Raw genomic sequence first — 72,089 nt, 5'->3', positions numbered from 1 at the left:
TATCTACCCACCTCCTTCTACAACCTCTGCATGTCTCAGCTTCTTTGCCGCCTCACCCCTGCCATTGTACCTGCCCCTGCTCCCTCAGCCACCTCTCCATCCCTAGCTTATGCGTGGCAGCATAGACTGGGAATCTTTCACTTGGTACATGAAATATTTCCCCTGCCTGTCCTACATGAGCTTAGCTTACAGCAAGTAGCCACAGAGCTGTTTTCCGAGGCTACTGAAGTCCATCATTCCCTCATGGCCTGACCAGCAGAACTGGACAAACAAGAATGTGCCATCTCTCCTATGCTGGGGGACTGGCTGCATTCCATATACTTTGACATGCATTTTTAAAAATATTGATATTCCAAATTGTCTCCCTCCCCCCAACCCCTCCCTAACCCACTGAGAAGGCAAGCAATATGATATTAATTATACATGTGAAGTGTTGCAATACATATGTCCAGATTAGCCAGACTGACTACACTATAGGCACTCTTTGCTTTTGACCTTTTGTGAAGACCTAGATGAGGAGCTCACTCCAGGTCTCTTTGGTAGAAAGTTAGGGAGACACAAATTTCTCTGTCTTTGTTCTTGTCTTCTTGGAAAACTGTTACCGAACTTGGAGGCCTCTCTGATCCCCATTTGGCCTCTAGTTCTGAGGGTATTGAAGAGAATCAAACTTACCCTTTTCGTCTCACTATAGTCCCTTTCCATAGAATACTGCTAATGGACAAACTAAGAGCTACAAAGTGTTTTGGATTTTAATCAGGTAAAGTTTCTGGTCGTGGGTGAGGTTTTTTCTTTTTTTACAGTAAAAGGAGAACATTGACAGGCAGCAATCAGAGGTGGGTCTGGTTAAAGAACTCTCATGATCACATAAATGAGATGCTAAAATGTGAAGGCGAGAATCAGGGCTTAGAAGAAGAAAAAACTTTGTTAGTGTAATATTGGGAGAACATTTTCTGTGTCTATGGAGTCTTGGCAAGGACTTAGCAAAAGGTAGATAAAAAAGAAAGCTGAGGCTGTTGGAACAGGAACAGAAGTGGAAGCAAGGAATAGCCTTTTAGAGACATGATGATGACCAATGGAAAGGGTCCAACATATCTTGGGCTATTGGAAGATAAAATGTAAGCTGTAAGATGGAACCCTATTACCCTTCACTTAACCCCCCTCTTTCCTCTTCCCTCTCCCCATAGAAGATGCCTCAGGGAAGCCTCTGGATGACAAAGTGAGTCATACTCCCTGGCTTCCCAGTTTCATTCCCTTTCCCTCCCTTCTCTAGGGCTTTACGTTTGTATTTTGTTTCCCAGGACAACTCAGTCATCTACTCTGTAGTGAAGAAGGAAGAAGCTCAAGGAGACTCAACTGGGAATTCCCAGACTACGAATGAGAGCAATGGAGATACTAGATGGCTTTAAAAATGTCCTGCTCTTGTGACCCTCCATGAGCCATGGGTTCACACCACACATTCTTTAAAGATCTTCGAGGTCTTTTACTTTACCTGCCCTTTCAGGATTCCTTTCCTTGATTCCATGGGGAAGCTGGCACAGCTATGGGAAAATGTAGGCAGGAAGTCCAGGACTCCAGAGAGAACCCATGACTTTTGAAATTTCATGCCTTTTATGACCCGTGTCTGCCTGCTTGTGTTCCTGAAGGGCTGAGAACAGTGAGGCAGAAGTGCCTCATTGGGGAAACTGTTATAAAGGTACACAATATATACACACATACACACATACACACATACACATGCTTGTGTATGTGTGTATGTGTGTATACTGGAGAGGAAAATAGCAAAACCACCCCAGTATCTTTGCCAAGAAAACTCCAAGTGGTGTCACGAAGAGTCAGAGATGACTAAAATGAATGAACAAGAAAAAATGTGCGTACACATATAATAATAAGCATACACATAATAATATTCACATGTAATATTTAGATACATAATAATAAGTGGCACATAATAAATACCATAGGGTAGTATAGAGCCTAGATCTGAGATTTCATTGCCATAGGGAACTCCCAGATGAGGAAATTCCTTCTACCAATTCAAATCAGCTCTTTCTCTGCATATATATGCAGATCTATACATATATCTATAGATATATAAATCACTTTCAGATTTTCCCTACAGTGCACTGGTACTGTTCTGGGTAACTTTATTTTTCCATTAGGCTTTTGACTTTGGTGACCCACCTTACAGTACTACTGATGTATGAATTGTGACTTGTAAAAGGAGTGATCAAGCCTACGTCGTTGTCATTGTCATCATTATCATCGCCATTTTATCATCATGCTTGCTTATTGCATACTGACACTGAAAGTGTAACCTACATCCCTCCCCTTTTGGGAGTCTTTTTAAGCAGAAGAAATATTTGTGTTAAGTATGGTGTATCGTAATCCTTTTTTAAAGTTTTTTTATTGTTTATCATAATCTTTTTTTGCTTGCATGTTGAGCTAATAGCTTTCTTTGAAGTACAGGTGTTTGTATCCCCATAAATTTATTTTCCAAATGTGTAACTGGTGTTTTGTTCTTTGCTCATGATTTATGTAAAAGTTCCTGCCCTACCCCCACTCTTAAGTTAGCAGTAGTTCTTGTCAAAGTTGTTCTCAGGCAATTTATTGGTATTGGAGCAGAGCAGACTGACAATCTGGAGATGATCATTACCTCCCAAAAGTCACTGCCTATCATCCATAGGTGAGTAATGGGAAGCAGGTCTCTAGGTTTTCTGACGAGAAAGCAAGTGACTGCATCTGAGGCCACTGAGAATCCTGAATGCATGTTAACACCGAATTGCCCCAAAGACCAATTAGGAGTGTGGGAAAAAAGACTATCTTTGAGTCTGTAAGTACCCTGGGCAATTAATGCTTCAAAAAGAACGTCTGTAAACTCCCACTTGTGCACCATGGCCAATTAGCATTTGCAAATTTTTCAGAACACTCAATCAAATTCCTTTCAAATGAAAAGCAAACAACTTCAGAAATGGAACATTTTCTCATAAACAAGAGCAATCCAGTCTCAAGTGGCATTGTTGCCAAAGACTGGTCCTTTGACCCTTCCATAGATGCTGGTGCATATATTTAGTCTAGAGAAATCTGGTGGAGGAATGGAAACTTTACAGGCTCAAAAGGACTATGTCCCTCATTTGGAAGCATTAACTGAGGGGATCCAAGATCAAGCTTTTGTTGTTGTTTAGTAGTGTTTCAGTTGTGTCTGACTCTTCCTGACCTCTTTTGGAGTTTTCTTGGCAAAGATACTGGAATGGTTTGCCATTTCCTTCTCCAGTTTATTTTACTTATGAGGAAACTGAGGCAAATACGGTTAAGTGGCTTGCCCAGGGTCACACAGCTAGTAAGTGTTTGGGGCAGGATTTGAATTCAGGTCTTCCTGACTCCAGAAGAAGCACTCTACCCACCGTGCCATCTAGCTGTGGGAGATCAAGTCAGTCACTTCCTGTGATATTTTCTATCATTCGATCAACTCTATTGGAATATGTGTGAGTTGTATGCTGTGTTTTGCTTTCACCTTTTTGTGCTGTGGAAGTAATGGTTATCAGATAATTATCCAATTAGAGAGGGAGGGAGAGACTGATGCCATTTGTGGAATTAGCCTTCTAAATTTAGGACAGGTGTTTGAAAGAAACACAAGGTGGCAATGAAGACCAGGTTAGTCCTTGATAACTCCTCTAATCAGAGACAGCATGATTCAATGGAAACATCACTGTTCAGGTTCTAGCTGTATCCCAGCTCCATTATTATGTGATCTTGGGATAGTCACTTCTCTTTGGGCTTCAGTTTCTCATCTATGAAATGAGAAGGTTGGGCAAGATGGCCTGGAAGTTTCCTTCCATATATAAATATCCTATTATCCTATGACCACCAAGACATTCCAGTGTCCAGATAACAATAAATAGCATTTCCATAGTCCTTAAAGTTTACAAAGTATTTTTCTCACAATATCCCTTTGAGGTAAGAGTGTAAATATTTTTATGTACAATTTACAGAGGAGTAAAGTGAAGTTGTGTATGTGTGTGTTTGTGTGTGTGTTTGTGAAATGATTTGTTGAAGACGCATTCCAGAAGCTAAAAAGGAAGTTCACTGTTACCATCCCCTCTTCTTTCTCCCCTAACCACTACTTCCTACTACTGCAATATCCTCTTGTGGTTGGAAGCAATGCCTCAGAAATAGTAATAATGGCCATGCTTTATAGAAGCAGCTTAGACAAGCTTGTTGTGACTTACTGCCTGCTATACAGGAAAACATTAGGGTGAGAGAGCAATTATCCCACTTGGGGACAAGAATTGCTAACAGTTAAAGCATCCTTTGTTCAAGCATTTTAAAAATCTAGTTAATTTTTTTAGTGGACAAAAATCTACCTTTTTTCCCTTCCACCTTCCCACCCCTCTCCCCTTGAAAAAGAAAGGAAAGCAAAACTCCTGTCACAAATATGCGTAGAAAAGGAAAACAAATTCCCTCATTGGCACTGACCCTCCCAAAAATCTCTATTACCTCTCTGTGAGGAGGGATGGCAAGTTTCATCATGACTCCTCAGGAATGGTAACCAGTCATTGCATTGATCAGAGTTCCCAAGGCAGCCTTTTAAGGATAATAATATCATGCTTGAAAACAATATTTTTTGTCTTTTATTTCACCCCAAAATCATTTCCCCTTAAACTTACGAATCCTTTCTTGTGACAAAGAAAACTATTTTTGTCAACCCAGCCAAACACAGGCTGTGACTGACAGTGGGTGACATTCCATAGACATGGTCCCTCACCTTTCTACTGAAAACATCTGTTGTTTCATGATTGGTTCTCAAGACCTAAAATTGTTCATTCCAATTCACTAGTGTTTAGCTTCTTTTTAGAGATGTTATTACTTACATGATTGTGGTTATTTTGAATATCTTGGTTTGTTTCCTTCAATATGTATTACTTCATACAGATCTTTCCATATTTTTTCTAGATTCTTTACAAAGAGTATTTATTATGGTACAGTAATATTCCATTGCATTCATATTCCAAAATTTGTATGGCAATACTGCACTGAAGATTAGCAATAGACAATCGCTGTCCATACTGTCCACCTAAGCCAGTGCCAAATCCAATGGGTCCTATCTTTTATTAATTAAAAATTTCTACATTTTATCAATTGATATTGATATCATTAATATCAATTAAAAATTTTAATCCTAGACTTCCTGGCTTCATACATGCAAAAATCGGTAGGATAGAATACAGCTAAATTCTTTTAGAAATGTAAAAGAAAGACCATTTCATAAATATTTTAGGATACCTCAACACTGTAGTTTAGAGAGCATTTGGCTTTAGAATTAAATTTCTCCTACAAGGCCACTGAGAAAGAGACTAACCTAACTACAAAGCTGGAGGATGAGGTATTTGAGTATATCAAAGATCCAGAATAGTTTCACAATATCTTCATTCATTCATTTGCGGCCCATAGCCAGCCTAGATTATGAGCTCCTGTTAGGTTCAATTTCATAAACTAGTGAAGAGAAATGAAAATCCAGGCCTTCTGACTGAATCTCCTATACCACAAGTGCCACAGCTAGAACCTGAACCAGATTTTCTAACCTCCAGAATTCATGTGACATATTATTATCAAATAAAAGTGTAACACTAAAGCGTTCCAAAAACTTTAAATCTCTCTCTAAAGGTAAACACCTATTATTAGCTGCTGACAATTAAAAATATATAAATGTGTATATATACATATACATATACATGTGGTTATGTGGTTTGTGTGTATGGTTTGTTTTTTGTTCTCAAAGAGGACCGTGATATCAGGATGATGATGACATGACTTGCAACTGATACATATATACGTACATACACAAATACATACATACACACATACACACACAAATACATACATATACACATACATACATATCCACATACATACACACAGACACATATAGGCATACACAAATGGAGAGTGGCTCAAGTTAAAAGTTCATTCATGGCCACCAGGGGAGAATTTCAAAGCAGTAGGTGTTGCCCAAGTTTCTGTGAAGAATCAGGTGGGTAACTGTAACAGGAAACAGGAAGCATTATTGATATCTATTTTATCTCTCTCATAGGGTTGTTGTAAGGGTCAAATAAGATGATGTATGGGAAAACATTTTGAAAAAAATAGTAAAACATTGTAATAGCAAATGTTGTTCATCCTTTTGAGTCATGTCCTATTCTTTGTCCCCCCATTTAAGGTTTTCCTGGCAAAAATACTGGGGTGGTTTGCCATTTCCTTCTCCAGCTCATTTTACATATGGGGAAACTGAGGCACACAAGGTGAAGTGACTTGCCCAGGGTCACACAGCTAGTAAGTGTCTGAGGCCAGATTTGAACCCAGGAAGATGAGTCTTTCTGAATCCAGGACCAGTGCTTTATCCAATGCATCGTCTAGCTGCCCACATAGCAAATGTAAGATATTATTTCTTTTTTTAAATTTATTTAACATATTTAGTTTTCAGCATTGATTTTCACAAGAGTTTGAATTACAAATTTTCTCCCCATTTCTACCCTCCTCCCCACTCCAAGATGACGTGTAGTCTGGTTGCCCTGTTCCCCATTCAGCCCTCCCTTCTGTCACCCCACTCCCCTCCAATCCCCTTTTCCCTTTCTTTCTTGTAGGGCAAGATAAATTTCTACGCCCCATTGCCTGTGTATCTTATTTTCTAGTTGCATGTAAAAACTTTTTTTTTGTTTTTGAACATCTGTTTTTAAAACTTTGAGTTCCAAATTCTCTCCCCTCTTCCCTTCCCACACACCCTCCCTAAGAAGTCAAGCAATTCAACATAGGTCACATGTGTATCATTATGTATAACCCTTCCACAATACTCATGTTGTGAAAGACTAACTATATTTTGCTCCTTCCCAACCCATCCCCTTGTATTGAATTTTCTCCCTTGACCCTGTCCCCTTTCCAAAGTGTTTGTTTTTGATTACCTCTAACCCCATGTGCCCTCCCCTCCATCATGCCCCCCCTTTTTATCTTCTTCCCTCTTCTTTCCTGTGGGGTAAGATATCCAATTGAGTGTGTATGATATTCTCTTCTTAGGCCAAATTTGATGAGAGCAAGATTCACTCACTCCTCCCTCACCTGCCCTCTCCCCTCCTCCCACAGAACTGCTTCCTCTTGCCACCTTTATGCAAGATAATCCACCCCATTCTATCTCTCCCTATCTCCCTCTGTCAATATATTCCTCTCTCATCCCTTAATTTGATTTTTTTTTAGATATCTTCCCTTCATCTTCAGCTCACCCTGTGTCCACTCTCTCTCTCTCTCTCTCTTCATATATATATATATTTTTATGTACATACATATATACATACATACACATTCTCTTATACATATATATAAACATATATATGTATATATATGTATATTATATATGTAAACATATATATGTATATATATGTATATTATATATATATATGCATATTCCCTTCAGCTACCCTAATACTGAGGTCTCATGAGTCATACACATCATCTTTCTATGTAGGAATGTAAACAAAACAGTTCAACTTTAGTAAGTCCCTTATGATTTCTCTTTCTTGTTTACCTTTTCATGCTTCTCTTGATTCTTGTGTTTGAAAGTCAAATTTTCTATTCAACTCTGGTCTTTTCACTGAGAAAGCTTGAAAGTCCTCTATTTTATTGAAAATCCATATTTTGCCTTGGAGCATGATACTCAGTTTTGCTGGGTAGGTGATTCTAGGTTTTAATCCTAGCTCCATTGACCTCCGGAATATTGTATTCCAAGCCCTTCGATCTCTTAATGTAGAAGCTGCCAGATCTTGGATTATTCTGATTGGGTTTCCACAATACTCAAATTGTTTCTTTCTGGCTGCTTGCAGTATTTTCTCCTTGATCTGGGAGCTCTGGAATTCGGCGACAATATTCCTAGGAGATTTCTTTTGGGGATCTATTTGAGGAGGCGATCGGTGGATTCTTTCAATTTCTATTTTGCCCTGTGATTCTAGAATATTAGGGCAATTCTCCTTGATAATTTCTTGAAAGATGATATCTAGGCTCTTTTTTTGATCATGGCTTTCAGGTAGTCCAATAATTTTTAAATTATCTCTCCTGGATCTATTTTCCAGGTCAGTGGTTTTTCCGATGAGATATTTCACATTGTCTTCCATTTTTTCATTCCTTTGGTTCTGTTTTATAATATCTTGATTTCTCACTAGCTTCCACTTGCTCCAATTTAATTTTTAAGGTGGTATTTTCTTCAGTGGTCCGTTGGACCTCCTTTTCCATTTGGCTAATTCTGCCTTTCAAGGCATTTTTCTCCTCGTTGGCTTTTTGGAGCTCTTTTGCCATTTGAGTTAGTCTATTTTTTAAGGTGTTGTTTTCTTCAGTGTATTTTTCAGTATTTTTCTGGGTCTCCTTTAGCAAGTCATTGACTTGTTTTTCATAGTTTTCTCACATCCTTCTCATTTCTCTTCCCAATTTTTCCTCTACTTCTCTAACTTGCTTTTCCAACTCCTTTTTGAGCTCTTCCATGGCCTGGGACCAGTTCATGTTTTTCTTGGAGGCTTTTGGTGTAGGCTCTTGCACTTTGTTGACTTCTTTAGGCTGTATGTTTTGGTCTTCTTTGTCACCAAAGAAAGAATCCAAAGTCTGAGACTGAATCTGGGTGTGTTTTCGCTGCCTGGCCATATTCCCAACCAACTAACTTGACCCTTGAGTTTTTCAGCGGGGTATGACTGCTTGTAGACTGAAGAGTTCTATGTTCCACGTTTGGGGGGGGGGGATGCGCCAGCTCTGCCACACCAGCACTCCTCCTTCCCCAAGAACCCCCAACCTGGACTGGGCTTAGATCTTCAGCAGGCTGTGCACTCCTGCTCTGATCTGCCACTTAATTCCTCCCACCAGGTGGGCCTGGGGCCGGAAGCAACAGCAGCTGTAGAGCTGCCCCACCTCCACTGCCCCGGGGGTGGTGGCCGAACCTCGAACTCCTTCCACTCCCCGCAGCTTTTCCCACTAACCTTCTCTGCTGTCTTTGGTGTTTGTGGGTTGAGAAGTCTGGTAGCTGCCACAGGTCACTGATTCAGGGCACTAGGGCCCGCTCCTCCCGGCTCCTGGTCTGGTTGGTCCATGCCGCTCACGCTGGGCTCTGCTCTGCTGGGCTCCCAGCTCCAGCTCCGTGTGGGATTGACCTCACCCAGAGATCATCCAGGCTGTCCTGGGCTGGAGCCCTGCTTCCCTCTGCTGTTTTGTGGGTTCTGCAGTTCTAGAATTGGTTCAGAGCCATTTTTTATAGGTTTTTGGAGGGACTCGGCAGGGAGCTCATGGTAGTCCCTGCTTTCCAATCGCCATTTTGTAAGATATTATTTCAAGGCAAAGAGACTGCATAGCTAAAATGTAAATTCTAAACCCGAATTATAGCCAAAAATTAAAAGCACATATAAATCAATGTAATGTTTAAAAAGTTCAAGAGACACAGTTTCTGGGTAATTAATCATTTTATTAATAAACGTAGCATTTTTATTAATAAAAGAGGTCAGCAGCACTCTTGAATACCAGAGACCCTTCATGGGGGTGGCCTCACAGTTTTTATGCCATTGGAAGAGTAGGTGTTCCTGAGGGTGGCAGTCAACTTTGGTTGGTTAACAGTTAATGAAAGAATTAATATTATAAGGAGGGACTGGGCTATATTCCAATGAAGGTCTTGGGGTATAACTTGGATCACCCAAAGAGACTTACCAATTTCCATTTCATCTTTCTGACAAAAGGGAGAATCCACATTTTTTCCAGACCTGCCTGAGGGAACACAATGAGCAGCAACTCATCCATTTACCTAAACTTAGAATTTCTTTTACTGTCTTTGATTAGATCTTAGCAAGGGAAAATCTTTGAGAGAGAGTTCTCATACTAGTTCTTTTCTGGATGAGGAAGTAGAAATGGGGAAAAAGTTTGGTCCTAATTTGACAAGTAGTTTACAAAATACAAGAAAGAAATAATCATTTCTCTCAGTTAAAGTCAAGTGAGGTGACAAGTGCTGTTATATTTGACATAAGGCCTTACCTTTATGAGACACAATGGAATGTACTTTAATGTACTTATCTCATAATATTGCATTATAGCTTCCTGTCCCAGTGTTTTGTCTCCCTACTAAGCTATGTGGGGGAGCAACCCTAGTTGACTCAAACCAATTTTTTACTCCAGAAGCAGTATGAGCTTTAAAAATATTTATTGTTGGGGCAGTTAGGTGGCACAGTGAGTAGAGCACTGGCCCTGGAATCAGGAGGACCTGAGTTAAAATGCAGCCTCAGACACTTGACACACTTACTAGCTGTTGACCTTGGGCAAGTCACTTAACCTCAATTGCCCTGCCTTCCCCCCTCCAAAAAAAAAGAAAGAAAAATGTTTATTGTTAATGACTTACTGAAATAACAAATACTTGAAGTGCACTGTGTCTTGTACTGGTAAGATAGGACTTGGGAGAGCTGTCATTTCTCTTCTACTGAATCTGGGAAGTTTTCTGGGGGAAGTGGAATGATGAAGATGCAGAGGTTGGTGGGACCAAGTGCTTCTAAAGCATAGAGTAATTTGGGAAGAATGTTTGGAAGGGAGAACAGGGAGTAAATAAGTGAGCCAAGTGAATGAATGAATGAATTAGGAGAACCTCTAATGTACTGAGACATGAGAGGCACATGAAACTAGATGGTGATTTTAAGAATTTTGGTTGAGTAGTCACGGCTTATATAATTCCTGACCTTAAAAGCAGAATTTGGAGACCTCCTAAATTGAGATTATTCTACTGATGATGTAATGGTGGCTTTTTGAAAACCCCCAATAGCTGTCTGTTGATACAAATCATCGAAATAACACATCCTAATAGGTAAAGTTCTGAACAAAACCTTGGACTAAATGTTAATTTTGTATTTATATAGAATGCTTTAACATTTACATATTAGCTCAAGAGTGGTAAGAATGAAGTTATATATTTAGACCATGACTAGTCTCAATGGCACCTTAGTTTGTGTGTGTGTGTGTGTGTGTGTGTGTGTGTGTGCCAGCACATGTGCATGTGCATGCATACATATATGTGCATATTTACAAGTGTGCACATGTGCATTACAGACCCAGTCACAGTAACATCAGGGCTTGGAAGATCTCAGCAAGACTTTGAGGACCATGCAGTGACTTTGAACATGCCAATTCCCTGCCTTTATCATCAGAGCTCCTTCTGATGGAATCCTAATAAAGATAGGCCCCACTGAACAGTAGGCTCACTACCACTATTTAGCCACTCGCTGCCCTGTCCCCCCACCCAATATCCTAACTTTTTCCTTCACTGCTCACTATAACAACTGATGTGTTCATGAACTCATATTTCTCACAGAACAGCAGGCGTGTCCATGTGATGGCCACTGACCCTAGCTGGCCACTGCCCCCAGACAGATTCCTCGTATTTCCCACAGATACAGCAGATGTGTCCATGAACTCAACCGCAACCACATCCATCTAGTCTCAGACAGGACCACAATACTCAGCCAATGAGAAAGCAGCACCACCAGGATGCCCAAGCAGGATGTGGACCCCAAAACAACAGCAGGGACCTTTCCTAAGTAGGCGCCTGTGCAGTAATAGCAAAAGCTGTCCTTTAGGTGAACTTGTGACATAGAGACACTTATAATATCATTATTGTACATACATATCCCCCAATGGGTTTTTCTGCATGCATTGTGGATAATTGCATGCATAGTTCCACTGTGGCTAGGACCCTTCCCCTATTACCTAATCCCTTAGCAAACCCCTCCTGCCTTTTAATATTCATAATTTGTGTTATGTAATTTAATCTTTACCAAGACAGATAAAAATCCATCTTGCTTTCTCTGAAGTTGCTGGTTCCTCTTCGAACATAGCCTACTTCATGAGAGGCATCAATCTTAATCAATGCCTATACTTGAATTAGAGATGGTCTGACTCTGAATTCTTTGAGACAGTTCCACCACAACACATCATCAAACCGCAACACTTCCATTCACAGATGCTCTGCTTGGACTCATTGTTCAATGGCTGGCACATTCTTGTCTTTTCTTTCTCTCTCTCCATCCCAGTGATACTAAATGTCCAAATGCCAACATATAACCCCTCCCTCCCAGCCTTGTTGTTTTCTCTCTCATCAGCATTCATATCGACTTTGCCCTCAGTCCCAATGTCCCATTCCAGATTGATGCCTGTTTCCATGGGACTCTTGTTCTATACTGACAAGCTTCTTTCCATTTTAGATTTCTTCCTCCTATCTTTCCTTTTATTTTCTGGAGCTTACTGAGGTGTAGTTTCCTCCAATCACAATCCCTAGCCATCCTTTCCAGTACTGGTTACAGTTACACTTCCCATAGACTCTGAATCACTGGTCCTGCTAGGAAAATTGGAATATAGTTATCCCTTCCATGCCTTGACTTTCCCCGTCATGGTTTCCACATATTGAGGGTTGGCATAAGAAATTAAATGGGAATTTGGGGGGAGTTTTTCTGAAGCCCCATGTGACACTCAAAGACCAGAAGACAACAAAGAAAAAGTTTAGAAACCCAGAAATTCATAAAATTTATGTATAGTATTGTATAATAGCAATATATTGTGGCCAAAAAACTTAATCATTTAGTATATAACCTTCTGGTATTGGGCTTCTCTGTATTTAGGCTGGTTTTTAAGTGGTGACGGATATATTGTTCGTCACTAGACATAATTAGCAATTTTCATATTGGGTCAAATAGTAAGGAACATGTCTTCAAATCATCTTCACAATTCATGAGGTAAAAATAATATAAGTAATTAAGACAAATTCAGTTGAGGGGGAAAGGTAATTAGCTACTATAGTGATCCCAGATGGGTACATAGGGTAGCTTTCTTTTTTAACTAATGATTCTTGTTAACTAGGTGCTGTGCTTAATTGTTTCTACACTCAATTTTGGTATCCTGAGAAATGGCTCCAGTCACCCTGACAAAATCCTTTGAATTATTATTTCCTCTAATGTGTCTTTCATATGACAGCCTCAGGACGTTATTGGGCTTTCTTGTTCATCCAGCCATTCACTAACTTGGTCTGCTTCTTTACTTCCTATTTTCTCCTCCTGATCTGTAAGATGTGTCAGAATTCTATTGGCATGGTCTTCAAAATCCCGTGGTCACTTCCACAGCACACTGTGGAGCAAGATTTTGGTGGAGAACATATGGTATAGGCACAAAATATGGCAACAGCAGAAGGAGGATGCCACTGGAAATTTACTAAAGAGCTGCGTTTGTAATGTCTGAACCAGAAATCCTCAAATGAGATTCTCCCTCACAAGGATAGAGAGATGAAAGGACTGAGTAAAAATAGTCCCATAAAGCCTTGACACGGGACTCAAAGCAAGCTATACTTCATGGATGTCCTTGTGAATGCCAATTTAATTACATTGAGTCCCTGTAAATACATGGCCTGATGACTGCACTTGATGAAAGCTGGAGAAAAAGAAGTTTCAGTTTCTAGTTTCTACATATACATCTATTTTATATGTTGTTTTTATGGCATTCGTAGTAGGTAGAACGTAGTGAAAGTTGGATTGGATGACTTAGAGAATCTCTTCTAGCCCTAAGTTTCTATGATTTACTTGCCCCTTGATTCTTAGTATGGTACCCTCATTCATTACAGCTGGCTGCCTTCCTAGGCAGTTAAATGGTACAAGGGATGACTTTTTGGAAAGACTGAGTTAGTCAAGAGTTTGAACAAAGTCCAAGTTTCTGTCTGATTCTATAGGGAGGAGAAAAGCCCTTTTGGAAGCCCATTTATGTAATCAGAAACAGAGACTGTGTCCTGGGACAAGCCACACAAAGAATGCCTTTAACAGATTTCTGCAGAGATCAGTCCTTTAAGATTTCAAGGTTCCATGATTTTATCACTGGGGATACTCCTTCCACTCGATCAAATCTCAGCCGCCTTTGCCTGGTAGACCAATTTTATGAACGTCCATGTTTGAAAAAAAAAGATCCATCACTTGGGTATTTTTATGACAAAAATAGGTAAATTTATAATGATGAAGATCTCCTAAACTAGCTAGGTTGGTTTTCAAACATAACAAAAATTACCTCCCATTAATTTGGCACTTTGATCTTTGCAAAGCACTTTCCTCACAGTGACTGCGAGGTAGGTAATACAGCACCTTTTTCCCTCCTTCACACCTCCCTCCCCACTCTGGTCTCAAGGTAAAGAAATTGATGTCTCCAGAGGGGAAGTGACTTGCTAAAGGTCATGTAGCTAACTAGTAGCAGAGGTAGGTGAGTTCCAAGGTCATCTAACTCCAGACCTAGCATTCTTGATCTCCAGATCACCAAAGTGTTAACTGTAAAACTAGGACCTTCGTTTGGCAGGATGATAAAGTAATGAGTCTGGCTAGCTCACAGCCTTTCAACTATACTGTTTTGGCTTGAGGGTAGAATTCATGGAGGGGAATAACAAAGAAGATGGGGAAGGTAAGAGAAGTAGCCAGTTGGTGGGGGATACTAAGTGCCAGGTTGAGTAGGTCATATTTTGTCCTAAAAATAATAGCGAACTTCTGAGTAGGTTTTTGAGTAGGAAAGTCACATGGTCACAGTCGTGCCTTAGAGAGATTCTATCAGCTGTTGTGTGAAGAATGGATTGGAGAAGGAATATAATGGGATCATACTGTGCTGTAAGAACCAATCATGGTGACAGTTTCAGAAAAACCTGGGAAGCCTGGTTTGAACTAATACAGAGGGAGCAGAACCAGGGGAACAATTTGTACTGTGAAACCATTGTCAAACTGGACAACTCTGAAAGACCTAAGACCTCTGATCAATGTAATGCCTGACTATGATTCTAGAGGACAGATGAATTGTGTTGCTCGCCTCCTGACAGAGAAATGTAAACTCAAGATACAGAGTGATATAAATTCCTTCATCATTTCCAAAAATGTGTTTCTTATTCTGTATATCAAGACTATTCATTGTCAGGAGGCAGGTATCATGCTTCATCGTGAATTCTTTGGAATCATGATGGGTTATTGTCCCTATTGTGTGTGATACGAACTTACGAATCAAAGAATTAAAACAGAGGCATCTCAAGGTGAAAGTAGAAAGGAAAATTTATTATGATCCCGTGGGAAAGGGGAACTCCAGGCACCTCTCAGTGTCAGAGTGCACTGGACACAGAGAATTGGGGTGTTTATATAGGTCCCTAACTGCAATTCCCCCTCCCAACCTCCTTCCTCTCAGCTTGAAAACGTAAGTTTTGAGGGTACAATCTGGACGCGATAAATCTACCCGGTGACAATGGCAAAGAACAAATAGTATGTTTACTTTTGACAAGCAGGTGATGGACGTAACCTTCCCACCATTCTTATCCCATTCTCTCATCAATCTGAAGTGATAAATATATCTTAATGACAACGACAATGAATAAATGGTTTGGTTATCTGTGACAGGCAGAAGCCAGTTGGTTACCTCATCTTCACATCTGTGGCAGATTAGCCTTTCCCACCACCCTTGCTTCTGCAACAGATGCCTCCGATCACCCTTACATCTGTGACGGATATCCCCCAGCACCCTTACATTTTGTCTCCCATCATTCTTATACCTGACTGGTCTTGCATGTATACATTGCACCTGGCTTTCTGACTTTTCATTCATTCTCCTGAGCGGAGGGTCCCTTATCCTGGGGTCAATACATAGGGGCTGAGCATCCTGTGTCCTATCATCATTCTCAGAGGATTTTATGGTTGCTGACTTATTCACCTCAACCATTCTTTCAGGCCTCTCGCCCTTAGGTAAATACACAGGATGTGAGCATCCTGTGTCCTATTCTTATCCTCGGGGGCCTTACGGTCACTAGCCTAGCTTATAGAAAGGAAAACATCTAAGTAGAGAAATGGCTTATTTCTATTCATTTAATTTGTCCCCTTTTATGAGAGGTCTTCACTCATTCCACACACTATCGATGGGTTATTGTCCCTACCAGAGTTTTTTAAAGAATCTTTCAGAGTAGTTCATTTTTAAAATGTTGTTACAGTATAGATATAAGATTTTCTTTTTCTTTTCTTTTTTTTTTAGTGTGATGGGAGGTAGGTAGGAGGGAGAGAAAATTGCTCATTAATTGAAAAATTAATTAAAAGCAAGATAAATTAAAGTGATTTAACTAAAAAAAAAGAAAGAATGGATTGGAGAATGGGCAAACTGAAAGCAGGGAGACAAATTAGAAGTGAGTCAATTAACAAGCATTTATTAAGAGTTTACTATGTGTCAGGCATTGTGCCAAGTGCTGGTGATACAAGAAAAATTAAACAAAGAAACAAAATGAGTGCCAGCTGTAATTTGTATCTAGAGTATAGATGGAAAGTAATTTCTGAGGGAAGGCACTAGCAGCTAAGGAGGACCAAGAACGATCTCCCACAGTTTGAGTCTTTAAGGGAAAGACTAAGGGAAAGGCAGGGAAGCTAAGAGGCCAGGTGAGGAAGAAGAATATTAGCACTATGAGGGACAGCCAGTGAGTTAAGGATGAATTGGAGCAAGGAGAGATTGGAGACAAGGACACCAACTAGAAGTCCACTACAATAGCCCAGACATGAGACGAATGGGGAAGGAAGAGGTGTGTGTGTGGTCAGCCCTAGGGGCCTCCACTTCCTCTCCTCTACTCAATTCTAAACCCTGTGAAATATAGCTTTTGATTTTTATCATTCAGCTGAAACCTCAGTTACTAATGATCTCTCTCTCATTGGAATTGTTAAGCACAACCATTATGAGCAGGGGTGAGCTGAAACCAGCTTGAAATGGCTTCAGAGAGCTAATTATTAAATTTTCAAAGTGATTATTTACATCTTGGAAATGGCAAAGGCTACATATTAGGGCTTGACTTATTTTATTTTATTTTATTGTTTGGATTGTTGATTTAAGAAAGTGTTAATAATTTTGATTAAACTTAAAAGTATGCCCTGTACATTTTTTTTATTGAGATGGTTGCTAAATATTTACCAATACACTTCTGACTATGTGTCTTGGTGTTGCAGCAAAAATCGTTTTTCTTCCCCCCTGGAAACAATCTTGGATTATTTTGATTGGTGTCTTTTTTCTGTGTTTAGATATACTGTACACTTTTCTTCTAATATTTCCTGCATTATGGTGCTCAGGTTTTTTAGCTTGTCATATTCTTCTGAAAAACCTATAATCCCTAAGTTCTCCCTATATATCCTGTCTTCAAGGTCAACATGTTTTGCTCGACGGAAATCATGTTTTCTTTTAACATTGTTCCTTCTAGAGACTATCCTTCACTTCTACATATTTGTGTTTCCAATCAGTTATTTTCTCTTTTGTTTCTTTGGTGAGGCTTGCCACCATATATTCAATCCATGGATTTTTTTTTATTTTGTCAATTATTTCTGCTGTACAGGCCATAAATTCAATTTTCACAATTCTTATTTTCTTTTAAACTGTTAAGAAACATCCTGCTGCAGTTTCATGCTCTCTTGATAATCCGCAATTTCTTTTGCCTCATTAGGTGTTGATTCATTTTCCTTTGTCTTGCAATATTTATTCATAAGTGCTTGGGGTCCCTTAGCTGAGGATGATCTGAAGGTCATATTCCATTCTGCTTTAATATCTTCCTTGTTGCTCATGCCCAAGGTCTTTACACGAATTTTCTTCTTCTTGAAATTGTTGGCAATTTCAGTCTTTTCTCCTTATTTTCCTCTATTGTTTACTTTCTAATTCCCTCCCCTCTGATGGTGGTTTTCCTGGGGGCTGGACCTCTAAACTGTCTCAGCCTTCTTGCATGCTGGCAATTCATATTTCACCAGCCTCACTCTCTATTCCAGGTGACTTCTAGGGGGACAGAACTGACCCCAACTGGATGCTGGGCTCTTTCCTTCAGGCTTAAATGGAGGGTCAAACAGCTCCATATGTGCTCTTTCCCAGTGCCCTTGATTCCTCAGTTCTCTAACGGCCCTGTTAACAGAACCAAGTGCTGACATGCTGTTGTCCCAACCAGAGCAAGGTTCTGTCTTTTGGTTTTTCCTGTCCCTGGGAGGAGAGAGTGGCACTGTTCTGTTCCGTTGTGTGATGTTTAAAAAGTCTGAGAGGCATAATTTCTGGACAGCTAGTCATTTTATTAACAATTCTAATGTATTATTAATAAAAGGAGTCAGTGGCGGTCTTGAATGCCAAAGATCATCATGGCAGCAGGCATATGCCTTTGGAAAAGTTGGTGTTCCTGAAGGTGGAAATCAATTCTGATTGGTTAAGGATTAATGAGAGAAGGAATATTATAATGAGAGGCTGGACCTGTTCTAACTTTGATTGTTATTTACTTCTAAATTGCCCAGCCTTGGGCAATCTATTAAAAGAATTTATACCCACGAAAACCTGTATAGAGCACAGTGAACTTCCCTACCTTAGATTAAATTCCTTGTAGGGTTGTGTGGGGTCTGACCAGACTGAGGAGAAAATTAATTCAATTTTCAGAGACTGAGCTTTTGAAAGGAGGACTTTAGAAAAAAAAAGGGGGGGGGCGGGACTCTGGATCTTCCCAAATCATTGATTATTAATAATCATTTCTCTCAGCCGCAAGTCTGTGGGTTGGCTTGTGCAACCTGGTGCCACAGTGTGGTGAGTGGTGGGGAGAGTGAGCCAGTTAAGAGTTGGGGATTATCCTTTTCTGCTGTGAGTTCATTCAATTATTACCTGTTTAGAGTTATTGGTATCCTTTTCTAAGGACATAGCTGAAATTGCTTTATCTTTTATGCGTAAATCCTGTTTTTAGAGGTCTGAGAAGTTGTGAAGATTGGAGAAAGTGTCTCATCATTTTTCACCTGCTATATCACACTATCTTCTCCCATTTAATAGTAACCCCCTTGAGGTCAGGGATTGTCTTTCTTTTTCATATTTGCATTTGTGTCCTCACTGTAGTGCCTGGCATTAATGAATGTTTGTTGATTGACTATCAATTATCTCTTCATTATCAACTTAATGGCCTTCTCTCAAACCTCATCCTTCTTGACCAATCTGCAGCATTTAAAACTGAACCACCATCTCCTCCTGGATATACTCTCCTCTCTAGGCTTCTGTGACACTATTTTCTCCTGATTCTTTTTCTACCTATCTGGTCATTTTGTTTCAATCCACTTTTCTGGATCTTCAGCCAGGTCACACCCTATAACCATGAGGATCTATGAAGGCTCTCTCCTGGACTCCTTTCTCTTCTCCCTCTAAAGATCTGATTTGGTGATCTCATTAGGTCACATGGAATCAGTTTTCATCTCTATGCAAATGATTCCCAAAACTATATATCTAGCCTTAATCTCTGTTCTGAGCTTCAGTCCCAAAACACTAGTTGTCTCTTAGGTATCTCAAACTGAATGTCCCATAGGCATCTCCAACTCAACACACCCAAAACAAAACTTATATCTTTTCTCTTCCCAACCCCTGTATTACTGTCTAGGATTTTACCATCCTCCCATTTTTCTAAACTCACAATCTCAGTGTCATCCTTAAATCAATCTTCACTTGTAGTTATCTCTTGTTTTCTTTAAAAAAAGGTTTTATTGAAATCTTTACAGAAGAGCTTTGGGCACACCATTCCAGATGTCACAGAGTCCTGTTACACAGTGGGCACTGGCTGGGGTGTAGCTGGTTGCTCTGCTCTGAGATGGGGGTGGTAGGAAGAATCTTATCCTTGGGCTCTATGATGCTCACATGGTTGGGCAGAGGTTTCTTAGGGGCAATATTGCCACTTAGGTCCCAGGGCAACATGATTTTGACTTTAATTCCCAATATACCCTGTCTGAGGAGGATGTGATGCACAGCTGTGTCGACAGAGTAGTTGACAAGTCTCCACTGTGGGTCAACAGGCCATCCACAAATTTCATGGACTTGGCCCTCTGGCACTGAGCTTACCAGACACCACCAACTCACATCCCTTTGCTCCACCCTCTATAATGAAGCAGAGGACACCATAGCTGGCCCTACACACAGCAAGACCTCCCACGAGTTTGTAACGCAGGGTCTCGGCCTGGGCAACAGCTCAGAGATCTCTGATGGCCACCTTCTCAGCATATAGCTCTACGCTGCCTTCGGGGAAGCCAAGCTTCTTCTGAGCTACAGCTGTCAGTTCACGAATCTGATGACCCTTCTCTCCAAGGACATTCTGAGTCCTGGGGGCCAAGATGATGATTTCTGTCCTGGTTGGGGTGAATCAAACCTCCGCCCCAGAACAGCCATCCTCAGTCAGCTCACTGGTGAGAAACTTGTTCAGCTCAGCTTTGAGGATGCCATCAGCAACAAACTTCCTCTTCTTGGAGATCTGCACTGCCATCTTGCACTGACAGGAAAGCCACTTTTAGTCATTTAAGAATCCACTATGTCACTAAATCTTCACAACATTTCTCACAAACATCCCTTTCTCTCCTCTGACATAGCTACCACCCTTGTGCAGGCCTGCATCACTGTCATGCCTTTGTTTTTCTGTTGTTGTTCAGTCATGTCTGACTCTTTGTGACCCCATCTGGGGTTTTCTTGGCAGCTTCCTTCTCCAGCTCATTTTACAGATGAGAAAACTGAGGCAAACAGGGTCACATTTTAATATCTTCTCCAGGAAAACCCCAAATGGGGTCATGAAGAGTAGGACACTGAAATGACTCAACAACAAAAACAACAACAGAATTCCCTGTTCTACCTAGGTGTTTCTCTTGGCAACTCATTGCTTTGGGGGAGGGGGAGGGAATAGGTCACCATAAAGTCAGAAGTTTGAACCTTGGTGACTAAGGAAATGGTATTACTTTGATAAGAAAATACATGAGGTGTTGGTTTGCCAAAAGAATATGCATATGAAACCCAAGGAGGAAACATACACAAAAGGGGAGGGGATAAACCAAAAATGAAATTAATGCAAGCTGAGCTGTATTAGCAGAAATTTAATGTTCCCCATGAGGAAGGAAATGTTGTAATGACAGAATTTTGTAAATAAAAAGAGCTAAAGATAAAGAATTTGTTTGTATTTAATTCCAGGACCATAGATTTAGAGCTGGAAGAGACCTGTGAGGTTTTTGAGGTCAACCCCTTCCTTTTATAGATGAGAAAACTGAGGCCCAGAGAGGTTAAGTTACTTACAAAAAACAGACTGTTGGTAAGTGTCTGAGGAGAGGTGCAAAGGTGGGTCTTCCTGATTCCAAGTCCAGTGTTCCGTCCACTAAATTATGAGGCCTCCCTTTACGAGGAGAGGCTGCTCTGATTTGAGGTGACAGATAACACTTCCTTACCTAGAAACATCCACAGAGTGAAACTGTGGCATTTAGTAAGTTTGAGAGACATAGTTTCTGGGTAATTCAAACATTTTATTAATAAGGCCAAATAAGGTCAGCATGTTTATTAGGAAAAGGATGGTCATTTGGCTGTCTCTCTTGGACCAAAGACCCCTCATGATGGTGGGTTCACAGTTTATATGCCCTTGGAAGATTAAGTATTCCTGAGGGTAGCAATCAACTTTGACTGGTTAATAATTAATGAGAAAAATTGGGTTATATTACAGTGAGGGTCTTGAGGTATGTGACTTGGATCACCCAAATTTTGGTCAAAGAGACATCAATTTCTGTATAACCTATTTGACAAAAGGGAGAATCAACACTTTCCTAGACCTGTCTCAATAAACACAATGAGCAGGAATTTACCCATTAGCCTAAACTTAAATTTCTTTTACTATCTGATTAAATCTTTGAGAGAGATTTCTTGCACTGGTTGTAGGTGAGGAAGTAGAAAAGGGGAAAACCTTGGTTCTGATCAAATAATGAGTTATAAATACAAGAGAGAGCAAGAGATAGAGAAATTCCATTTAAAGTAACTGTAGACAATATAAAATATTCAGGATTCTACCTGCGAAGACAAAGCTAGGAACCATATGAACACAATTATGAAACACTTCACACAAATAAAGTTAGATCTGAATAACTGGGAAAATATCAGCTTCCCATGGCTAGGCCATGCTAATATAATAAAAATGACAATTCTGCCTAAATTAATTTGCTTATTGTGTTGGTAAGCAAAATAGGCTCTTAGCACTCAGTTCAACCAAGTACCCTTGAAGAGTTTGGCTTTTGTTTCCTTTGATTAATTCAGTGTATTTCATTGAGTCTTACTAGGTGCTAAGCCCCAAGCCCAAATCCCTATTAGGTGCTAAGCCTATGTGGGTGTGAAGCTCCCAGAGTACTAAGGGGAGGTGCTAACTCAAGAGCCAATCATAAGAGCCTAAGTTCTGGTCATTCAGATGACGTTTGATGACGTCTGAAATCCTATAAGAAGAGAAGACAGAGCTATTGTGCAGTGCTCTCACTCTTGGTGTGGAGACTCCAGGCAGCTGTAGCTAAGAGCCCTCCAGTTCGTAAACCCGGATGTTGGGACTTTGTTAAACTCTGGCAACTATGTATTGGGATTTGAATCAGATGAGGTCTGTCTGTTGATGTTTGTAATTTGTTTGTATTTGCTCTGAAGTTCAGGGTGCTGGCTTTTTCCCCTGAAATATGTGAATGATATTTGTATACTGGATTAAAGTAATATTGTCAACTCCTTAATGTTGCTTTCCTTAGTAAAGCAGATCAAAAGAACCTGGGCTTTTGCAGCGCTTTGGCAGCGTGCTTGTTGTTGGACTTGTGTTGGTCTTTCACCCGCACAACAGCTGCTAGCTGGATTGTTGAAACACTTATTCATGCCATACCTATCAAACTACCAAAAAATTATTTTATGGAGCTAGAAAAAAACAATAACAAAATTTATCTGGAAGAACAAAAGGTCCAGAAAATCAAGGGAATTAATGAAAAGAAATGTAAGGAAAGGAGGCCTAGCCATAGCAGATCTAAAACTGTATTATAAAGCAGCAATCATCAAAACTACTTGGTACTGGCTAAGAAATAGAGTGGTAGATCAGTGGAATAGGTTAGGTACATAAGACACAGTAGTCAATGACTATAGTAATCTACTATCTGATAAACCCAAACACCTCAGCTTCAGAGATAAGAACTCACTATTTGACAAAAACTGCTGGGAAGACTGGAAAATAGTATGGCAAAAACTAGGCATAGACCAACATCTTACACTGACCAATACAAGGTCAAAATGGGTATACGACTTAGACGTAAAGGGTGAAACTCTAAGCACATTAGGAGAGCAAGGAATAGTTAACTTGTCAGATCTATGGAGAAGGAAGAATTTATGACCAAACAAGAGATAGAGAACATTATGAAATGCAAAATGAATAATTATGATTATATTAAATTAAAAAGTTTTTGCATAAACAAAGCCAACGCAACCAAAATCAGAAAGGAAGCAGAAAGCTGAGAAAGTTTTTACAATCATTGTCTCTGATAAAGGCCTCATTTCTAAAATATGTAGAGAACTGAGTCAAATTTATAAAAATACAAGTCATTGCCCAATTAATGGTCAATTGCCAATAAATGGTCAAAGGATATGAACCAGCAGTTTTTGGGTGAAGAAATTAAAGCTATCTATAGTCATTTCAAAAATGCTCTAAATCACTATTGATTAAAGAAATGCAAATTAAAACAACTCTGAGGTACCACATCACACCTATTAAATTGGCTAACATGACAAAACAGGAAAATGATAAATGTTGGAGAAGATGTGGGAAAATCAGACACTAATGCACTGTTGGTGGAGTTGTGAATTGATCCAACCATTTTAGAGAGAAATTTGGAACTATACCCAAAGGATTATAAAACTATGCATACTCTTAGATTCGGAAATACTGCTTCTACGTCTGTATCCCAAAGAAATCATCAAAAAAGGGAAAAGGACCCATATGTACAAAAATATTTCTAGTGGCTCTTTTTGTGGTGGCCAAGAAATGGAAGTTGAAGGGATACCCATCATTTGGGGAATGGCTAAACAAGTTGTGATATATGAATGTAATGGAATACTATTGTTTCATAAGAAATGGGGAGCAGGAAGATTTCAGAAAAACCTGGAAAGACTTGCATGAGCTGATGCTGAATGAAGTGAGCAGAACCAAGAGAACATTGTATACACTAATGGCAACACTGTTCAATGACTGACTTTGTTAGACTTAGCTCTTCTGAGCAATGCAATGATCTAAGACAGTTCCAAAAAACTCATAATGGAAAAGTGCTATCCACATCCAGAGAAAGAACTATGGAGTCTGAATGTAGATCTCTCTTTTTTTCTTTCCTGTGTTTTTTTCCTTTTGTTTTAATTCTTCTTTACAATATGACTAGCGTGGAAATACAGTATGTCTAATGTGATCATACATGTATAGCCTATATCAGATTGCATGCTATCTTGAGGAGTGGGGAGGGAAGGAAGGGAAAAATTTAGAATTCAGAATCTTATAAAAGTGAACATTGAGAACTAAAAATAAATAAATGTATTTTTAAAATATGAGAGAAATAATCATTTCTCCCAGATTTAATGAGATGATAATTGTTAAGCACTTAGCACAGTGCCTGACACATAGTAAGTGGCTAAAAAATGCTTGTTGCCCTCCCCCTCCCCAATCAATTCATCAAGTCTGATGACCGTGTCCCTTTTACACATTTAGCTGCTCCCTTTGCTATGAGTGGATTTCCCCTTCTTGGAGGATTGTAAGCAGAGGATGCTGGATGACCACTTGTCAGGTATGTTATAGTGAAGAATCCTTTTGGGTATGGATTAGACTAGATGGATGCTTAAGTACTTCCCAGGTTCTAGATTTTGTGATTCTGAATTCACCATGGAGCCTCCTGATCTTGCCGTTTTGCCTTCTAGGTAGCCTGAGACCTGAGTACAGACTTCCCCTTGCAGGTGACAGGGAATGGTTCTTATGTTGGCTACACATCCCCCTGTAGGCAAACCCCCCTCCCCCACTAATGTTCTGGCTTACAAATCCGTCTCATGCCCCAGCAGCCAAGTCAGCCCCTCACCTCTTGAGGGAGGTAATATAAAGTGCTCTGTGAATGTTTATCTTTTTTATTGTTGTTGCTCATATATCATAACTGGAAGAAACTCTTGAGGAAAAAACTCCCCCAACTGATAGAACCTGACAATGGCTTCTCATCTTATAGCCTTAGAACAGGCCTGTACAGCATATGGCCCATGGGCTACTTGTGGTCCAACAAAGGATTTCAGGTGGCCCATGAAAAATGTAGAGGATGTAAAAGAAAGTAAATATATAACAAGTGCTTTGTCTGCGCCCCAATTGACCTGCCCTCAACTAGTCAAAGCAGCGGATGCCTGTTCTTCGATGAGTGGCAACGGGGTGAGGGCTTCTCCTCTTCTCTCACTGCGTGGCCGCCCTCCAAATTACATATGTGTCTGGTGCTCTCTCCAAGGTCAGACACTCAGTTCAGTATTTCTTTGTATGTGAGCAGTTGCTGTAGAGATTTTTTGGTTCTAACATGAAAGTTTTGGGGGTGACTTTGTAAAACGGGTGATGAAAAGAAATAGGAGATCAAATCAGAACACAGAGTGTTTAATCTGGAGTGGACAAACAGATACTTGTTTACTTACGGGGGAGAGAAAATATTGTGCCTTGTTTGCTGAGAAGTAATAGCTGTTCCAAAGGAATACAATCTTCATCGTCATTTTGAATCAAAACATCCTGACTTAAGCAAATTGGACGTCAACGAAAAACAAATTAAAACATCCAAATTGTTGAAAAATCTCAGTGGGAAACAACGGCTTTTCAAGAAAGTCAATTCAGAAACTGAGGCAGCTACTAAGGTTAGTTTTCAGATTTCTAAAGAAATTGCTGCTGCTGAAAGTCTTTTGCTGAAGGTGACTTTACAAAGAAGTTTTTGCTGATTGCAGTTTCTGGGGTATGTCCCAGTAAAAAAAAAAGTGTTTTGAGAAATAATTTAATCATTAGTCATACCTTTACTTGGAAAGTGAGCCCCTAAAAACCTATCTGTGGCCCAAAGAAGTTTAGTCTAATTTAATTTTGGCCCCTACCTACTGCCAAGTTGTGCAGGTCTGCCTTAAAAAATTGTCTGGGGCCTTGAGAGGTTAACCGACTTGCCCAGGATTATGTAGTCAGTATATGTCAGAGATAGGACTTAAACTTAGATCTAGATCAAAGTCTTGGTCACTCCACTTAAATTCTTGTTCTGATTGAAGTTAATTTATGTAAAATTTGCTTCCTGCCTTAGTAATTAGTCAGCAAAGTAATCACAAGATCTCAGTTTAGATTTGGAAGCTATTTTGGACTCCTACATTTTACCGAATGAGAAAACTGAAGCCCAGAGAGATAAGTGACTTGTGCAGTAAGTGTTTAAAGCAGGATTCAAATCCAGGTCTTCCTTCCTCCAAGTCCAGTGATCAGTCAACTATACCTCCCTGTCTGGTACAGCTTAATGACAGTGCTAAATAGTCATAATAATAAAACTGGCCACTGGCATCTCAGAGTCACGAAGTTTTGTTCTTGTTCAGTCATGTCTAACTCTCCATGACCCCATTTGGGGTTTTCTTGGCAAAGATACTGGAGTGGTTTGCCATTCCCTTTTCCAGCTCATTTTATAAATGAGGAAACTGAGACAAACAGGGTTAAGTGACTTGACCAGGTTCACATGGCTAGTAAGTGTCTTAGGACAGATTTGAACTCAGGAAGACGAGTCTTCCTGACTTCAGACCTGGTGTGCTATCCACTTCACCACCTAGCTGCCCCCAAAGCTGCTTGGCACATAGTAGGTACTTAATAAATGCCTATTCTCTTTTCCTTTCCACATCCCCTAATGGCCTTGTCATTTATCTGTCATCTCACTATTCTCAAGCCTTCTCTTCCCCAACAGCTCACCTGATTGTGCTATAACATAATATGTCTTTTAAAAGTTCATTTGAGGCCATTTTTATACTATTTGCCTTGGGTAGATTTTGTTAATCTTTTAGGACTTATATTTTGTGAGATTTGCCCCAAGTGTGAAAAATGATATTTGTGGCTCTGATTTCAGTAAAACTGAACAGATCTTTATTAAATAACTTGTGTGTAAAAGACCCTGTGCTAACCTGTAGGGATATAGAGACAGAAAAATAATGGTAAGTGCAGGAGCCTGAGGGCTCTACGGGGGAACTAGAAATCCCAAAGTCAGCCCTATCCCAGGATAGGCATTAGAAATGGCCACACTTCCATCTTTCTCCTATATACCTCCACCAGCATATTCTTGCTTTGCCTCATCTTCAACATGGCTAAAATTGAATTCAATCCTGTCCCCCACCTCTTCCTCCTCACTACCCTATTTCTGTTCATTGCACACCAGCTCTTCCATTAGACCAGGCTTGAAGCTATGGGGTGGGTCCTCACCGACCCCTCTCTTTCCTATCCTCACTATGTGCAATGGTCAAGATAGGCCCAGATGAGATTAACAATCTCCAAAGTGATCAATCCTGAAGGGTAATTGGCAGGCATGTTACTAGGAGAGTGAGGTGCCACCAGAATCCACTGACTCTAAACTGTAATCGATGTAATACAAGCTTCAAAGGCAGTAATTTTAGCATGTTGTGAAAGCGTGTTGAGGAAGAAGTGAAACATTGTAATGACAAGAACAGACAGAAATCTCCAATAGGATCATTGGACCTTAGAGGGTTCAGTCCTTTCGTGTTTATAGATGAGGAAATGAAGGTGGAGAGATGGGAGATGCCTTTTTTGTAGGTGCTTGAGTCAGCTAGAACCAGTTCTGGAGAGCTGATTGTTAAATTTTCAGCGTGAGCATTTATACCTTGGAAGTTGGAAAAAAGGCTTTATTTGTTGTTTTGTTGGTTATCTCAACTTAATAAAATGATGAATAAAATGTTAATAATGCAGATTAAACTTAAAGGTGTGTCATATGTACACTTTTTCCACCCCAGAAAGCCAGTTGTTAAATATTTACAAGCATACTGCTGCATAGAGAGTAGGTAGAATTGCCAGGACTTGAACCCAGGACTTCTGAGAGGAAAAAAATCCAGTGCTCCCTTCTTTGCACTAAGATGTTTCTCAGTATAGAAACACTGTCAATAGCTTCACATAATGTTTAGGACTGGAATGATTTTAATTATTATTTAGTCCATCTATTTCATTTTAGAGATGAGGAAAGTGAGACATGGCCTGTAAGGGATATTGAAAAAGGAGAAAGGGGGCAGCTAGGTGACGCAGTGAGTAGAGCACCGGCCCTGGAATCAGGAGGACCTGAGTTCAAATCCGGTCTCAGACGCTTGACACATGTACTAGCTGTGTGACCTTGGGCAAGTCGCTTAACCCCAATTGCCCTGCCAAAAACAAACAAACAAAAAAACAACAACAAAAAAAAGAAAAAGGAGAAAGGGATAACCAGAACTTATCAATATATTTCCAATGTTTTCCAGGTGCTCTGACCCCAGGTGCAGGATCCTGGTTTGGTTTGGTTTTTAAACAGCAACATTCTTTGAATGGAGAAGGATGTTTCACCAAATTATCAAACCTTGATAAATATGTTATGAAACGTATTCAGATCCTCTGCCTTATTTTTGCATTTGCTGAACAACCTTTTGTTTTGTAATTTGGTTTCCTGGGTGGGTGTGCTAGGCCAGAAAGGAAAAGCCCGGTGAAGGGTGAAGATGACTCAACTTCCTTTCATAATGAAAACCAAAATGGGCCAGTTAGGTGGCTTCAGTGTTGTGTGTGTTCAGGGTGCAGTTTTGAACTAATGGAAAGAACTGTTTTATGGACCTATGTGGAAGAACAAGTTGGGTGTGGGTCCAGTTGTCCCTGAGGGGTCAGAAGAGCTTGACATTTTTATCACTTTTGGCACCATCTTGACTTATATCTGCAGCCTTGGCCTTCTCCTCTGAATCTCTAGGTCGATCTTTCTTCTTCACCTCAGCATAGAGAGCTGAGGAGTCCTGGAAGGGAAAATACTGGGGTGAGGATGTGGCAGAGGGAGAGAAGGGGCAAGGGAGAGAATAGCCAGGGAATGCAACTCACCTTGCCCTCCGGAGGGTTCTTTGTGTTGTTTGCTGCAGAAGGAAGGGAAACTTTGAGTTGTGGGTAATGACTTTCACACTTAGGGCCCATGATTTGCTCTCTAACTGTGCTCTTCCCTTTGGTCATTTCTTATCTCTTTCTCTACAGCTTTATTCCTTTCTCCCATGCTGGTCCTTATTCCATTGGACTCACCAGCATGCTTTGTCCATCCTTTAATTCTGCCTTTTGCTAAGTTTCTCAAGAGTCTCATTGATCGATAGTTTCCCCAATATCAGAATGACAAAGATTCTTATAGGCTGCAGTTTCTAGTTTCTGTGATCATAGCAGTTTCCTGACAAAGGCCCCCTCTGATCAGTCCTTGAAGGCAAGGGCTGTCTTTGGTTGTGGATTTGAATACTGACTACTTAGCCCAGTGCTTGGCAAATAGTAAATGTTTAATAAATGCTTTTTCATTGGTTTTTATTCTTCCATGCATTTCTCTGAGCCAACTCTTGGTCCTTTGATGCCTGTCCTTCCTTTCCCAGTGTCCTGGAGGGGGATCTTCGGTGAGAGGGAAGAGCCAAGTGATTCCTTTCACTATGCACATGAAAATTTGGATTATCAGAAGAAAGAAGACCACTGAGTGATCTTACCTTCCTTTCCATGTTCTTTGGAAGAGATCTCAGAATAAACCACATCTCCAACTTCAGGATTTACTGAAAGAAAAGACAAAGTTTTCCAGAAGATATTGGCCAAGGGCTAACACCATAGACTCTTAAGAGATTTCAGAGATCGTCTAATCCAAGCCCCTTCCCAATACATGAATCCTTTCTACAACCATCCTACACCAGTGATCATCAAGCCTTTGTTGGAATACCTCCAGTGTTGGGGAGCTTACTATTTACAATGAAGTATATTCCATTTTTAGACAATGATATTCACTATTATAGAGTAATAGTCTAAGATCCAGTAATATATACATCAGAATCACAATCACTTCCCATTGACTCACCTTTATGTGCTTCTCCCTGTTGGGTACTCCAGAGCTCAGAGTAGACTATGTCCTTAGTTATAGGATTCACTGCAAAAGAAGACAAAATTGATCAAGAGGCCCTGGCCCAGAGCTTGGACTACTAGCTCTTCTTAATCATGTCATTCAGAATCCTCCTTACTTGATAAGACAGGCAAGCCAGCCAGACTGAAGCAGTAAAGGGAGAGATGGGAGGTGCCATGTGTCAAACAAGTCAAACTTACTTTCTCAATGATCACCTCCCTTCAAATCCAGAGAGATACAATCTAGGACCCTGAATCCAAGAGCCTTGGGAAAGGCACTATCCCATGGACCACTAGCCCTACTTCCAATCTAGGCCCCATAGCTAAAATTGATGGAAACAATCATAGTGGAGGATTTGAAATGAATAATGTGTAGGATTAGTTGTTTTTCCAAATATCAACATCAGTTGCCAACCAACTTCCATCGATGGTTGGGTAAACTCAAGTGTTCTGGGACAGCACCCCCAGACTATCCTTCCTACTTCCAACCTAGTCCCCACAGTCATCATCCCAGGAAAAAATTCTAGGGGACATGTAGCTGGTCAAATCCTTCTGTAATTTCTGTGATAACTACTGAAGACCCAGAAAAGAAAATTTTTGTGAACAAAGTCATTAGCACTATCAAACGGTTCATCCCTCTTACATAAATTGGAAATGAATAAAAAAAATCATTTCCGCCTTCTTTGCCAGTTGTAACATGGACCTTTCCATCTGGCTTGTAGCTAAAACCTTTGGGTGTCTACCCCCATTAGGATGTGAGTCTCTTGAGAGCAGGGACTGTCTTACTTTTTTATTTGTGTCCCCAGTACTTAGACCAGTACTTTGCTTATATTAAATATTTAATAAATTATTTTCCATTCTTTCCTTCATTTACAGTTCTAGGTATGCCATTCATTGACTTTGGGTGGCTGGGCTTGAGCAAAGCCTTGAGTAGCTATAAGGATTTAACCCTGCTTACCGCATGTTCCCTTTCCTCTTCCTCACTCTACTCACAAGGCCAAGTTCTTCAACCCTTGCCCAAAGGTGAGGTCCTTACCATTGCTATATATTGGCACCAATTCCATTTGGGCAGATGAATTTGAGTAGACAGGTTCTTGAAGGTTTGAGACGGGAGAGGCCCTGTGGGAAACAGAGACACAAGCCATACCTTGGAACAGAAACACAGGTAAATGTAATTAAGTCATGGGCAGAGCCCTGGAAGCAAAAAAATATGGAAATGGTATTGAATTTTAGGGAAATCAGAAGGCAAAAGGTCACTGAGAGTTCTGGGTATTCTATGAGGTGATATTTATTCCTTAGGAGCATAGACATCAATTACACAGGCAAATTATGTGGGTTCTTTTAAGAAACAATGTGATGTAATAGTCAAAGAGGGAGTAATCTAAGTTGAGACGACTTGGGAACAAGGCCAGTCCGTAGATAAGAATGGCCACTCCCTGATGGAGTGGCCATATATTTATCCTTTTCATTATCATAATAATTCTCAAAAGGAATTAATTTAGCACCTTTGTTTGTCTTTGAGTTAGGCAGACAGAATCAGTTAGAAAAACACAGCCCATGCCTCTTGGGATCTCATGACTGAAGGCTGAAACCCTGACATAGAAAGGGTTAGAGAAATACAGGGAAATGAAGAGCATTGGTCAAGCCTGTGGCTTAAATAACCATATTAATATTCAGCATAAGCAGATCAGTAACTAGATAGTGAAGGGGATGCTTTGGGGATAGTGATGAGGGACACTGTCCTGTGAAATCCTCTGAAAGTTCCAAAAGGTGTGAAACAGGTCCATCCCCAGGGACCAAAGGCAGTAACTGATCCACTCTTGAGCTTCTCCAAGAGGGGGTGAATGGGGCAGTGTGATGGGGGAGAAGAAGGCAGAAAACATGAAGAGGGTAGAAGAAACAGAGGCCTCACCTGTATGAGCTGGGGGCAGAGCTTCTTCCTAAAAAGCACAAGACCAGGGTGTCAGAAGAGGAATAGATATTTTCTCCCCTCCCTCACTCCATCCCTCTCTTCCTTCCTTCCTTCCTAACTTCCTTTTTTCCTCCCTCCTTCCCTTCCTCCCTTCTTGCCTTTCTTCCTCAGTCTCTCTGTCTCTATTTCTCTTCCCCTCTTTCTCTGTTTCTCTTACCTTCTCTCTCCTCTGTCTCTTTCTTACACCCACACCCACACCCACACTTCCCCCTTTCCACTTATTTTATCTATTGTCTTCCCCATTAGATTATGAACTCCTTTTGAGCAAAGAGCATTTTTTGCCTTCCTTTGTGTCCCCAGAGCTTTGCACAGGGCCTGGCACAGAGTGGCACTTAACAAAAGCTTGTTGACTGCCTGACCATGAGAATCTCAGGGGCAGATAATCACTTGTCAGATATAATAAAAACTGACATATTTGTATCACTTTGAAGTTTGCAAAGCTCTCTAAGTCTGATTTCTATTTCATGACAATATATGGGTTGGGATATGGGTTGGACTACATGGTGTCTGACATCTCTCCCAACTCTGAGTTTCTGTGATTCTGTGACATTAGTCACCTGCTAACTTACCTGGAACACTTTGTCTGGAGATAAGGAAAGAGCATCTTTCCTGGAGAATGAATTATTTGAGGGGCAGAGACAGCTAGATAAGGCCTTGGAGAGGGTGTTAGACTTGGTTTCTAAAAGACTTGAGCTCAAAGCTGGCCTCAGGTACTCACTAGTTGTGTGACCTTGGGCAAGTTACTTAACTGCTCCCTGCCTCAGTTTCTTCATCTGTAAAAGTGGGGTGGGGGAGGGATAGTAATAGCAACCATCTTTCAAGACTGGTGTGAGGACCAAATGAGATTACATTTGCAAAGGGCTATGCAAACCTTAAAGCTATTTGGGGAATAGCACAGCTAGTAATCTAATTTGCTCGAACTAGATTAAGAAGCTGACAAGTGGAAATTTTAAAGAAGAGAGCAAAAAATTATAGGTCTGGAACAGGTTTTGTTCTCCCCCATCAAGAAGAGCTGGAAGATGGAATTCCAAAGAGTAGTTTTCTAAAATCAGTGAATAATAAAATCCTTTTTGAATGCACTCATTTCACGTAGACTTATCAAAATCCATACCCCCATATCAAATTGTCTACCATGTTAGGAAGAGGGGAGGAGAGGGAAGGAGGGAGAAAAATTGGGAACTCAAAATCTTGTAAAAATGAATGCTAAAAATTGTCTTGACATATAATTGGGGAAAAGATACTATTTAAAAAAAATCCATACCCCCCCACTTGCATTTGCCATCAGCTTATCCACGTTTCACCGAGCTGATAGCAAGCAAAAGACATAGGCCACCAAGAATGCCTTCCTTGCATAGATTCTAATGTGAAGCAGATTTAGAATTTGAATAAGATTTCAGCCCTCTTACCACCATAGCCATGGTTCAATCCCAGTGAGGAGAGGCCTGTGACAGAGTACAGTGGAATGATCACTGGATTTGGAGGGCCTCTGTTCAAATCCTTCCTCTCTCGTTTACTACCTAGGTGACCACAGGCAAGTTAGTTACTTAACTTTTCTGGGCCTTAGTTTTCCCATCTGTAAAATGAGTGGGTTGGATTAGACAGTTTCTAACATTCTTTCCAACCCTGAATCTGCAAAATCTCTAAGAGAAGACAACAGTAATCTTGGCGGTGGGTATAATTTCACATGGGGATTTAACCCTCAATATTTGAAACTAGAATCAAGGATTGTTCCTCATTCTTTGTGTAATTTCTGTGAATATTAAAGCAATAGCCAATGTAATTATACAATATAGTGGCAAAATACTAGTTTCCCAATCAGAGGCCCTGAGTTTGAGTTCTGACTCTCCTACTGGCTATTTGTGTAATATTAGGAAAATCACCCCCCATCTATCTCTAAGTGCTTCAGTTTTGTTCTGTGTACTAAAGGGTTTGAGTTTCCAAGGTTCTTTTCAATCTTAAATTCTATGATCTTTGTTCTCTTAAAGCTGGAGTTCAGCTGGGTCAGTCACTGTTTAGGAGGCTTTCCCATAGAAGGATCAATCTTCCTGAGGCCAAAAAGGAGAGAGAGGTGACTCATAAGGCATTAGCTTCCCAAACACTAGGCAGGGTTAAGGGTAGGGTTGGCTGGAGATTCCCTAGTGGCTTTGAGAAATCACCACTTCAACTGCTTCAGAAGTGTCCTATTTTGCACATTCAAAATATATCGTAGAGTGTACAGAAGAGGGGAAGGGGGAAGTTTGGACCCTTAGAAAACAAACTATGTTGAGAAACAGATTTAAAAAACCCCCAACAAAACCCAAACTCCATTTAATTATAATTCAATCACCAAACTTGGCCTTGAATTAAAGAATGAGAAAATGTACCTCCCTCAACTTCACTCAACTTGATTTGAGAGACAAGGGGTATGGGATACTACATATAATGTCAGCCTCTGTTAATAGGATGGATAGTTTCGCCGAAAAGACTTTTTCCTCCTCTCCCCTCTTTCCTCTGTCTCCTCCTCCTTCTTTTTGTTCAGAGGAATATATCGCTAACAAAAGTTATCAACAAAAATGAAAAATTAAAAAAAATCTATATAAGGAATCAGCTCAATCAGCAAAACCAAGTCATGAAACTGAAATGATAGATTTGTAGAAACTGCTTGCATAATCATAAAATGTATATCCCCCAGGCTTGGAGTCAGGAAGTCCTGAGTTCAAAACCAGGCTCAGACACTTACTAACTGTGTGACCCTGGGCAAATCACTTATCTGTTTGCCTCAGTTTCCTTATCTATAAAATGGGGTTAATAATAGCACCTACTTCCAAAGGTTGTTGCAAGGATCAAATGACATAATAATGGTAAAGAGCTTAGCACAGTGCCTGGCACGTAGTAAGAAATATATTATTAGCTATTGTTATTATCCTCCCCCCATTTTACATTGCATTTTAAAAAATGCTTTGTACCTATTTATTTATAAACATTTTATCTCCTATGATATAAGCTTATTAAGGGAAAGATATATATATATATATACATATATATATAAAATATCTGTATATGTATATGTGTATGTGAATATATATTTGTCTTCTCAGCCTGGCAGCATAGTATAGTGCCTGGCACATAGCAGGTACTTAATAAGTGCTTGATTGAGCCTCAGTGCAACCTAAGAGGCCAAGCTCTTTACTCTCATTGGTGGAAAACTTCGTGGGTAAAACTCTGGGTTATGAGGCAAAGCAAGTGAAATGGGTATGCCAAGATATTGTCCTGGATTTATTCTTGTCTTGGGGATGTAGCTCTTTGTTCTGGCATCCACACAGTTTCTTTTATGAGGCACGAAACTCCTCTGCAGGGTAGAAAGTCTCCACTGTCAAACTGAGGAGGACACACCCATGGTCGGATGAATGGGCTAACTGGTCGTACAAGTTCTTTCCCTCCTCCAATAAGTGAGTCCTTGTGTGTCTCTACTGGCTTCTTTCTCTCTGATGGAACCCCCACATTTCCTTTCCTTCTCTCTATAGATCTCTAAGCCCTGGCAGGGTAGGTGAGGTTTCTGAACCGGTTATGAATCCCTTAGTCAGATCAATTATAGCGTCAGTGGGGACAATAAAGCAAGGAATTCACACCTTATCAAGGAGTTACCATGTCTAGGGATTTTCTCTGTATTGTAAAGGAGACAGCATCAAACTAGAATTTGTCTTCATCTGGTGAAGACAATGAGGACTTTATCAGAGTCGGTCAATTGGTCAATCAACAAGCAATTATTAATTTTTTAAAAAAGGAAATTGGGTTTAAGTGACTTGCCCAGAGTCACACAGGTAGTAAGTGTCAAGTGTCTGAGTTTGGATCTGAACTTAGGTCCTCCTGACTCCAGAGCCAGTGTTCTAGCCACTGTGCCACCTAGCTGCCCCAACAAGCAATTCTTTAACACTTACTATGTGCCAGGCACTGTCCTAAGTGCTGAGGATCCAAACAAAGATTAAAAAATCATCCTTGCCCTCAAGGAGCTCCGATTCTAATGGGAGAGACAAGATGTAAAGTACTAGGTACATTTACAATCTATACAGAACAGATGGAAATAAATGTCAAGGGGGAAGCAGCCTTAGGGTCTTGGTAAGGCTTCCTGCAGAAAGGAGGATTTGAGTTTAGACTTAAAGGAAGCCAGGGAGACCAACAGGTGGGGGTACAGAGGAAGATCCTCCCAGGCATAGGCAGGACAACCAGTGCAGATGTATAGAGATAGCAGATGGAGTGTTTGGTGCAAGTAAAAATATTTTTTTTTTTGTGCTGCAGTGTTTAACTAGACTGTAAAAGCCATATAAAACTCACATGGTAGCTTGATGTAAAAAGCACGGGACTGGAAGTCAAGAGGCTGGGGCCAAGCATTATAATCAGGGTTTCTTCAATATTTTGGAGTCTCATTTTCCTCTTCTGTAAAATGAGGCACTGGCTCAGATAAAGTCTAAAGTCTCTGACAGCTGAGCCATTCTATGACTATTAAGGTGTAAGCAGGCATTTAGGATTCATTTGTATGACTTTAAGTTTTTGTCAAGCTATGTAAAAATTTTTTAACATTGTAAAAAAAGAAAGAAAGGAAGAAACAGTAAGTAAGCCAGTAGACTGGGTCACAGAATGTGCAGCAGCCAGGAAGGTGTCATAATACTGGGAGGTATGAAAGGGCCAAGCTGTGAAGAGCTTTAAATGCCAAATCAAGGATTTCTATTTGATCCTGGAGGTAATAAGGAGCCACTAGTGTTTACTGGGTAATATGGGTAGAACTGCACTTTTAGGAAGATCCTATTGGCATCTGAGTGGAGAGAGACTTAAAGCAGAAAGATCAGTGCTATAGTAGTAATCCAATTAGAGATGATGGCACATTGGGGGTTTTGTGAATGAGAAGGAGGCATATATGAGAGATGTTGGGATGATTATTGGGCCTGGAGTCAGGGGTACCTTGAGTTTGAGTGAGGCTCAGATACTTCCTAGCTGTTTGATCCTGGGCAAATCTGCTTGGGACATATTTAATTTGAAATGACTATGGGGCATTCAGTTCTAGATGTCTAATGGGCAATTGGAGATGAGGGATTGGAGCTCAGAAGAGAGACTGAGGGCTGGATACGCAGAGGTCTCACAAGTTTTAGTAGTTATTAAAGCTTAAAATTGCACTAAATAGGATATCTCGTATCATTCTGGGAATCACTTGTATTAAATAATTGAACCTTTTTTGTATCTTACATAAGAAGATGTGAACCCCAGAACAAAAGCCTCCGCGGTGGAGTCATTTTACTTCTCTTTGCTTTATTTCCTCTATTCCAAAATGATCTCTAAGTTCCCTTCTGACTGTTTAAGAAAGTAAATACTCAATTCTAGGTCCCAGCTGAATTCATGGGGAAGGGACCCTGCATCATGGCTCCTACTTAGTTTTCCAACCTTATCCCTTTTGTATGTACTTTGTATGTACTACTCTCCATTCCATACTCTGATTTTGTCCCCTTTCATGAGATTCTTCACACGTGGACCCCACCTACAACCTCATACCATCTGTCTCTTTCTTCAATGTCTAATGCCAATATCACTTATTCCATGAAGCCTGCCTCTTCCCATACCATAAGAAAAAATCATATTTCTTTCCTCAAACTTATAATAACATTTGTGTGGATCACTCTTTTGCATTTGTTTCACTCTTTTTATATGCCAATTGTGTGCATGGCTTTCCCACTATTTCATTGCAAGCTTCTTGAGGTCATGGGCTGCTTTGGTTTTGCCTTTTGTCCCCCACCCCCACTATGTTTAATAGATGTTAGTTGAATTGCATTCAGTTAAACTCTCAGCCTGGCATCTCTGATCACTAGGTATTAGAACTGTAATAGAGTCTAAGTCTAAACATGTCTTGTATATCAAACTGATTTCATGGACATACGTATATATGTATATATGTATGTATGTATGTATAGGCTTAACAAAGGGTAACCAAGCTACAAACCTGATTTTCTCAGGAGTTTGAAGTAAACCATGAGAGCCACAATAATGAGGATAAAGATACTGATCAGGGCAACAATGATTCCCACAGTGGCCGTATTCTTCCAACTTCTTGTAGGAACTGTGAGGAAACAGCTATAGATGAGACCTGGGGGAGTTGTACCTGGGACCCAAAGCATCTCCTGATATTGGAACATGGGTGGAAAACATGGCTCTTTCCTTTAGCAACAGGTTGTAGGTAGGGTTGGATGATCTCACCTACATTTACCTAGTTACCTGAATTATAGTTTGCCAATTACAGACCAATATGGGGAGAAGGGTGGTAAGTAGTTGTTGAGTTCTGACTCTACTTCATCCCGTTCCTTTGTGACTCAAGACACAGTTAGAGTCTTGGGTGAGCCAGTTTCAGAAAGTATTGCCCTATAATCCACCATCATTGAATTTTCTCCATCATTTTTGGATGGCAGCATTAATCCCAGAACATCTTACCTACCTGAAATGGAGAGTGTCAGAGTTTCACTGAGCTGGCAACTGAAACTGTTGTTGGCCCTACAGAAGTACTTCCCAGAATGCCCAGTTGTTATGGTGAGGTTGAAGGAAACTGCACCTCCAGAAGGGGCCATCCTGTTCTCAAGGATTGCCTTTCCATGGTAAAATTGATACTGAATTGGAAAAGAACCTCTGAGGACATGACAGTGAAGCACCACTACATCTCCCACAGTGGCCTGTGTCCCAAGTGTACTGAGGTTGAAGAGGGGCTGAGACACTGGAACTGACAGAGAAAATCAAACATATCAGAGAAGTTTTCTCCTTTTGCAAGAGATTCACGAATTCTTTACCTAAGATATATTAAATAGAAAAATGTTTCAGTGGCCTTACCAGGCTCCATAGGCCATACACTACATATTTAATAATGAGTTTTATCCCCAGATACTTTCTAGATTTTGCAGGTTTTTTTCTAGCAGAGTTGTCCTCTGAACTAATCAAACACATAAATCTCATGTTCTATAAACTCAACATTATCAATTGCTGTGGAAGTAATTGCTTATTTGACGATTTTCAAAACATTGTAAACCAATCTGGCAGAAATTGTGTTTAGACTATCATTTATACCGTATGCCATGACAAGCTCCAGATTGATATACACCTTAAGTATAAAATTACAAACAGAATATTAAGGAAATCGAAAGGAGCTATCTTGTGCAACTCTCTAGAAGGAGAATTCTTCAGTGTTTAGTCAAATTCTCAAATAAACAAGCGACAGAAGTGATTACAGAAGACAGAATAGACAATTTCAATCACAAAAATTGAAAGGCTTTCATATGAATATAATCAAATTTCCTCAGTTGTAAGATAAGGATAATAATAGCACCTACCTCACAAAGTTGCTGTGAGAATCAAATGAAATAATATTTGTAAAAATATTTATAAAAATATATGCAAAATACTCAGCATATAATAAAATCCCTATTCCCTTCCCTTGCCTTCTCTTCCCTCAAGGCAGCCAGAATTAGAAGAAAGCAGTTAATTGGGAAACAATTTTGCAGCATTATCTCTCGTAAAGATCTGATTTCCATGTTATATATGGGATTGATGAAAATGATATCAGAACAAGAACAATTCCCTGATAGAGAAGTGGCCAGAAGATAGGAATAGGCAATTTATTCAACTATTAATTCAATAAGCATTTGTTAAGCACCTACTGTGTGCCAGGCACCATGTTATAGCTTGGAGATGCAAAGACTAAAATGAAATAGTTACTGTCTTCAAGGAATTTTAATCAAGCAAAACAATGTGTGTATAGAAAATTAAATACAACATATATAGAAAGAAAATTTTGAGGATGTGAGTACTAGTAATTGGAGGGGTAAGGATCAGTTTTCTGCAGACAGAGGCATTTGAATTAAACTTTAAATGATGCTGGGGATTCTCTGTGGCTGAGGCGAGAAGGGAGTTTTCTTCCTTTTAAAAAAAATTGGTATTGGTATCACTTAACTCCAATCTCCTCCCTTTTCCATCCTCTCTCCTCACCAACATAAAAGTCCTCAATTGTAGCAAATAAGTATAGTCACTCGAAACAAATCCACACACTTTTGTGGTGCCTAAAAATGCTCGTCTCATTTTGCTTCTTGAGCTCATCACCTCTCTGCCAAGAGGTGGGTCCAGAGTTCTGATTGGTTATTGAGTTAATCCTAGATTCTAGATTGTTGACAGTTGTTTTCTTCTATGATGTTGTAATCATTGTATATATATTTTTTTCTGTTGGCTCTGCTTATTTCGCTATGTGTCATTTCATACAAGCACTCCCACATTTCTCTGAATCCATCCCTTTCACAGTTTCTTTCTTTTTTTAAATTTTATTTTCAGTTCTGAATTCTCTTCCTCCCTCCTGCCTTTTCTCTGTCCATTGAGAAGGCAAGAAACTTTTCATTATTTCTTATGGGCAAATAATATATTATTTTGTTTGGTCATCTCATCAGCTCCCATGGATTTAATTATCATCCCTATGATGGTGATTTTCATATCTATTTATCCAGCCCTAACTTTGTTATTAATTTCCAGTTTTGAATCTCCAATTACCTATCGGACAGCTCTAACTCAAGGTCTTATAGACATTTTAAAGTTCACATATCCCAAATTGAACTCATTGTCTTTCCCCCCAAACCTTCTCCCCTTCCAAATTTTACTATTACTTTTGAGGTACCATTGTCCTCCCAATCATGTACACTCAAAATCTAGATGTCATCCTCAACTTCTCACTCTTTCTCACCTTCCATATGGAATCTGTTGCCAAAGCCTGACAATTTTCCTTTCCTAACATCTCTGATACATACCTCATTCTCTCTTCTAACACTGCCATCACCCTGTTGCAGACTCTATTACTTCACATCTGGGCTAATGCAAGAGCATACTGGTTAATCTCCTTGACACAAGTCTCTCCCCACTCTAGGCCATCCTCCAATCAGCTGTTAAAGTGATCATCCTAAAGCTTGGGTCTAACCATGTCAACACTCCTCTCCTTCATTTATTCCCCACCCCCCTCCCCATTCATCAAACTCCATTGGTTCCCTATCATATACAGGATCAAATATAAAATCCTATTTGCATTCAATGCCTGTTATAACCAATGTCCCCTTATTCCCCTCTCCCCCACTTTTCCAAACTTCTTATGACTTACACCCCAATGTGTATTCTATGATTCAGTCTCCTTGTTGTTTCTTAAACAAGACACTCCATTTCCTGACTCCAGGCATTTTCACTGGCTGTCCCCCATATTTGGAATTCTCCCTTTCCTCTTTCCTGCCTCCTGGCTTCCCTGGCTTCTGCCAAGTCCTAGCTCAAATCCCATCCTCTACAGAGAGTCTTCCCTGCCCCCTCCTTACTTCTGGTTCCTTCCCTCTGTTAATTGTTTCCATTTTATCTTATAGACAGCTTGTTCGTACATAATTGTTTGCCTGTTTTCTTATTAGACCATGAGATCCTTGAGAGCAGAGACCATCTTTTACCTTTAGTGTTTAATACTTCCTGGAACACAGTAGGCCCTTAATAAATGTTTATTGATTGCTTGACTACATTTAAATACTATAATTTTTTTTTTCTGCCAGTCCTCAATAGATAGTAACTACTCTTGAGGACAGAGTTAAAAAACACAAAAGAAATGCTAGCAAGCAATAACCATGTGAAAAAAATGCTCTGCATTTTTATATAGAAATCAAGGGAGGAGGTGCCCATCTAGGGAAGGTCTGAACAAATTATGCATACGAATATGATAGGTGCAGTGAGTAGAGCACTGGCCCTGGAGTCAGGAGAACCTGAGTTCAAATCCGGCCTCAGACATTTGACACACTTACTAGCTGTGTGACCTTGGGCAAGTCACTTAACCCAATTGCCCTGCCTTCCCCTCTGCAAAAAAAAATTTTTTTAAATATTATCGCAAAATAAAAATGACAAAAGAAACGTCCTCAGAGAAATCTTTGAAGATTTGCATGAACTGATGCAAAGTGAAGTGAGCAGAATCAGTAGAACAATATATACAATAATACTATAAAGAAAACAAATGTAAAAGACTTAAGAACTCTGATCCATGCAATAATCAACCATGATTCCAGGGGCTAAATGATGAAGCATGCTACCCACCTGCACTGCCAGAGAGGGGATAGATTCGAGAGGCAGAATAAAACACACATTTTCAGACATGACCAATGAGAAACTTTCTCATTGTTTTACTTGGGTAAACATATTTGTTACACAGGTTTTTTTTCTTTTTTCTTTTTAGTGGGGTCAGGACACATGAAATGGAGTACAGACTAGGATTGCCACAACCAACAAAAAGAGAAAGAAAAAGAAAAGAAAGAAAAGATGATTTTCGAAGCATTTTTAATGACATATAGAAAAAGAGGACCAGAAAGAATCACAGATAAGCAGAATAGCTTCCAAAGCTCTATGTTGAATTTATTATTTACTTAAAAAGAAAAGCAAGCTGACGTAACAGACAGATATGTTTTTAGGTATAATACTCTTCTCTTCTGCTACACATATGGAAATGCTCCTAATAAAAGACAAAAAAGAGAAATGCTTAAGGGGCTATGGTAGGACAAGTCCACTAATGCAATGTTATTGGGGCTATGGATTGGTCTAACTATTCCAGAAAACAATCCAGAGTTATGTTGAAAAACTTACTAAACTATTCGTGTTCAGTGACCCATTACTAGGTATATACCCTAAGAAGGTCCAAGGTCTCATGTATTCTAATAATTATAGTAGCACTTCCCCCCCTCCCACTTTAAATAAAGCAGATGCCTCTCAATTAAGGGAATAAACGGACATTCAATCAGTAAGCACGCATTAAATACCTATCATGTGCCTGGCACTGGTAACACAAATAGTGAAACAATCACTATTCACACATATACACATATATGCAGAATAAATACAAATGGCATACGAATAGAATGGAATGGTATTGGGTTATAAGAAATGACAAAGATGGAGAATTCAGAGAAACTTGGGAAGAAATTAGTGGATGGGGAGCAAAGCAGAGCAAAGAGAAAAATGTATATAAAGAACACAGATACAAAGTAGAACAGTACTGAAAGATTTCAAAGCTCTGATTAATGCAGGGACCAATTATGGCCCCAAAAGACTGAGGGATAAGCAGGCAGAGAGGGGAGAGACTAGAGGTGCCAGATCAGACATCTATTTTCAGAAATAGCTGGTATATTGGTTTGTTTTGCTTGACCATAAGTTTTTGGCACAAGGCAGGGTTCCATGAACAGGGTGATGGTTGTAGAGGGAATCAGCGGGAAACGACAGTGGCGTAAAAATTACAGCAACAACAAAAGTACCAATAAAATGCTAAAGAAAAAAGCCTCCTCATGACTCTGTAGGGGCCCCTCCCAGGTGGACAAAGGCTGACTGAGATGAATGGAGGTAGGACTCACTTTGCACGGTGACATTCACTCTCTGGCTGCTGAAGGTGCTGATGCCATTGTTAGCAGTACAGTAATACTTCCCTGCGTCACTCTCATTCATAGCAGAGAGCACAAACTTCTCCTTCAGAGAACGTTGAGTCTTCTCTTCCAGGCTTGTGTTAATGCCCTCTATGTGCCAGGAGAATGTGATGTTCCCTGTGCCCTGAGCTATTGAGCAGATGAGGACCAGTTTCTCTCCTTCAGTCACCTGTCCCCCGGAGGGCTGGGTCTCCATGATGATGCCAGAGACGGGGATACCTGGGTGAACACAAGGTGGCACATGAGGACCTCTCTGACTTTGGGGGGTGTCAAAGGTGGCAGGGGAAGCTGCACCCAACTTGTACATGTCTGTACAATGGGAACTTGGGGAAACATATAGTAAGGAAGGAGGAAATAGGTTATTGGTATATTAAGACTGGACATGGGGAATAATCCTGCATATATTAGTGGGGAGGAGTCATTTTTTCCCGGTTTAAGACAGTGTGGATGCCCCACCCATAAGCTTCTGAATCACAACTTCGGCTTTGGGCAAAACAAATCCACTTCCAAAGAGAGAGCTGATGAACTCTGAGTGCAAATTGAAGCATATTTTTCTCACACTTTTATTTTTCTTGACTTTTTTTTGCAATATGGCTCACATGGAAATATGTGTCTCATGATTTCACATTTGTAGATGATATCATTGTAATATGAATTAAGTTGGGACTTTTTTTTTTTTACTATTTTACAATGATAAATTAATTAAGTCTCTTTGATTGAGTCTTACTAGGTGCTAAACCCCAGACCCATGCCCTTTTACTACTAGGTGCAAAGCCCGAGGCTGGTTAGCAAACTAGTAAGGTAGTTTGAGAGAGGCACGAAGCCCTCAGAGCCCTAAGGAGAGTTGCTAAGACCAGAGCCTAAGTTTTGTGCCTAAGTTTTGGTATCTCAGATGACATTTGATGGTGTCTAAAGACTGTATAAAAAGAGAGAACAGAGTTGTTTGCTTGAGGCTTTCACTCCTGGAGGAGTGTTGGTGTGGGACTCTGGGCTGCTGCTCTAAGAGCCTCCCAGCTTGTCAACCCAGATGTTGATGCTTTCTTGGTAACTATGAATTGTGATCTGGTCTTTATATTGTGTATGTTTATAACTCGTTTGCTGGCTTTTCTTCCTGAACTAAGTGAATGATATCTGTATGTTGGATTGAAATAAGATTGTTAACCCCTTAACATTGCTTTCCTTAGTAAAGCAGATCAAAGAACCTGTGCTGGCAGTGTTCTTGTTGTTGGGCTTGTGTTGGTCTTTCACCCTCACAACAGCTGCTAGCTGAATTGTTGCAACAACCATATAATGACTTCTCAATGGATAGTGAAGAGGCTAGAAGGAGAATTTGGAACTCAAAATAAAAAAGATAATGTTAAAAATTGACTTGAGGGTACTTGCTCAGGATGGAATACGAACTGCTTGCTTAGAGCAAATCTCTGTTTCTTGCCCCAAGCAAGCTATTTACTTATAACTGAAGCCAACCAGCAGCTTCAGGTGCTCCGTGGAGAAATGCAATGACGTGAGTTGGGCAGAGTCTGAATCAGAACTCAACTTTATTCAAGCAAGCAACAGACTTTTATACTGTTTCTTAACCATTGTCTAATGCTTCTGAACCATTACCTAATGCATTGCTTTGTTACTTTACAGGGACTGCTTTGATATTTTACTGGGACATCCTGCCTTGTGTCTCACATAGGCCATGTAGCTCCGATACATAGATGCTGACTATATTGCAACATTCCTGATCATTCCCACGCAGATACCCATACTGGAAACATTCCTGTTCTTTCCCATGCGGATCACAGCCACGAGGGTGGTTCTGGACCCATGACCTCTTACCTTGTACAGTCTTGCCTTGCACAGGCCTAGGAGGCTTACCAAGATATAGTTGGATCTCTACATGCCGTTCTGCAAGTCCTCAAGTGTATCTAGAACAGGCTCAGGCTTAAAGGAAAACCTGCCATGTACCTCTCTCGCCATGGACCATCTCAGGGCTAGCCCCTACATATAACTCTATTGATGTCCCAATGCAAGAGAAGAAAGCTAGCTGGCTATCTCCAACACCACTCCCATTCCCAGAGGAAGAAGAAAATCATGTTACAATGTATCCCAAGATCAGAACTGATGTCACCTCTCAATTCTAGCTCTGCGTCATTGCTACTCACTTTTCACACTGATCTTCATGCGGTTGCTCTGTTTCTGAATATTCTGAGTCATGGCTTTTGCCTCACACCAGTATGACCCTGAGTCTTCCCTCCAGATGGCTGGGAGTACCTGAGACTTCTTCCAGCCTGATGCAATGACCCTGCCATCTCTGAAGAAGGAGAAGTGCAGCTTGGTGTCTGACCTCTGTGGAGGGAGCTGGGTCTCACATCTCAGGGTCACTGAGGTCCCCTCAGTGGGCTCTGAAGTTGTGGTTTGCAGCTCAGGAGGTGGAAACAGTTCTAGAGAGAGGAGGCAAACACAGTGCCCAGGACAATGAGTGTCAGAGCTCCTGGGGTGACATGTCTTGTGTTTTCAGCTGAACAGATGAAGGGACACACAGATGATTCCATCTCATTTCCCTTCTACGCTACAGTCATGAGCTTTCCCTCCTATTGTGTGTCTACCCAGTCCTCCACATGTAGACCGGGGCCTTGAATAGCCTTTCCCCTTCCTCCTTCTTTCCCCCAGGATTGAAGCTCATACCTTGGACTTGGAGCTCTACTGTTTTTGAACTTTTTTTCTTAGAAAAGTAATTATCTGGAAAAACTGCTGTGCAGTGATAGTTGCCACTGTAATTTAAATTAATTTGTGGGATGGAAATGGAGATATCAGAGTTTTTAGGGGGATAAAACAATTTCTTTTCATCTTTATAGTATGACACGTCTGTGATTTTCACATTATGCTGTCTTTGGCATCTCAGGACCAATGTTTCTCCTTCAAATACGGAATATGGGGTCTGCAGGATCAGTGGACCTGTAAGAGAACCCAGGAGACATTAGAGACTCAACTCCTGTGGTGGCAATTAGATTTGAAGATCTTTCCCACCCATTAATAGGCCATGTGACTTGCTTATGTCATAGGATGCCTAAGACACATGTGGTGAGAGGAGCTTCCTGACAGGAAAAGGAAGTTATGTCACAGAAAATGCTGAGAGAGAGAGAGAGAGAGAGAGAGAGAGAGAGAGAGAGAGAGAGAGAGATGTGATGGCTGCTAATGGCCACGCTCATGATTATTAGAACTGAACAGGCTAACTTAGCTGTGCTGTGAGTTTGTTTTGGTGAAGACCCCAGCAGGGGGTCAGAGAGGTTTTGGAATGAAGAGGCTGCATGTTATGATATTCTGTATTGAATGTTTTGGGTTCCTTGCTGTTATGATGACTGACTGGCTATGGGAGCTGAGCATTTGGTTATGGGATATGGTTCTCTGGTGTCTGAATAAATGGTTTACTTCTTCTACCTTCTACGTGGAGAGCCTTGTATACTATGCAATACAGAACTACATAGGCATTTTGACAATTATTATCTATATTGTTATTATTGCCTTACTGTTTCAACTCCCATCTTTCTGCCCCTTCCCCCTTCCAATTGTCTTTAAAGGGACATGCACCGATCTGGAGATTATGTGATAAATGGTAGGGTATCCAGATTCCCCCTATTCTTCCCACTTGACCCAGATGTCTGACTAGTTTCCTCTCCCAGGAATAAGGAGTTTTCCTAGATGATGTTCTCTCGATAAATCCCAACATATCTGCTTTGGGAAGGAAGTCCCATCCTTTCCCGTACTACTCTCAGTGGTCAGGGTTAGCCTCTAGCTGCCAGGGGATCTCAGGGTATCCTGAGCAGGGTATCAACTGCTTTCTGAATGACTAAAGGGGAGTAGTGAAGGTTGTTATCCCCAGCTCTACTGCTGCCCCAGTGATGTCATGTGGCATTCTAGGGCCCCCAGTGCCTCCCCTCTTGTCACTCCCTCCCTGTGGGGGACAGCTTTTAGAAACTCTGTCCTGAGGCTTGGTGAGGCTCTCTGTCCTCACCAGAAGAAACTATCAGGTTCACAGGGTCACTGAGATCTGAGTCCTGGGTCTGGCATGTGTACTTTCCATCCTGATTAGTCTCAACACTGTTTGTAGACCATTTACTTTGCCATCGTTGGTTTTTGTACCACCATGTTGTCGCTGGTTTGGAGGAGTTGAATCCATGGCAAGTCAGAGTCACTTTCTCCCCTTGGAAGATAGTGGTCCATGGAGGGCTGAGGTGCACCACGGCTTTCTTTGCAAAAGCTGGGTGGGAGAAAATGAACAGCATAAGATGAAAGTGCCTGTACACAATTCTTGTAGTAGGGGAGAGGTAGGAGAGGAGTAGGGAAGTTCTGGCCCCACAGTACCCTGGGATAGAACCCTGAAGCTTGGAGTTCCAGGTTTAGGTTCCCTGTCTCTGTCTCCCAACACATACAAAGTCCACCTACCCTCTTGGAATTTAATAAAAACCAGAGACTAGCACCTTGCCTTCCTAAAATGCTGAGCCTCCATCTGATTCCAGCCCAGACTGACAGGAGAGCTTAGATATTGAATAAAGATTGGTTGGAGGAGAGAAATCAAAAGTGCCAAAATGAACCCAGGAGATCCAGACATCTTTTGTTTTAATGGCAGGTCAGGTCCCCAGGAGACTGGATTGGTTCTGAAGCCTCCTTGGAAACTGACATCCAATCAAATTAGACACTCGACATAGTTTATTCCCCCCTTGAGTGTTTCCAATGCTACCTGTACATGTTATCACATTCCTCCTTTCACACATGTGAAAGAACCAGTGTGATTCTTATCATTGCCTTTTTATAGGTAAGGAAATTTGGCACAGAGGTGAAGTGATTTGTCTAAGGTCACACTGGTAGGTAGTTTCAGAGCCTGGACTTGAGCCCAAGTCGCTTGATTCCAAGTCAAAGACTCTCTCCACTGCACCATTGTCAGAGGACCTAAGTTTGAATTCTAGTGTGAAGCTGTGTGATCCTGAACACACGATTTCACCTAACTGGTCCTCAGTTCCCTTTTCTGCATAAAGAGGAGAATAAATTTAGATCTCCTGCAAGGTCATTTCCAGGGCTAAAATGTAAGAGCTTATGATTCAAAGCATGGTCCTGTTTGCATCAGGATGTCCCAGGGTCAGCCCCCGAGTCATTGAAATAGCAAATAATTATATCAGCATTCACATCTGGTGGGCAGAAGAATCCTGAGCAAAAACTATTGAGAGACTCAGAGCATCCTGAGCCTGACCCACAAGATCAGTCAGGGAAGAGAGGCATGGCACTGCAGATCTCAGCCACGAGGAGCAGGGCAGACAGGGCCACCTCAGACAGGCCTCTGTAGGCATCTTGTGGTGCTGAAGGAGACTGCATTACCCAGAGACCCCAAAGAGCAAAGAAAAGGGTGACTCACAAGATTGTCTGCCGACCAAACCTGTGGAAGAGAAAAGAGCCGGAGGTTAAACTGAGTGGAGATTCCCGACACTTTTCAACTTTCTCAGAAATTCTTCAGATCCCTGTGTGATATTACCTGCTTTCTTCAGTCACCTAGGAACACTTGGCCTAAAAGAGACCTAGATGATGACTTTTTAAAAATAGTATTTTATTTTTTCCAGTTACGTGTAAAGACTATTTTAACATTCGTTTAGAATTTTTTGAGTTCCAAATTTTCTCTCTCTCTCTCACCTCCCTCCTCCTTGAGGCAGTAAGCAATTTAATATAGATTAGATATGTGCAATGATGTAAGACATATTTTCACATTAGTCATGATGTTAAAGAAGAAACAGACCCAGAGGGAAGAAAAACATGAAAAAAATAAGGGAAGTAAAGACAGTGTGCTTCGATCTGCATTCAGACTCCATCAGTTCTTTCTTTGGATGATAGCATTTTTCATCATGAGGATCATGACTCTTTTGAAGAAGCCCTTCACAACCTGGCTAGCACCTCTCTTTTCAGCCTCACCATATATTATGCTGCTTCCTGGGCTTTGTGAGCCTGCTAAACTGGCATGTATGTTCTTTTCCCATGACACTCCATCTCTGGAGTGCTCCTTTGCACTGTCTGTCCCCCATGGTTGCAATGAATGTCTTCTTCACATGTACTCTTAAAATCCCTCTTTTCCTAAGGTTTCAACTCAAGCTCCTACTTTCAGCATGATGCCTTTCCTGATCCTTCATATATTAGTGCCCTGTCTCCTAAATTACCTTGATTTTAACAATTTGCTTTTATTTGATCTCTATGTCTGTGTACTTTGTCTTGATTGATGGCACGCAAGGTTCTTGAGAGCAGAAATTGTTTCATTCTTTGTATTTGTAGTGCCCAGAGACCAACTCGGTGCCAGGCATATAGTAAGACTTTAATAGATGTTTGTTGATTGATTGATTTCCTTATCTTTAAACACTAAATAGATATTTGCAACTCAAAATTCCAACAGTTATGAGTTAATTCAATAAATATTTACTAAACACCTACTACATGCCAGTCACTGTGCTCAGTGTTAGGGACCCAAAAAGAGGTAAAAGACGGTCACTGCCTTCAAGGATATTACCATCTAACGATCTCCTTAAAGGTTTGGACTATCTAGTCTGATAAACTATGGAATCAAACAGAACAGTTATGGAAGGGCAGTAGATAAATTATTTTTTCCCTATACACAGAGGAGTCTTGACCTAAAGGCAATGGTGTGGAGTGGAACGAACTCTACTCTAAGAGTCAAGAGACCTGGGTTCTAGACCTGATTTTCTGCCAGTTAAGTGACTTCAAGTCACTTAACTGTGGTCCTCAATTTTCTTCTCTTTAAAATGAAAAGGATGAAGTAGAAGGCCACTTGAGGTTCCTTATAATTTTTACTCTTAAGAGATACTTGCTAACTCCTGTCTTGAAAGAGATTATAGAACCACAGATCACAAAATCACAGAATTTTGAATTGAAAAGGAACTCAGCAATCATCTATAGCAGGCTTGCACAACCTGCAGTCTACAGGCTGTTTACTGCTCTCCAGCTGCTTGGAGCCTGCAAAAGATGTAGAGGAAAATATTCTTTGTATGTAGAGGAAATCCTTTGGTGGGCTGCAGGTTGTACAGGCCTGATCTATAGGTATCTGCAAATTATTTAGTTCAAAGTAAAATCATTAAACATCTTGAGTTATACAGTAAAGCTGTATGACTTGTTATGTCTTTTAAAAATTTAATGTGTAATATTTTCTTTTTGCTATAGTCACTTATTTTATATGATTTGGCATTGAGTACATAAAATTTGGACATATATTCTTTAGTTCTTCATCATGAAACCAGACTACATTGGATTGGATAAACCTTTGATGACTAGCCCATTTTTAAAAGTCAGGGTTTTTTAATGGGGTTTAAATTAGGCAAGATCTTAGGCCTTTGAAGCATTTTTATTTTTTGTCTTGGATAAATTTCTTGATGTTGTGTGACATGGAACATGTTGCAGTATTCCATTTCCAAATGGGAATTTCTGTAATTCCAGAACAATTCTGCTTTTCACTCTATCAATGCATGTTTCAGAGTCTACCATTATGTCAGTGGGAACAAAACTTCAGGCTCAGTGGAATTAATAAAAGATCCCCAAAAATGTTACAGTCTGATAAAGATGACCCAATCTTACAGGCTCACTTGGATCATTCTCAACATTGTGGTATATCCTTGAAAAAAATTGAGTTTCCTCAGTAAGAAAAATACATATTTTTCATATTTTGAGTCCTTTAGTCTTTGTATTTTATTGCACATGAGAAGTCTTGTAATTTTTTTCAGCATCAAAGCAAAGGCTTACAGCTGTTTTTCCCCTAGTTTTTTGGCATTCTTCCAACTTCAAGAAGAAAGATCAATAACAGTTTGTTTAGCCATCAGACCTCTCTGAAGGTCTTCGCTTGTTCTCCAAGGATTAATAAGGCTCTTTTGCATCAATGTTTTGTCAGGTTGCATCAATAATTTGTCTTGGTATTGTATTGCATTTTTGCCCTCACCTTTTCTTGGTGTGACTAATCCGGATTCATTGTAGGCTTGAGTGATACTTGAAATGCTTGCCTTGTCCACACCAACAGCCACTGCAATAACTCTAATGGTAAGTGGAGTGTGCTCTTCATGAACTACAACTTGGGTGTGTTTTCTTGGAGTAATATCCATTCTTAAAAATCACAAAATTAAAAACAACAAACACAACAGAGACATTTGACCCTTGCAAGACATTTGTATGACATGAAATCCAGCACTTAGCTGAAAGAGAACTGTGTCTGGAAAGCAGTTTCAGTCTGGTTTTATCTTGTCAAGATCAGATGGACATGAGTCAGCTTAGTGTCAGTAGAAGCACATACATGACCACTGCTGCCACAGAATGAAACCATTTCTTAAATCTTTTTTGTTTCATGTAACTGCCGTATTTCTGTAGTCTAGTCCTTATCTGAAAAGGAATTTTCTCTATGTATACCTAACATGGTCATCTAGCCTTTTCCTAAAGAACTTACAATGAGGAGAAACCCATTAAACCTCGAGTCAGGTCAGTCCGCTTTCAGCTCAAATTATTAGGACATTTTTCCTGATACTGTGGCTTAATTTGCTTCTTTGCATCTTGCATCTATTGCTCCTTTTTCTGTTTTCTGAGACTAAAGAGAATAAGTCTTATCCCTCATCCAAATGATATCCTTTTGAATATTTGAAGACAGCTATCCCCCTGGGTTTTTTGTTTTCCAGGTAAAACATCTTTAAGTTCTTTAATTGATCCTTATATGATATGGATCCTTCCACATTCTCCTGATCTCCTCTAGACATTCTCCAGTTTATCATTTTACTTAAACTGTGGTGCCCTGCAAAAATAGAACTCACGGTATCAATAGGGACGAGTAATGAAACTATATTATGCTTAAAGGAACCATAGACAATGAATTAACATCAATACTAAAAACATGTATGCATCAAATGGCATAGCATCTAAATACATAAATGGAAAGTTAACTAAATTCCCAAAAGAAATATGCAACAAAGTTACCTTATAAAAGACTTTCACACTACTTTCTCAGAGCTGAACAAATCAAACAGGAAGATAAATAACAGGGAACATATAGAGCTGAAAAACCTGTTGGAGAATTTAGAGCTGAAAAACTTATGACATTAAAAAAATCTCAGTACTATCTGTTGCCTTTACAAAAACAGATCACATGCCAGGAAATACATAGTAAATAGGCATAAAAAAGCAGAAATACTAAACACTGCTTTTATATATCATAATGTGATAGGATAACAATCAATACAAGGGGCATAAGCAAAAGATCAGGACCTAAATGGAGACTTTAAAATAACATTCTGAATGTGAGTCCATTAAAAATGTTTGAAACAATAACCACATAAAAACAATAACAAGAATGAGAAAATATGTTTAAAAAATTGGAGCTATGCTTAAAGCAATCCTCAGTGGAAAAATTACAATCCAAAGTATATATTTTTATAAAAGAAAGAAAAAGAAAGCATTACTGAATTGACTATGTAAATAAAAAATGAGAAATAAAAAATCAACAAACCTAAAATAAAAAACAAAAGAGTTCTTATACCATACTTCCCCCACACCCCAGACACATAGTTACGTGCTTCAATTTATACTGTGAACCTATCACCTTTCTTTCTAGAGGTGGGTATGTTTCATTATGAATTCTCTGGAATTGTGATTGGTCATTACATTGATAAGAGTTTTTTACTTCTTTAAAATTGCTTGCCCTTACAATGTTGTTATTATATAAATTATTCTCGTGACCTTGCTCACTTAACTTCACATCAAAGTCTTTCCAGGTTTCTTTGAAACTCTTTCTTTCATGAGTTCTTACAGTGAGCTAGTATTCCATCACATTCACATGTCATAACTTGTTCAGCTATTCTCCAATTTTTTCATACTTCCTTGGTTTCCAATTCTTTGCCACCACAAAAACGGCCTGCTATAAGTATTTTTCTTGATAAGATTCTTTTTTGTCTTTCTTTAATCTTTTTGGGGCATAGAACTAGTGACAGTATTGTTGAATCCAAAAGGACACACCATTTAATGGCTTTTTGGACATTGTTCCAAATTGTTTTCAAAGTGTCTGGACCAGCTCACAACTCTACCTACAGAGCATTCATATACTATTTTTCCGCAGTCCCTCCAACATTTGTGATTTTCTTTTTTTGGTCAACATTTCTAATCTGATGGGTGTGAGGTGGTACACTTATTTTAATTTGAATTTCTCTAGTTATTAGGCATTTAGAGTAGTTTTGTAAAGTTTATGCCTGTTTCAGTCAGTAAAATTTTATAAAATGCTTGCTACAGGTCAGATACTGTGCTGACTTCTGGGGTTACAAAAAAGAAAGAAAGAAAGAAAAGGATGGTTCCTGACAATAAGGAGCTCACAATCTAATGGAGAAGACAACAGGCAAATAATTGTGTACTGACAAGCTACAGACAGGAGCCATAGGAAGCAATCAACAGAAGGAAGGTGCTAAAATTACGAAGGATTAGGATAGGCTTCCTGTAGAACATAGGATTTTAGGTAGCAGGAAGCAAGGGAAGGAAGGAAGCCCACAAGGTGCAGGTGAGGAGGAAGAGCATACCACACATGAGGGACAGCTAGGGAAAATGCCCAGAGTTGGGCAAAGTCACTGGATTGAAAGCAAGTGGTATATGGCTTGGGGTGGGAATGACACACAAAGAGTAAGAAAACTAGAAGTGTGTGTGTGTGTTTAGGAAGGGTTTTCAACAACAACATGAACTAAAAGTGGAGTGATCAAAAGCAGGGTACAACTTATACAAGTACAGAAACATTGTGAAGAAAAACAACTTTGAAAGACATAAGAACTCTGATCAATGCAATGACCAACAACATCTCCAAAGGAAATGTTGAAATATGCTACCAACCTCCTAACAGAGATGACAGACAAAAGGTATAGAGAGAGAAATGCATTTTCGCACATGTCCACTGCATGGATTCATTTTGCTTGACTATACTTATTTGTTACAGGGTTTTTTCTTTATTTCTTTCAGGTTTTAATTGGGGATGGAGTTGGACAGATGGGATTAGAAATACTGTTGACAGAAAACAAGAGGACCATTGAAAGATTACTTTAATGCTAAGAAGAGAAAAGGAATTTCAGAAGGAAGCCCAGACAAGCAAGACAGTTTTAAAAGTAACATGTAAGATTTATTATGTACTTTCTTTTTTTAAAATCAAGCAATATAAAAGTGTGATTCGTCATCTTATACAGGATAATATTTTTGTGTTCTGCTATGTGTATGGCAATGCTCTTTTTTGATGTTTTAGTTTAGAATTTTAATTAAAACCTCCCCAAATATCCAGTAGTTAATCTGCCAAGGCATACCTATATTTATACAAAGATAAAATACTCCTTAAAGAAATAAAGAACAATTTAAGTTATCTGGAGGCATACGTAGAGCTCCTGGATGGGCAGTGCCAATACAAAAATTGTGATGCTACCTAAATGAATGTACAAATTTATTGCTATACCAGTTAAACTACCAAGGGAATACTCTATGCCCAAAATAATAACACAATTCATTCAGAGGAACAAAAGATATGCTCTCTCAAGGAAAATGGTGAATAGAAGGAAACAAGATGGAAGAATACTACTTCCAGACCTCAAATTATACTATAAAGAAGTAATAATCGAATCTATCTGATAATTGTCACCTCCCTAATATACCCACTATCCCATTCACCAAGACAGTTTTCCCAAACCTTTTCATCTGTCCTCAAACCTCTCATTGTTCCCTCTCCTTCTCCCCTCTCAGTTGAGAACCTTGCCTCACATTTAATTCCCTTCCTGAGAATTTCCTCTTCTTTCTTCATTATGCCAAATCACTCAGATACCTTTTGCTACCATCTCTTCCTTCACTCCATCTGACATGAAGAAGTTACCCTTCTCCTTGCCAAAGCAAACCCCTCTACATCCACCAGTGATCCCATTCCTTCCCAACTTCTCCAGCAGATTGTCTCCTCTATTATCCCCACTCTCACTAATCTTTGACTCTCCCTGTCTATTGGCTGCTTCCCTACTGGTTACAAACATACCCATCTCTCCCCACTCCTCAAAAAACCCTCAATGGGTCCGTCTATCCCAACTAGCTCTCATCCTATATCTCTCCTCCTTTTCATGGCTAATCTCCTTGAGATTATCTCTTCAGTTGGTGTTTCCACTTCTTTTTCTCTCCCTTTTTAACTCTCTGCAGTCTGGCTTCACATCTTATCTTTCAATGAAACTACTTTCTCCAAAGTTAGTACCGATCTCTTAATTGCCAAATTTAATGGCCTTTTCTCAATTCTCATCCTTCTTGAGCTCTTTGCGACCATTTACATGGTCAGTCACCCTCTTTCTCCTTGATACTCTCTTTGAGTCATTGTACTCACCAAGGATCAACAGCAATGCCCACAGAAGCATGAGGGGTAGATCCCGAAACACTGGGACAGGAGATTCTCTAAGCAGTAAAGCAACTCAAAGATCAGAATCAGGAAGTTTCCAAGATACTCTTCAAGACAGAGCTGGTGGTGTTAGAAAAAAGGAAGTTGAAGAGACCTCCCTCAACTGTTAACCCACATTTCCTTCCCTGTGGAGGCTGAGAAAACACAAGACATTCTCCTTGATAGAACAGCTCAAGTACACATTCCATCATCTCCCCATTCCCCTTGGGCTGTGATGATCCTTAAACACCTCATCTGCTACACCCCAACAGAATAGGTTTCTTCAGGTCCAGTTTCCCAGGAGAAATTGCCTCAACTTACTCTCTCTGATTTCAGGAAAAATGCCAGACTGTGGTCCTTTCTGAATCCCAACCATATCTGCTTTAGATCTTTCAAGGGTCATTGCCTTCTACTGCTTTGAGACACATTGTGTTTCTTTTCTCATTTATAGTCACCCCTGTGAAAATTTGATCACTTACTTGAGGGCCACAGTCTAATGGGTTCTTCATTCTCATGTCTTCATTCTGATCCTTCTTTTCCTCCTCCTCCTGCTCCTCTAACACCCCACTTAGTCATCTAACTGGTGCTGTGCCACTGTTGTAGGGAATAATTCCCTGTCCATGGAAATCTTATGATCTCTGTCCATGGGAATCTTACAGCCTAAGAAAGGCACAGTATTAAGTACATGTGTCCAAAGCAAAAAAAAAAAACCATTTAACTAATGTATGTAAAAAGCAAAGTAAAAGTATTTTAGTGTCATATTTCCAAGGTAGATCTATATTTGGGGCAAGGAGAGAGGAAAGAGACAGCGGAAATCCATGACCAAGCAAGTCATGAGAATCTATGAGCTTTTTTCTGAGTAATCAAAGAAAGCTCCTTGAAGGAGGTCAGATTTGTTATAAATGGCTTATGAGGCTAAGAAATGTTTTATGTATATGATATAGATAGTAAGGATGCTTAGGATGGGGAGGAAAACAAGATATGAAAAGGAACCATATTTTGTACTTCTACATATCCCCCAAAGGCAATGGTTTGCCTATGGTGAGATGTGACCCTTATGGTAGACTCCTGCAATATTACTCTTCTCATAGGGATATTGATACTGACTCATTTTGCTAGGTTGTCTCATTTATTCCAATTTTCCCTCACCTTACCAGGTCTAGGTTCCTAGTGATAGAATTGATGTAGTTGAGTTGTTTTTAGTTGTGTCTGACTCTTTGTGACCCCATTTGGCATTTTCTTGGCAAAGATGCTGGAGTGGTTTGCCATTTCCTTCTCCAGCTCATTTTACAGATGAGGAAACTGAAGTAAATGGGATTAAGTGACTGAGGCTGGCTTTGAACTCAGGTCTTCCTGACTCCGCTCTATCTGCTGTACCATCTAGCTGCCCTAGATTCCCAGGGATAGAATACCACCATACAATTACACTCAAACTCTCTCAGAGTCTTAGTGGTAATTCTGTTACAATCCATGCATTCATCAGTCTAACTCTTGTGTACTTGTCTATTTACACATTTGTAAAGCATCCATGTAAATGCATATTTACACACGTATCCACTAACAATAATGATATTTTTAGGTCTTAAAAATGAGCAATTTACTTAGCATTAAAGCAAGAAATTGAAAGTATTAGTGGTTCAATGGACAGAGCCCTGGGCCTGGAGTTGGGAAGACCTGAGTTTCAATCCAGCCTCAGACACTTATGAGCTGTGTGACTCTGGGAAAATCATTTAACCTCTGTTTGCTTAATCCACCCAAGGAAATGGTAAACCACTCCAGTATCTTTGCCAAGAAAACCCCATGAACAGTATGGTACGTGAGGTCAGGAAGAGTCGGATGTGACCAAATAACTGGATAACCACAAAGGCAAGAAAAATTATAACATCACACATGTACTCCTATTAAATAAAGTACAAAAGTCATAGATGTATCACAATTTACTCAAAAACTTGTATCATACTCTCTCACCAATACACTCAATATTTTTGTGACAGAGTGAACAAACGCAAGAATATGGTAAGGAACCAAATGAGGGAGGAAAACCAGTGTTCCGGGGTAACACAATTCTGGACAGCAGGCTTTGATGGAATTTGTAGAACTCCAGGCAATTTCTTCTTTGCTTATTAATTGCCAATTGATCCTTACCATTCTTCAAGTGGGAAAATTCTCTTATCTTCTGTATTTGAATATAGCTTTTACAAATTCTTTCACTTTACAATCATTTGTCTAAGAGTCTTTAGAAAATGTCACCTTTTAATGTAAATACCAGTTCCCTTTAAACCAGAATGCTATTAGCTTTCTTTGCTCTGTATAGTCCAGCTCAGCTAGTGATTCATTTATCCAGATACTGTATTATCCATTCAGAGCAGAATCCACATCAATTCAGCTGAGATTAACTCTTTTTTTGAGGCAATTGGAGTTAAGTGACCTGGCCAGGGTCACATAGCTAGTACGTGTCTGAGGCCAGATTTAAACTCACATCCTCCTGACTCCAGGGCCAGTGCTCCATCCGTTCTGCCACCTTGCTGCTCCAGAGTAATTTAAAATTAATGCAAGATTAATGCACCTGGACAGTTCACAAGGATTCAAAACATTTCCAAAGTCTGTCTTCCCCCTCTACTTTTCTTTTGCAATTCAGAGGAGGCACCATAAAGTAGTAGGCACTATGAAAAATCACCTCCTTCCAACTCTGTTTGATACTCAGAAGACAAAAGCTTTTACTAAAGGTTCTGGGGAATGAAATAAATGATAATAAATAAGTACATTCATATTATTTGTTATATTAGATTTAATTATATTACATAAATTTATTTATTATTTCCCACCAATCCAGAATTACTTAGCTGAAGCCATCAACTAACTTCTTCTAGCTACCCACCATTCCAACAGTTTTCTACCTGTTATTGTATCTTCAGTCTTCACCAGAGAGTCTTCTTATCATCAGGTACCAATGTCAGGTTCCTTGGAATCTTGGGAATTCCTAACCTTTAAGTGGCTTAAATGAAAGCCTCTTGGTATTTAGTTGCTTCATTTTCATTTAAAATCAATCAAATTTCTCCCATGAAATTGGAAGTCCTTTTAAAATCATTCCTCAGTCTTCAAGTAGTGATATCACTTCATTTGTGAGTTTTAGTCATAATTTCAATCATGTCCAACCCTTTGTGACTCCATTTGGTGTTTTCTTGGCAAAGATGCTGGAGTGGTTTGCCATTTTCTTCTCCAGCTCATTTTGCAGATGAGGAAACTGAGGCAAACAGAGTTAAGTGACTTGTCCAGGGCCACAAAGTTAGTATCTGAGGCCCATTTTGAACTAAAAAAGGTAAATTTTCCTGACTTCAGGCCTGGCACTTTATTCACTGTGCCACCTATATGCAAATGAACTGAGGGACCATTATGCACTCCATTATTTAGTATCTTCAAGACAGTCCTTAAACTAACCCTTTTGTGTCCATAAACTGTGTTTCTTTGTTCTCATATTTTTTTCATTTTTCAAAAAATTAAGTTATTTCTTTACTCATTTAAAACACTAAATTGTTCACATGCAAATGAGATATTACCCTATATACTTTACACTACTTGAATCCTATTTGAAACTTTGTTTCTTTATATGCATTTTTTAAAGCTGGTTCTTATTCAAATGAAATTCTTTTTCTATTCTTCTTGGGCATCGAAAAGTTAAACTGTAAGTACAGGAATAATGCCTTACATCTTTTAGTAGTTGTTCGATCTTTTTCTTTTCGTAAAAATACTTACGTTCCTTTTAGCAGTAAACTGCTTCACATCGATGAAGGGATATCTTAAAGGGAAAGCACATTAGGCTTAATACAATTTCTTCCACGCTTAGGAATTATCTGTTACTGGTTTGACAAGTAGTGAAAAGGTCTCAGGCGATGACTGAGTATGTACCTTTCATGCAGTTTGACAGTTGATACATAAGGGGTTTTCAATGACAGTTCAAGTAGGGTAGTATACTGTATACTGCATGGGGAGTTAGGTGATCAAGGTTCTAGTCCTGGTTTTGCTAATAGTTACCTGTGAGACCTTGAACAAATGACTTTAACCTCTCTGGGCCTCAGGGTCCTCCTCTGTAAAACCAGAGTTTTAGATTCTAAAGTTCATTTCAGGCCTGATAATATGTGATTTCCAGAGCTTAGGTTCTAGGAGGCTTCTCAAGGATTCTGTGCCTCAGAAGGTTCATCATGTTTCTAAAGCCTGGTCTTCAGCTCAACAGCTTCAGCAATCCAATTTTATCCACTCTCTTGGAAAGAAGGCAGGCTCTGGGGGCTGGATTCACATTGATTGAACTGGGCAAGTCACTTAATCTCTGCTTCCCTCAGTTTCCTCATCTGTAAAGTGGAGATAATAATAGCACCTACTTCTCTAGGTTGTTATGAGGGTAAAATGAGATAATATATATGTAAAGTGCTATGCAAACATCAAACTGCTATAGAAATGTTAGCCATTATCATCATTACTAAATGCTGTCTTTTAGGCGTAGAAGCTACAGGATTTGTGTGCCAAAAAATAACATCTTTCAGATAACAAATCTTCAGTGTTTATCCGACAAGCAAATCTTTAATACTTGTGTGTGGGGTGTGGTAGTCAGTTGGTTTTTGATTAATTGATTTCCATTCCCCCTCCTCTAGTTGAGGTAGTCATAGAAAGCAAAGGGCATATAATTGAGGTAATGACTTATTAATATAAAGAAGTACCCATACTATCATGCAAATTTAGGATGGAGTTCAGGTGAAAGGTACCCAGCAATACCTGAATAGGTATAGCCAAATGCAGTCTGGAATAGAGTCTCATGCAGTCTGCCATGACCCCACCATCCCATGAGGGCAGCATGCTGCAGATAGTGGCTTGGAACAGTAAGGTCCAGGGAAGGACTTTCTGGTCAAAGGCACCTAGCTGCTGAGAGGTTGAGTTTACATAGGATTTTCAGACAAAGGGTCTTCTATGACAACTGCTGCTTTGGGGCCAGGAAGCATGGGCCAGTAGAAAAAGGGGGAGTCTTGAAAAATTAATCAGGGAAGCTTACTCAGGATAAAGAAGGTCGAATTATAACTATACCACATCAGCAACTTGCTGGAGAATTTCAACAGCCAATTTTATCTAGAATGGGGTACAATTTAAATTTTAATCATACTGGAGTTTGAGTCAAAGTCCTCAGCTGTGATTGATGAGGGTACAGCCTCTGGGAACCCCCTTGAACTCTCCTTGAATCTTCCCATTAGATTTGGCCTCATCCAACGCCATAAGCCCTTCCTTATCACTAGGCCCAAATCTCTGCCTGGCCTAGCCCAGCTGCATCCCACCCTTAATCCTACCAAAATCCCATTCTCTAGTTTCCTGGAGTCTTGACCTCTGGCAACCCCAGTCCCATCAGGATCCTTCTTGGACTTCTCCTCAAGACCCTCCCTAAACCTCTCCTCTAGTCACCCCAGACCACCCCTCAATCCCTCCCACAATCTTTTTGTATATAATCTCCATCTTGCCTCCATGAAGGTGCTCAGATTCAATCCAGCTCAGTAGATTGAATCTGGCCTGCTTGTGAAAACAAGTGTCACAAAGGGTGGGATTTCTTAAGACAACTCATTATGGCGAATCTTTAATAAACTGTCTTTTTCCTTGGCTGAGAAGGCTTGAGTTGAATTCTTTTGGCAGGACCTGGAGTGTTGGTGTTTGGGGTTTTGAGCACCCCTGGAAACCTATGGTTCCCCACCATCATCATTTTTCTTTAACCTCATCAGTGATTACAAGGGAATGGGTGATATGGGAGGCTTGAGGAAAGAAGAAAATGTTTTTGAACTAGTTAAGAGGCAAAATTAATTCAAAGCAAAGACATTTAATGAAATAGCATAGGAAGAAAAGAAGTAACAGCATTTCTTCCATCAATCTGAGGCACACTCTCCCACAAATATACATACCATCCATGGGAAGAGTAGATGAATATAAGAAATATAAGCAAAAGGAATATGCCTAGCCAGGGCATGTGAATTGAAGGGTCACTTATATACCTCTAAGGCTACTAGTGTCATTGCATGGCTCATTTTGAATGTTTCCAACTCTTTTGCATCAGGCAGTCTCTCTTTGATCTGTATTCTCAACTGGCTGTGAGGGTATAGCATATTAATTTCTTCTAGGCATTATGCCCTGCTGGTCTCTCATGGCCATTGCTTGACCAAATTCCACTGGTCCTGAGGTTTCTGCTGACCATTACTTGGAATGTTTCTCTGGGGAATCAAACTATGAAACTTCTTTCAACTTTCAGCTGAAGTTCTAAGCTGAGAGCTTCCATAAAAGCAAGACAAAATGATTCCATTTGAGTTTTGTGTCCCTCAAATGTTTTCTGTGATACCTCCCTCCTCCAATCATAAGACATCAGCACACATCCTCATCTATCACTACTTGGCTGATGAATTCCTTATTCCCTGTTGTGTTATATAGCAATCATATAAAAACCAAAGATCCATGAGCCTCTAGGTCCCTGAGCTGACTGAGAGCCTTGGACCCAGTTTGTTTCTGAAATTACATGCCTTCCTAATAAATCATTTTCTGAATGGTACTTTGTGTCTTTATTCTGCTGTAACTATTTTGGTGACCACAAAGAGACATAGACTTGAGTGTCCATATGACAACTGGACCTTTGCTACACTCTAGTAAGATTTCTACCAAGGGACTTCCTTGGAGAAGGATCATCTGTCCCCAGAGCTCCATGTCCTTCTGAACCACATCCAGCTATCTCCTTAGAGGTGAGTGGTCTCTGAGGAGGCTCCAGCAAGTCAAGGGATACCTTAGGGAAGTTCTTATTAGCTGAGGGGAAGCTTCCTGTTCAGAAGGTGGAAACTATGGATACCCCCTTAGGGAAATTCTTATTAGCCTGGGACCAGGGGAAGCTTCCTGTTCAGAAGGGGTTGATTAAAAAAACAAGAGCTTGTAAGTTACGTAAAGGTTGATCCAAGATATATAAGAATCCTGATTGGTCCCAGATTTGGCCTGAAGAAGGGATTTTCATGGCTTTTCAAAAATTTTCAAAACATGCACTGATTTTTAAAAATTTAACTTTCAGTAGGAGATAAACAGGGAAAAACTTTGCCAACAAGTGCTTGTGTGTGTCTTTCTTGTTTAGTATCTGTTTTGTGTCTTGATAAATCAAACTAACTTCTTCCTGTAGCCTGTCAGCCAAAGGAAAAAGAGTATAAAGAGTGAAAACTTTTTCTGTAGAACTTTCAAAGTCTTCAGAAAGATTCTCTCTCTCTCTCTCTTTCCACTTCTAACTCTGGACAGGTTAGAGAGATGAAAACAGATAAGAGGGAAGGTAATCTGCTGCACCTCCCTTCCCCCCCCAAATCTGCAGAAATTCATGGCATTGTAAACTAATTGGAGACTAAATTTATTATTGAAATGTGATTTCTCTGCTGTGAATTTCCAAATTCTGGTTTGAATTTTTAAAAATATGTGGCATGAAATTATTAGAGTAGTATACTAACATTCTATCCTTGGAAGACCAATAGAAGGGGGTGGCTCCAATCCTTAGAATCTTATGGGTTAAAACTGCAGGGAATATAGGTCCTGGGGGAAAGGTATGGCATGCACTTTATCCACCCTCTTAAAGTATCTGGGAGGGGTTAGTCTGGAATTGATTTGGTTCATTGGGTGATTTTAAAATAATCAAAAGCACTATACAATTATCATTTCTACATAGAGGGGGTAAGGGGTATGATGCCCCAACCCCACCTCCACATCTAGAAAATCCAGATAAAATTTTTTGGCCATACCAGAGAAAAAGTCTGAATTGTTGCAGTATTAAAAGATAAAATATGTTAATATTATAAAATACTATATATATATATATGTATATATATGTATATATGCATATATATGTATATATGCATATATATATGTATATATATGTATATATATGCATATATATGTATATATATGCATATATATATATACGTTATGCATTTCTGAGTTTTTAAGCTTTTTCTGTGTTATTTGCTGGCCTTCATGTGTCATCTGCAGCTTCCACAAAACTACCCCCAACCCACAATATATTGAAACCATGATGGGGAAAGTCATGATGTGGAAGTGACAACTGTATAAATGTTAGTAAATGTAAGTATTCTGTATTGGTCTGGAGTGCAATTGGTATAGAACAATAGATGAAAGCAGAATACTCTTGACTAAATTTTCCCATTGTGCTATTTCCTTTCTGAACAGGAAATTTTTCCCACCTGGCAAATTCTGAGCTTGACTATGATATCCTGTGAATAATATGGAACTTTGTCATATGATTGGCTGTGAAGTATGACTCATCCCTGCAATTAAATAGAACTGAGGGAGTTCCCCCCATTATGACTTAAGAAAGATAAGTATGGGCCCTTAGAGGCATCATCATGATATTGTCATAACCATGTCTCTCCTTTTCCTTAGATAGCAAATTTCTATAATCAGGGCAGGTGAACAGTGAAAGTTTTGTCATTAAAATTCTAAATTTATTAATTAATAGACTGATACTACAACATTTCTGAGTTACTATAATAGAATGTGAGTATGGATCATCTCACTATTTTAATTGGAATTTGTGGTCAACACCGTGTCCTAAGAAACTAAGTAAATGAATTCTTGGACTTTTCAGCCTCTTGCTAATAGTCACAGTCCAATTCCACTCTGATAGTTAACACCTATAACTCCAGAGACAATACTCCCAAGAGACATGATGGGTCAGATACAGGTTTTTAAACAAATGTTTAATGGGTGTTTAAAAAAACAACATTGCTATCAATGTCAGTTGGTCCAGATATGGAACCGTGCCCCACAAGTGAGTAAACTGTGAATACCCTTTGACCTAGTCATACTAGGCCTATTCGAAAGAAAACAAAGAAAGAAGAAAATAAATCATATGTACAAAAATATTTATAACAGTATACATATATATACACACATATATATATTATATATTATATATATATCCCTACTTTTTTGTAGGGATAAAGAACTGAAAATTAAGGGAATGACCATCAATTGGGGAATGGCTGAAAAATTAACAGTACCTGAATGTAATGGAGAATTATTTTTCCATAAGACATAATGAAATGGAGAGTTTCAGAAACAACTGGAAAGACTTCTATGAACTGAAGCAGTGAGGTGAGCAGAACAACTTATACAATAACAACATTGTGAGGTCGAATAACTTTGAAATACTTAAGAATGTTGATCAACACAATGACCAACAGTGATTCCAAACAACCATTGACAAAGAATGCTACCTGCTGCTTGACAGAGAGGTGATGGACTCAATGTGTAGAATGAGATGTACATTGTTACACATGACCAATGTGAGAATTTGTTGTACTTGACTGTGCATATTTGTTGTGAAGGTTTTCTTTTTTCATTTTTTTTCCTTAATTGGATGGTCAAGGGGAAAGTGGGGAGAGAAGAGGGAGAGAAAATTAATTCTTATTAATTAAAAAAAAGTTTAATTAAGGGAAATTGCTATCACTTCCCAACAGCTCTTTCTTTTTACTCACACCTCACAAAGAGAAGGCTATCTTGTAATAAGAAAGTATATTCAGCACAAAACCCCTTAAGCTTGGGACAGTATGCCCTCTACACTGGAAGCAGAGCCCGGCTTTAACAAATTGTTGATAAGTCAAGAAATAGCCTGGGAAAATGAGCAAACAATGGAAAAAACTCAGACTGTAGAATCTTACTTTGGCAACAAGGAAGATCAAAACATACACTTAGAAGAAGACAACAAAGTCAAAGCTCCTACATCCAAAGCCTCCAAGAAAAACATGATTGTTCTCAGGCTATGAAAGAACACAAATAGGATTTTGAAAGTCAAGTAAGAGAAGTAGAGGAAGAATTGGGAAGAGAAATGAGAGTGATGCAAGAAAATCATGAAAACAAGTCAACAGTCTGGTAAAGGAGATCCCCCAAAATACTGAAGAAAATAACACCTTAAAAATAGATGACCCCAAATAGAAAAAGAGCTCCAAAAAGCCAATGAGGAGAAGAATGCCTTAAAAAGTAGAACTGGCCAAATGGAAAAAGAGGTCCAAAAGTTCATTGAAGAAAATAATTCCTTAAAAATTAGAATGGAGCAAATGGAAGCTAATAAATGTTTATTGAATTGAATTTTTAAATATCTGTTTCAACTAAGATTTTAGTTTTATTGGCATATAATTGTTTATAACAGTTTCCTTAACAATATCTTTTATTTTTTCTTCAGTTTTTGAATTTCTCTTCATTTTTCATGTTGGTAACTTGGTTTTTCTCCCTCTTTATTAGTTTGCCTATTTTGCTCATCTTTTTTTTCAAGCTCTATAATTATCTCAGTAAGGGTTGTTTTGTTTATTTTCCACTTTGTTTTCCTTTAATTTTAAGAATTTACATTTTTATGCTCATTTTGGAATATTTATTTATTTTTTCTTTAAGTTTATTTAGTTGCCTGTTCAATTCATTGATCACCTCATTCTCTCTTTTATTCTCTTTTAAGTGTGTAGAGATAGAAAAAAATTTCTTTCTAGTCTTTCCAATAATTCAGTCGATTTTTCCTTTAAGTACTTAGAGACTGTTTTTTGGTGCATGTGTATTTATCACTGGTGCTGTTTTGTTATCTGTGGTGTCTTTGAGCATAACGTGGTTTCCTTGTTTACCTTTTCTAATGATGCCTATTTTTACTGTTGCTCTGTTTGAGATTATGATTGCCATCCCCAGCTTTTTTGTACTCTGCTGAAGTATGATAGATTCTACTTCAACCTTTCCATTTCTTCTCTAAATGAATTTTATATTTTTAACAGAGGCAACATGTTTCTCTCTGTTTGTCTTTTCTTCACTTCTTCATTAAAAAAAACTGTGGAGAGTATCTGAAGGACAGCTAGGTGGTGAAGCAGACAGAGCATTGGGCCTGGAGTCAGGAGGGCCTGAGTTCAAATCTGGCCTTAGACACTTATTAGCTGTGTGACCCCCTGCAAGTCACTTAACTCTGTTTACCTCAGTTTCCTCATCTGCAAAAATGGGCTGGAGAAGGAAATGGCAAACCACTCAAGTATCTTTGCCAAGAAAACCCCAGATGGGGTCTTGAAGAGTCTGCTATGACTAATTGACTTAACAACAAGAATGTTAATGTAGATTCTTTTCAATCCATCTTTTTTGGTGATGACTTATTGTTTGATTTGGCACATTTTCTTACAGTTCTTGAGATGGTTTTAGAGGGAATTCACATTAGTTTGACCTTTTGGCTATCTTTATTTGCCCATAACTATATCTTATCCAGAGCCCTGTTTGTCCTGCTAAGTTCACTCACTGAATAAAGTGTGCGCTAGCTTCACCTCAGAATAACTGAAGAAAGAGTACCAGAGGGGAAAGTAGATGGGTGACATAAATTGAAGGTCCTGGAAGAATGTGATGGGTCTAGGTTTGGGATCATAAGGTCAGGAGAGCAGGATATTTTCATAATTTTCTGTACCATCTTCACAGTTCCCATCCATGGACTTATCTTTCCCTCTTGAGTTATTAGGGCTATGTGTCTTTACCTCAGAATACGTGACTGAGTCCTAGAGAGGAAAAAAATAGATGAGGACATGGAGAAGAAAGAGAGAAGGGGCATGGAAAAGGAAAAGCAAGGAACATGACTCACCTTGTCCTCTGGAGGGGTCTCTGAGGTGTCTGCTGTGGAGGGAAAAGGAGCATTGAGTTATATGCAATGACCTTTCCACACAGATTCCATACCTCATATTCTATGTCCTACTGCCAGAACCATTGTACCCTCATTGCTCCCCTCTACATTGCTTTTCCTTTCTCCCCTCTCTTTCTAAATTCTAACCCAGACAGCTTTCTGTTTCATCTGTCATTTAACTCTTGCTTTCTGCTAAATCTCTAAAACCCCATGGATCCATGAAATCTTCCTCTAAAATTCCACTCACAGTGCCTTTTCCATTTCTTTCCCCAGGCCTTACCTAAGGAATGTCTAAAGAGTGTCTGCTTTAGGTATTTGCTTCTTGTTTTTATGATCATGAGAACCTGGTAGAGGCTTCTTCTGTTGTCAAGAATGCCTGTCATTGCTCTCTACATGTAAAAATCTCTAATGGTCAGCAACTTTCTATAGCATATGCCTAAAAGGTTGGTGATTCTTAGCTTGTACTCTTGGAGAGGGTGTAATGGCAACCACATTGGCATACCCAGGATGGCTGCTAGCACAGATTCTTTTATCTGCTTCACAAGGAAAGACAGCTGTTTCAGGGGTCAACAATATTCTTTAATTAAACAGACCATCAGACAGGGCTCTACTCCCTGAGTCAAAGCAAAACTGTATACTTTACATTTGCCACTAGATTGAGAGAGCCTTTACCTCTGAGCATTTGGGAAGCTCTGAACATATGACCACTCAGAGTCTCAACCAGGGAATCACAACATCTGAGCAAACCCCCAAAGCAAAAGCTCACCTCTCAGAATATATACTCTTTCTGCTAACAGGCTCAGTGCCTAATTAGAAACTAACAAAAGGTGTGTAAGTCTTCCTACAAGCAAGTAAGCTTCCCTTAATGGGCTCCATATGAGGCCTATTGATAGGCAAGGAAGATCTTACTCCCCATTAACCTTACAGAGGGTCCCTTAATGAAGGGAAAGGAGAAATGTGTTCTTATTATGCACATTAGAAGTTGGACACTCAAAAGAAATAGTCAGATCCCAAGTGGCAGTAATTTTCCAGAGACAGACTCAAGAAGAGGAGTTACTCAGAGATGCATCTATAATCCCTTTCCAAAAGACTCCAATGGAGGTGAGGAGGAGGAGAAGGTTAGGTTAATCTTTCGCTACTATTGTCTCTCAGGATGTGTCCAGTAATATGAACCTGGAAAACAGTTAGTCACTAGCCACATGAGAATACCATCTTCCAGCCACGTCACCCAGGGACACAGCCTCACTCTTCCATTTGGCCCTCTAGCCCTTAGCTTAGGATTGTGCTACTTAGTGTCTAGAAGACCACGGCCACCCCTACAATACCATCTTCCCATCTCCTTGGCAGCAATTGTCCCCCACTTCATTCTTCTCATTTTCTACCTCTCCAGCTTGGAACAGTAATGAAATCAATACTACCATTGCTTATGGAAAGGGTGCATCATTTGATCACCCGAGGATTATGCTAATCATCCCTGTAACTTTGCCTTTCCCTGGCCACTGCACTCGTCTACCTCTCTCTCAAAATGAAAACTCCTTGTGGACAGGGACTGCCACTTTTTAAAATTCGTGTGACCAGGGCCATCCTGGTTCTGGTTGGGCATGTGAGAGATTTGTGGCCTTGTTGTGGTAACTCAGTGTTAAAAGGACTTGTTGTTTGAAATGATGAAGGGATGTCCTCTTTGATGCTGAGCAGCTGATTGTGGCAACAGCTGGAGGGCTTGTGGGTAGTTGCCGCAGCAGAAGGATTATCAGTGCTCCAATTTATCTTGTTTATGTCGTGTTTGTATATAGTTGTTCGCCTTTCTTTGTATCCCCAGGGATTGACACAGTATCTGACACATTGTAGACTCTTAACAAATGCTTGTTGACTTAACTCAAATGAACAAGGGATATAATAGAAGCTGGAACGGGAGGTAAGGCTGAGGAGCTGAGCAATGAGGTGTAATCGCCAATGCATCCAGTGCCTGAGCTCTCAGTGCAGCTCCATCTGTCTCTGGTTTTAGTGGCCAGAATGGGAGTAATAGTTGTTGACTTTCCATTTGGGAGAATAGGTACCATACAGTGAAGGACTGCCTCCTTTCTGTCCTATTAGGGCAGAAGCTGGTTTTAATGTGTATTCTGTTCTTTAAAGTTATATTTACAGTATCTGTTTAAATAGTTTTAATTTCCTTTGTGGGTTGAATAAAACTGACTTAATTGCTGTGTTCTATCCCCAACTCCCAGGCTTTCTTCTGGCTGAGGGCTGAGCCCAATTAAGAGATATAATCCTATGATTTTGATCTCTTAGTAACTAAAAAAATAAACTTCACAAAAGGCAGAACTAAACCAGACCTAGGGTTTTACTTCCTTTGCACTAGACTTAAAAAACAATTAGTTAGAGCACCATTTTGCTGTCTGGGACAAAGTTGGGCTGTTGAGGCATGCAGCCTCACTTTTTCCTATTCCTCTCTCCCTTCTCCCCCATTCCTTTGAAGAGAAAGCCCTCTTCAAGGGTGGTATCTGGAGAAATGACAAGAGAGGATGAACCGCTTCATTGGGAGCAGGATGACTATGGTTAGTTTTGGCTGGTAATACTCATATCATTAAGGTGGTGGCCTGAGGGAATGAATACTTTGCACTTTTGGCTTCACTTCCTCTTTCTGGTCTATATCTAGACAGGCACATAAAGTAGTCTGTGGGACTTCCAAATAGGCATTTTACATTTCACCTTGGTTCTGCACTGTCTAAACAACTCTTAGTACATGCACTCTGATAAAATGGCCAAGCTCAGCCCAGTCTTCTTGCAGGTGGCTAGCCTTTCTTTGGCACTAGGATGTTCTACTCACTGGACCTAGAACCTCCAGTGCACAAGGTCACATCCAAATCTAAACATATTCACCTTGAGAATGGTCTTTGGTTATCAACTCAAGAAAGGAAACAGAAAACAAAAAAGGGTGCCAGAATCCCAGGTGCAGCTTGCCTAGTTAAGTCCATGTTGCACATGGAGATGGCAGGGAATCCAGAGAAAAGTTTTGTCACTTGCCACATGGGAGAGTTGGAAATTTTCTTTTGACTGACACAACTCCTCATCCACTTGCCATTGTTATGGGGCAGGGAATGACCAAGGGGATCATTCAGGGTTTGCTACACTGTACACAAATGGCCATTCTTCTTAGTGTCATATCACTGGATTTCTGTGAACAGACCACAAAATTCCCACATGGACCCAGGAAAGCAACTCTAAGCATGTTCCAAGGAATGGCCCTCATTTACCTAACACTTAGCACAGTGTCTAATCCCATACTAAATGCTTAATTAACACTTTTTTTCATTTATCCATTCATTTACTAGACCATAGTAGGCAACTATGCCTCCTAGCTCATATAGTTTTGTGGTTTAGGACATAGGTAGGGAACAGATGGTATCAGGATAGTCACATGGCTCCATGACTGTACTCAAGTACAGTCCATGCAGCAAGGAAAGGAAGCACTATGGTGACCACATTTTCAGATGGTGCTATGCATTGGGGAACACCTGGGAAGGTCTAGGGACTGATTAGGAGGGGCTGTAAAGAAGTTGAACTATGCACAGTCACAGGCTTTATAAGAAGTGATATTCAGACCAAAGGACAGTCTTCCCAAGATTGGTCACCATTCTAGGGATTATCAAAAAAGGAGCATTAAATCCCAAGGACAATATCTCTTTTTGGAGATCTGTTCAACAGTCATTACTTAAAAAGATCTTAGATTCTAAAGGCAAAAGAGACCCTAGAGACAATCTAGTACAACCCTGTCATTTTACAGGTGGGAAAACGGAGTCCCTGGGGATAAAGTGATTTATCCAGACTCACAGGTAATATGGAAACCCTTAACTCAAATTCAGGTATTCTGATTTCAAATTCAGTCCTCTTTCCCCTATACCATGCTGTCTCTGCTAAGCTTCAGAAATGTCTTCTGTTTAGTACACTCACTACATAATATTTTGGATTATAATGATCTGTGTTTGTCTCTTCCCTGTTCTCATCATCTTGCCCCTCACAGGTAGCTTTATGAGGGCAAGGATTATATATTATCTAAGCTTTCTTTTTTTCCCAGCACATAGTACATCTTTACATGGTAGGTGCTTAATGTTTGTTGAGACAAATAGAATTGATCCAGAGTCACAATCTTGACTTTCTTTTTCTCTGTACTTTTTTCCTTGGTCACTGCCATCATTCCTGTGCCTTCATCTGTCAGCTTTATGCCTGTAGCTCCCCAAAGTCTAATTCCATATTTCCAACTACTTGGATGGATGTCTCCATCGGGATGTTCCACCTACTCTTTAAACTCAACCTATCTCAAAATGCCCCTTTCCCACTCCCCCACCCCAACCACCCCTTCTTTCTGACTGTTATTTCTGTTCATCAATTCAATGTTACTATTGCTTCTGGAAAGAGTATGTCACCTGATTGCCTTAGGGCTGCCCAGACTAAAGTTCCTTTCTCTGGCCACTGTTTCCCTAATATGTGCTGTCTCTCCCTATCAGAAGCTAGGCTCTTTGACAGTAAAGACTGTCTTACTTTTTTATTTG

General features: G+C 39.8%; 2 protein-coding genes and 2 pseudogenes across 2 annotated transcripts in view; 1 reads left to right on the top strand and 3 right to left on the bottom strand.

Moving 5' to 3' along the window:
- The window catches only part of LOC118846897, a 21,567-nt pseudogene extending 20,142 nt beyond the window's left edge, over positions 1 to 1,425 (top strand).
- An 18,184-nt stretch (positions 1,426 to 19,609) lies between these two features.
- On the bottom strand, positions 19,610 to 20,323 carry LOC118846896 (annotated as a pseudogene).
- An 8,146-nt stretch (positions 20,324 to 28,469) lies between these two features.
- LOC118848580 (Fc receptor-like protein 2) lies at positions 28,470 to 55,859 on the bottom strand. The gene is made up of 14 exons (XM_036757518.1): positions 55,800 to 55,859; positions 48,813 to 48,833; positions 47,418 to 47,663; positions 46,091 to 46,360; positions 45,568 to 45,846; positions 43,349 to 43,636; positions 38,401 to 38,679; positions 37,912 to 38,028; positions 31,887 to 31,914; positions 31,011 to 31,093; positions 29,934 to 30,002; positions 29,575 to 29,637; positions 28,943 to 28,974; positions 28,470 to 28,860 (listed from the first exon to the last, which is right to left on the bottom strand). The coding sequence occupies exons 1-14, from the start codon at positions 55,828 to 55,830 to the stop codon at positions 28,735 to 28,737; spliced, it is 1,932 nt and encodes a 643-aa protein (XP_036613413.1). The 5' UTR covers positions 55,831 to 55,859; the 3' UTR covers positions 28,470 to 28,734.
- Positions 55,860 to 67,246: 11,387 nt separating this feature from the next.
- Positions 67,247 to 72,089, bottom strand: part of LOC118848582 (Fc receptor-like protein 2) — a 26,020-nt gene continuing 21,177 nt past the window's right edge. Inside the window, exons 12-13 of the mRNA XM_036757524.1 lie at positions 67,501 to 67,532; positions 67,247 to 67,417 (exon numbers count right to left, since the gene is read on the bottom strand). Of these exons, the coding sequence (XP_036613419.1) occupies positions 67,295 to 67,417; positions 67,501 to 67,532 (155 nt within the window). The 3' untranslated portion in view covers positions 67,247 to 67,294. The remainder of the gene's footprint in view (positions 67,418 to 67,500; positions 67,533 to 72,089) is intronic.

This window comes from Trichosurus vulpecula, chromosome 4 (genome assembly GCF_011100635.1).
Source record: "Trichosurus vulpecula isolate mTriVul1 chromosome 4, mTriVul1.pri, whole genome shotgun sequence".
NCBI lineage: Eukaryota > Metazoa > Chordata > Mammalia > Diprotodontia > Phalangeridae > Trichosurus > Trichosurus vulpecula.
This window is presented reverse-complemented; position numbering and strand designations above follow the sequence as displayed.

Excerpts from the sequence above, each read along its gene's own strand:
- LOC118848580 (XM_036757518.1), bottom strand. The coding sequence starts at position 55,830 with ATGCTTCTGTGGGCATTGCTGTTGATCCTTG. Across the intron at positions 38,680-43,348 it reads AGTGAATGTCACCGTGCAAA|TTCCAGTGTCTCAGCCCCTC; the intron begins GTGAGTCCTACC and ends TTTCTCTGTCAG. Across the intron at positions 31,915-37,911 it reads CAAACTCCTGAGAAAATCAG|GAAGAAGCTCTGCCCCCAGC; the intron begins GTTTGTAGCTTG and ends TGTGCTTTTTAG.